The following is a 64,123-nucleotide window of genomic DNA, read 5'->3' on the forward strand; positions in this document are numbered from 1 at the left end:
CGTTTGCTGAAACAGTGGGGAAAAAACTGAGAATTTATTTATTTATTTTATTTATTTATTATTTATTAATTTGATTTCTATGGATGTATGCACTGGCTACCTGTGGCCTTCTGGGTGCGCTTCAAGGTTTTGGTAACCATCTTTAAAGCGCTCCATGGCATAGGGCCGGGTTACTTACGGGACCGCCTACTGCTACCGAATACCTCTCACCGACCCGTGCGCTCTCACAGAGAGGGACTCCTCAGGGTGCCGTCGGCTAGGCAGTGCCGTCTGGCGACACCCAGGGGAAGGGCCTTCTCTGGGGGGGCTCCCACCCTCTGGAACGAACTCCCCCCAGGACTTCGTCAACTTCCGGACCTCCGAACCTTCCGTCGCGAGCTTAAAACACATTTATTCATCTGCGCAGGACTGGATTAGATTTTAAATTTATACTGGTTTTAAATGGGTTTTATTATTTATATTGCTTTTAATAATTCGGCCATGTAGAATAAGTTTTTTAACTGTTATTTTAGTCTGTATTTATATGTGCTTTTTACTTGCCTGTGAACCGCCCTGAGTCCCCTGGGAGATAGGGCGGTATATAAATGTGATAAAATAAATAAATAAATAAATAAGTAAATAAAATGACATGTCTAGAATCCAAATGTCTCATCAAGTCAAAGCACTTGCCAAAGCAGAGCCTGCTGCTTTGCACACTTTTACGTCAAACGAAGCAAAACCTTTATACTTCGGACACATTATGTGAATGCCTAGCTTTCTGTAGGTGGCTTTAATGCTGGGAAAGGTGGAAAGAAAGAGAAGAAAAGGATGGCCATCAGCAAGGTGGGTGGACTCAGTTATAGCGGTGATCAATGCCCCATTGGAAGACCTGAAGGACCAGGTAGGAGAGTCTTGGAGAAAATCTATGTGGTTGCTAAGGGTAGACAGTAACTTGGTGGCATGTAATTAATCAATTCAATATAAATATAGAGATAATAAAGTCTTAATGTGAATGCCCTTGGCAACAATTTAAACTTATTCCTGAAATTTTACCTCTTCCATTCAGGAGCATGAAGATAGGGGGGGAGAACAAGAAGCAATGGGTGGAAACTGATCAAGGAAAGACGCAACTTAGAACTAAGGAGAAATTTCCTGACAGTTAGAACAATTAATAAGTGGAACGACTTGCCTGCAGAAGTTGTGCATGCTCCAACATTGGAAATTTTTAAGAAAATGTTGGATAACCATCTGTCTGAGATGATGTAGGGTTTCCTGCCTGGGCAGGGGGTTGGACTAGAAGGCCTCCAAGGTCCCTTCCAACTCTGTTGTTGTTATTATTATTATTATTATAGTGCCCAAAATATTGCCCCATACCACTAAATAGGTAAAATTTCAGTCATTAATATTTGCATGTCAAAGTCTCATGTGGAATTTGATTGTGGATGACTAGCAGGATCTAGAATGGAAAGATTCTGCTTTTATGCGGCCTCTCTTTTCTTGACTGGGCCCTACATTTGCATCAGTATACTGTTGGTCTGGGTTATTATTATTATTTTCAGAAAAAAACCACCTCTCTCTACCGTTGCTATGGTGCTAAACTTTGTAAGAGTAGAACCTGCCAAAAGTTTCTTAAGAAAAGAAGTTGAGCTGTCAGTAGTTGATTAATAGACCTTTTCCCTGAAGACACTGCAAAGGGTTTGTATTGGAGGTTTCCATTCCTAAGGAAAGCAAGAGCCTAATTCCCATGGCACCTTGTTTGATTCTACCACGACAATTCTATTTAATTCACAGTCTTGATAAATTAATCTAATTTAAAAATTTGTTCCAACATGCACTGCTGTTCTGTGCTTTCCTTTGTCCAGGATTGACTGTGGTTTTCCGTAACAATTTTCTGATTCATAGAAATTAATGTTGCCCCATTTACTATATTAAAGCAAAAGAACAAATGTCAAATGTTGTACTTTATTATCTCTGTACAGGCATATTCTGGATGTTATACAGAATAAAATTCTGTGGCTCTTCTTTGGATGGCTTGTGATTGCAAATCACAATTCCTAGTCTTTGGTCATGTTGTCTTGGTGATCTGGCAATAGTGGACACAATCATTTGGAAGGCAGCAGATTAGAAAGAAGCTACTATCAAGTACAAAATATATAACAACAGAGTTGGAAGGGACCTTGGAGGCCTTCTAGTCCAACCCCCTGCCCAGGCAGGAAACCCTACACCATCTCAGTCAGATGGTTATCCAATGTAGATCAATGACCAAGTAGATTAAGCAAAAGATCTTCACTATGACCTGTTCTTCCTTGGTCCTTCTAATCAAAAAAAGCTTATATTGATGACCTTTGTTTCAGTGGATATTTGTGTGTTGGTAAGGCAGTATTTCTATGACTCCCACTTAAAAGTCAGTAGTCCTATTTTAGTGCTGTTTAATTCTCTTTCTCCCACCATCTGTGTTTGTTACTAAAAGTAAAGATAAAGGTGTCTCCTATTCAGTTGTGTCCAACTCTAAGCACTAACATAACATAACATAACATAACAACAGAGTTGGAAGGGACCTTGGAGGCCTTCTAGTCCAACCCCCTGCCCAGGCAGGAAACCCTACACCATCTCAGTCAGATGGTTATCCAACATTTTCTTAAAAAATTCCAGTGTTGGAGCATTCACAACTTCTGCAGGCAAGTCGTTCCACTGATTAATTGTTCTAACTGTCAGGAAATTTCTCCTTAGTTCTAAGTTGCTTCTTTCTTTGATCAGTTTCCACCCATTGCTTCTTGTTCTACCCTCAGGTGCTTTGGAGAACAGCCCGACTCCCTCTTCTTTGTGGCAACCCCTGAGATATTGGAACCGGTACTGGTGCATTTTGTTTTTTTGGCCTAAATGTAGAACCTTACTTTTTTCACTGTTGAATTTAATTTTGTTAGATAGTGCCCAATGTTCAAGTCTGTCAAGATCTTTCTGTAACTTGAGTCTATCTTCTGGAGTGTTGGCTATTCCTGCCAGCTTGGTGTCATCTGCAAATTTGATGAGTTCCCCATCTATCCCCTCGTCCAAGTCATTGATGAAGATGTTGAAGAGTACTGGGCCTAAAACAGAGCCTTGGGGTACTCCACTGCATACTTCCCTCCATGTGGATGTAGTTCCGTTGAGGACTACACGTTGAGTGCGGTTGGTCAGCCAGTTACGAATCCATCTGGTGGTGCTGCTGTCTAACCCACATTTTTCTACTTTATCTAGTAGTAGGTTATGGTCTACTTTATTAAATGCTTTACTGAAGTCCAAGTAAATTATATCGACAGCATTCCTCTGGTCTACTAATTTTGTCATTTTGTCAAAGAATGCGATAAGATTAGTCTGGCATGATCTGTTTTTGACAAACCCATGTTGGCTTTTGGTTATTACTTTGTTTGCTTCTAGGTGTTCGGTGATTCGTTGCTTGATTATCTTTTCCAGAATCTTCCCGGTATTGAGGTCAGACTGATAGGTCTGTAGTTTCCTGGATCTGTTTTTCCTTTTTGAAGATGGGAACTACATCAGCTCTTTTCCAGTCCTCTGGCAGCTCCCTGTGCTCCAGGATCTTTGAAAGATATAGTTCAGTGGTTCTGAGATCACGTCTGCCAGTTCCTTCAGAACCTTGGGGTGTAATCCATCCGGTCCTGGTGATTTGAACTCGTCTAGGGTAGACAGGTGTTCACTTACCATTTTCTTCCCTATTTTAACTTGTGTTTCTAATCTGTTTTTGTAGTGCTGTTTTGATAGGTTGGATTGTTTTTCCTTTTGTGTAAAGACAGATGCAAAATATGAGTTAAGTAGATCTGCTTTCTCCTGTTGCTTGTCATCTTCTTGCCACTTTCTCCCAGCAATGGGCCAATTGTTTCCTTGACTTTTTCTTGTTTTTAACATGTTGGAAGAAGCTTTTTGTTATTTTTACTTTTGTCACTAGCCTTTGTTCATTGTGAGCCTTAGCTTTCCTCACTTCATCTTTACAGGCTTGGGCTATTTGCTGATATTCTGCCTTAGTTATTTGCCCCTCTTTCCACTTTTTATATTTGTCCTTTTTGTCTTTCAGTTTGTCAGATAGTTCTTTATGCATCCATGCTGGTTTCTTTTGAGTTCTATTATTTTTCTTCTTCATTGGTATTGTGTTGGACTGCGCTTTTATAATCTCACTTTTCAAAATTTCCCAAGCTTCTTGAGTCGTTTCCCCCCTGAGGATTCTCATCCATTGAATCCTTCTCAAGCTCTCTCTAAGTTTATTGAAATTAGCTCTCTTAAAGTCCAAGACTCTAGTTTGACTTTGTTCTACTACTTGTATTTGCTTAATGTCGAATTCCAATATTGCGTGGTCACTTGCCCCCAAGGCTCCTGTAGCTTCAACACCTTCTACCTTCTAAGGGGCAGTGCTCATCTCTCTTTCTTAGCCAAGGGACACAGCATGGTCTGAAGATATTTCTGTGGTCATGTGGCCAGCAGGACTATATTTCAAGGCTCATGGAATGCTGTTATCTTCCCACCAAAGTGGTACCTATTTACCTACTTGCATTTGCATCAGGGGTGGGTTCTCTTAACTTTACTACCAGTTCACAACGGGATTGAGTCCATGACGATTTCCAGGTGGGTGGGTGGAGCCTCCCGCCAGTTTTACTACCGGTTCACAAGAACCGGACCCAACCGGGGGCAACCTACCACTGATTTACATGCTCCCAAGTAATGGAAGCTCACCCCGTCATGCAGCCCTCAGGTTTGGAACCCAGATTGTCAGCTTTCCAGCTGACAAGCTCAGCATCTTTAACCACTGAGCCATCGCAAAGATACCTAAAAGGTACAATATTTGGTACCAAAAGTACAATAAATTAATTGCTTTCTTCTTTCATTCTTGTATTTAATGTTCTTCAGTGCCTCATTCACAAGCCTGTGCTGTGTTAGATTCTTTATTTTAACAGACTGCTTGTTTTAATTATCCTACATGTGTAAAAATGTAAATGGAAAATACAGCAATCAATTTAAAATTAAAAAACAGTGCCCAAACACTTCAGCCGCCCAAAACCTAAACACCCAAAATATCAGTCTTCATTAGTCCTGTTTTTTCTTCTCCCCATTAGTAATAAACTGTCCTTGATTTTATAAAATGGAAAGTCTCATCAGTTCTTTTCATAATCTTAAGAACATATAGCAAAACAAAGAAACATGTTAACAAAGACAGTGAAATCTATCCAATGTAGTAAATAAGAATATTGGTTGTATTGAGTTTTGAAGCTTACACTTAGGAGGGAACTCTTATGGTTCACTTAACATCTAATCCAAAAACAATATTTCAGGAAAGACAAAATATCACTTCTATTTGGTCGAATATGCTGTGTGCCTGAGGTATCTTTAGCAGCTTAATAATAATTGAGGGACTGATTTCCCTGAAAACAAAAAAGAAGGGATAGAGGCTTATTTGTAAAGGACTAACAGGGACACGGTGGCTTAGTGGGTAAGACGCTGAGCTTGTCGATCAAAAGGTCGGCAGTTCAGTGGTTCAAATCTCTAATGCCACGTAACGGGGTGAGCTCCCATTACTTAATAATAATAACAACAGAGTTGGAAGGGACCTTGGAGGCCTTCTAGTCCAACCCCCTGTCCAGGCAGGAAACCCTACACCATCTCAGACAGATGGTTATCCAACATCTTAAAAATTTCCAGTGTTGGGCCATTTACAACTTCTGCAGGCAAGTTGTTCCACTGATTAATTGTTCTAACTGTCAGGAAATTTCTTGTCGTGTCCCACTCCTCCTCTGACGGCTGGTTCTGGGAAGTCCATATCAAGCGTGCCTCTGCAGCTTTGTCAAAGTTCTGTCAGAGTTCTCAGGGCAGGCAGGAGACCAGGATGTGACTTCAGCAATCCAATTTAGACTTTGCCTGACTCAAAGAATGCCAGAAAGCAGATCCTTTATATAGGCCATGGGGTGTGGCTCCATGACTCAGCACTTATCCAGGCCTGCCCCTCCCCTCCTTTTGCTGACGTCGCCTCTCCACTCTCTGGAAGCGTGGGTCCCTCCAGCCTCCAGCTGCTGGTAATTCCAGCTCATGACTGGCTTCACATTCCCCAGGCTCACATGCTGTGGGGGAGGGGCCCAGCTGCTCCGTTTGTCTGGGCATGGTGCCAGGACTGAGGGCTTTAGGCATATCAGGCCATTCGTCTTGCTCGGTCTGTCCGGGCATGGTGCCAGGACTGGGGGCTGGAAGCATGCCAGGACATTCTTCTACACTATCAGCGTCCGGCAGGAGATGAGAGGGGCCCGGCTGCGGAGAGGGGGGCGAGCGAGGCACAACACTTCTCCTTAGTTCTAAGTTGCTTCTTTCCTTGATCAGTTTCTACCCATTGCTTCTTGTTCTAACCTCAGGTGCTTTGGAGAACAGCCTGACTCCCTCTTCTTTGTGGCAACCCCTGAGATATTGGAACACTGCTATCATGTCTCCACTAGTTTTTCTTTTTATTAAACTAGACACACCCAGTTCCTGCAACCATTCTTCATATGTTTTAGCCTCCAGTCCCCTAATCATCTTTGTTGCTCTTCTCTGCACTCTTTCTAGAATTTCAGCATCTTTAACCACTGAGCCATCGCAAAGATACCTAAAAGGTACAATATTTGGTACCAAAAGTACAATAAATTAATTGCTTTCTTCTTTCATTCTTGTATTTAATGTTCTTCAGTGCCTCATTCACAAGCCTGTGCTGTGTTAGATTCTTTATTTTAACAGACTGCTTGTTTTAATTATCCTACATGTGTAAAAATGTAAATGGAAAATACAGCAATCAATTTAAAATTAAAAAACAGTGCCCAAACACTTCAGCCGCCCAAAACCCAAACACCCAAAATATCAGTCTTCATTAGTCCTGTTTTTTCTTCTCCCCATTAGTAATAAACTGTCCTTGATTTTATAAAATGGAAAGTCTCATCAGTTCTTTTCATAATCTTAAGAACATATAGCAAAACAAAGAAACATGTTAACAAAGACAGTGAAATCTATCCAATGTAGTAAATAAGAATATTGGTTGTATTGAGTTTTGAAGCTTACACTTAGGAGGGAACTCTTATGGTTCACTTAACATCTAATCCAAAAACAATATTTCAGGAAAGACAAAATATCACTTCTGTTTGGTCGAATATGCTGTGTGCCTGAGGTATCTTTAGCAGCTTAATAATAATTGAGGGACTGATTTCCCTGAAAACAAAAAAGAAGGGATAGAGGCTTATTTGTAAAGGACTAACAGGGACACGGTGGCTTAGTGGGTAAGACGCTGAGCTTGTCGATCAAAAGGTCGGCAGTTCAGTGGTTCAAATCTCTAATGCCACGTAACGGGGTGAGCTCCCATTACTTAATAATAATAACAACAGAGTTGGAAGGGACCTTGGAGGCCTTCTAGTCCAACCCCCTGTCCAGGCAGGAAACCCTACACCATCTCAGACAGATGGTTATCCAACATCTTAAAAATTTCCAGTGTTGGGCCATTTACAACTTCTGCAGGCAAGTTGTTCCACTGATTAATTGTTCTAACTGTCAGGAAATTTCTTGTCGTGTCCCACTCCTCCTCTGACGGCTGGTTCTGGGAAGTCCGTATCAAGCGTGCCTCTGCAGCTCTGCCAAAGTTCTGTCAGAGTTCTCAGGGCAGGCAGGAGACCAGGATGTGACTTCAGCAATCCAATTTAGACTTTGCCTGACTCAAAGAATGCCAGAAAGCAGATCCTTTATATAGGCCATTGGGTGTGGCTCCATGACTCAGCACTTATCCAGGCCTGCCCCTCCCCTCCTTTTGCTGACGTCGCCTCTCCTCTCTCTGGAAGCGTGGTTCCCTCCAGCCTCCAGCTGCCGGTAATTCCAGCTCGTGACTGGCTTCACATTCCCCAGGCTCACATGCTGTGGGGGAGGGGCCCAGCTGCTCCGTTTGTCTGGGCATGGTGCCAGGACTGAGGGCTGGAGGCATGTCAGGCCATTCGTCTTGCGTCTTGCTCGGTTTGTCCGGGCATGGTGCCAGGACTGGGGGCTGGAGGCATGCCAGGACATTCTTCTACACTATCAGTGTCTGGCAGGAGACGAGAGGGGCCCGGCTGCGGAGAGGGGGTCGAGCGAGGCACAACACTTCTCTTTAGTTCTAAGTTGCTTCTTTCCTTGATCAGTTTCCACCCATTGCTTCTTGTTCTAACCTCAGGTGCTTTGGAGAACAGCCCGACTCCCTCTTCTTTGTGGCAACCCCTGAGATATTGGAACACTGCTATCATGTCTCCCCTAGTTCTTCTTTTTATTAAACTAGACACACCCAGTTCCTGCAACTGTTCTTCATATGTTTTAGCCTCCAGTCCCCTAATCATCTTTGTTGCTCTTCTCTGCACTCTTTCTAGAATTTCAGCATCTTTTTTACATTATGGCGACCAAAACTGAATGCAATATTCCAAGTGTGGCCTTACCAAGGCATTATAAAGTGGTATTAACACTTCATGTGGTTTTGATTCTATCCCTTTGTTTATGCATCCCAGAACTGTGTTTGCTTTTTTAGCAGCTGCTGCACACTGCTGGCTCATATCTAAATGGTTGTCCACTAGGACTCCAAGATCCCTCTCACAGTTACTATTATTGAGCAAGGTACCACATATACAGTACCTGTGCATTTTTTTTTTGGCCTAAATGTAGAACCTTACTTTTTTCACTGTTAAATTTCATTTTGTTAGATAGCGCCCAATGTTCAAGTCTGTCAAGATCCTTCTGTAACTTGGAGTGTTGGCTATTCCTGCCAGCTTGGTGTCATCTGCAAATTTGATGAGTTCCCCATCTATCCCCTCGTCCAAGTCATTGGTGAAGATTTTGAAGAATACTGGGCCTAAAACAGAGCCTTGGGGTACTCCACTGCATACTTCCCTCCATGTGGATGTAGTTCCGTTGAGGATTACACGTTGAGTGCGGTTGGTCAGCCAGTTACGAATCCATCTGGTGGTGGTGCTATCTAACCCACATTTTTCTACTTTACCCAGTAGTAGGTTATGGTTTACTTCATCAAATGCTTTTATTTGATTTTAAATCAAATTTTAATGCTTTTAAAATGATTTTATCCAACCCCAGCTTCTGCCAACCTAGCAGTTCTAAAGCACGTAAAAAATGCAAGTAGAATAGGGACCACCTTTGGTGGAAAGGTAACAGCGTTCCGTGCGCCTTTGCCATTGAGTCATGCCGGCCACATGATCCCGGAGATGTCTTCTGACAGCGCTGGCTCTTCGGCTTTGAAACCGAGATGAGCACCGCCCCCTAGAGTCAGGAATGACTAGCATGTAGGTGCGAGGGGAACCTTTACCTTTTAACAGAACCTTGCCCTTTCATTCTTGTTCTAAGGATACTAGAAGGTGACGACTGAGTATTTACCAGTACTACCAGTATGAAATCATAGAGTTCCAGATGTGTGTTGTTAGAAGTGTCTTTGAATTCTCAAGCCAAGATGCAAAGTTATGGTTTGGCAGTAGAACAAAAGTAAATGGATTACCTGGAGCCTGGATACTATTTACATTTAAAAACAGCCAGCTTCTCCAAAAATAGAATGCCTACATTCTCAGATACAGAAACATACACATCTATGGTATTAATCAAAGTGCCAGAAATGGAACATACAGTATGGGCATGGGAAACAAAGCTGGAGCCTGACTATATATTATCGTAATATTTAAAATTAGAACAACTTGGGCTAGATAAAATCCAAACTTGTGGGAGTTTATTTCAAATATGGTGCACATCAGCATGACATTTTCCTCCTTTAACATAAACAATATTATTCAAGGATTTTGAAGTTATCAAACTAAAAGGATCAGTAGCCCCATGTACTCCACGGCTTCCTTTGTTGCATTGTCATTGCTATGTAGGTCTCCTTGTATTTTATCTTAGCAGGTTTCTCCACCATGTTTTTGTGATCATGTCTTGATCACCGCGGAAGGTAAGCAGCCTGAACAAAGAGGCAGTGGGGAGGAGGGGGAGGAAGCAGAGCTAGGGCTGGGGCCGCTAAAGGAAGGGAAACGGGGGCAACTGGTGAAGGGAGGGTGGGAGTAGATAGGTAGAAATTCCAAAAATTTTCCTACCTTTTCCTGTTGGTGTGGTTAGATGGGAGGGGTCATGTGACTGAGTGGGTGTGGGCATGAGTGACATCAAGTTGGCCATGCCCACTTAATCACATCCCCCCACCTAGCCACGCCCACCGAAGTAGTAGCAAAATTTTTTGAAACCCACCATTGTCTGATGGGACCTATTATCCAAAACATCTGGAGGGAAACAGGTTGCCTGTTTCTGTTGTCCCTTGGGAAGCTTGGTTACTTTGCCAATTTTATGAAATATATACTGTACCATTCAGGACAAAGGAAAGCCGAAATACAAAAAAAATTGATCTAGACAGAGCCATGTGGTACAAGATACAGTTGTAAAAATGTTGACAAGAAGTCATTGATGGGAAAGCACATTTTCATCTATACTGCAAGACTGTACCATCACATCCCTCATACATCCCTCACATCCAGGACATAAACTGTTTCAACTCCTACCCTCAAAACGACGCTATAGAGCACTGCACACCAGAACAACTAGACACAAGAACAGTTTTTTCCCAAAGGCCATCACTCTGCTAAATAAATAATTCCCTCAACACTGTCAAACTATTTACTAAATCTGCACTACTATTAATCTTCTCATAGTTCCCATCACCAATCTCTTTCCACTTATGACTGTATGACTGTAACTTTGTTGCTGGCAATCCTTATGATTGATATTGATATATTGACCATCAATTGTGTTGTAAATGTTGTACCTTGATGAACGTATCTTTTCTTTTATGTACACTGAGAGCATATGCGCCAAGACAAATTCCTTGTGTGTCCAATCACACTTGGCCAATAAAAAATTATATTCTATTCTATGTAGTGATGTTCAGAACACTAACTTTGGTTTTACTAGACTGCCAGATTTTACTTCATCTAGATATCAAGTTAATATTTTGGTAAGATTATACCAGTAGCAATTGGCAATACAACCAGTAGATCTTCATGGACATATTCTTCATAGAAATAGCTTTCTTAGTGTAATAAGCTATTGATATTTAAGTAATATCCATTGTAAATCTGTGCAAGACAGGCAGATACAAAGCAAATACAATTAAGAAGTTAATTAATTTCAAGCGGAGAACAAAGCGTGTATTTAAACTTCTCCCAGTAGAAATAAACAAGGACCTTGAGCAGACATTTTAAAATTTTAAAAGAACTCTCTTTATTCCTGGATTATTTCCTCATATTTGTACCCCTTTTCTGCTAGTGTTGGGCTATAGTTTTAAGTGCATGATACTGATACCTCCATGTCAACACTGGAAGGAAGTTTTGGGAAAAATTTAGTGCTTCCTTGCTGAGTGCCTCTTGACAAAATAATTACAAAGTGTAATGTTTATCTAAAGCAATCACTGAACATTTAGTGCAGTCAAATGGCATATGGTTTTCAAAGGAAATAGCGTAACACCATATTGTTTCATTAGAGAAGATTTTACTAAGAAAACTAAACTTCCCTTTCCCCAACTCAAATCCTTTCAACACTATTTCCTAGATATGTAGCAATACTTTTTCAAAAGACAGTAGATTGTGGGTTGCAATTTACAGAATGTCTAGCCATAATTTATACTGTAATAAATTTATTCCTAGGTTAGAACTTGGTCTAGTTTCTAGCATGGTCATAAAAGGTAACAACTGTAATTTGGTATTTTCCTCTTGCTTTGTTATTTGGGAGAGTAAAATTTCAATTTTAATATTTGATCTCAGACAAAATTGTGTTATTATTAGGGAAAATGCAAAGACATGGACAGTTCAGTCTAGTGGTTAAAGCACTAGGCTAGAAGCCAAGAGACTGTGAGTTCTAGACCTGCCTTAGACATAAAGATCAGCTGGGTGGTTAAAGGCCAGCCCAACTCACAGAGCTATTGTTTTGGGAAAATAAAAGGGGGAAGGAGTACAGTTATTCCTCAACTGATGATCATAATAGAGTCCAAAATTTCTGTTGTTAAGTGAGACATTTGTTAAGTGAGTTTTATCCCATTTTACAACCTTTCTTGCCACAGGTGTTAAGTGAATCACTGCTGTTGATAAGTTAGCCAACCCGGCTATTAAGTGAATCTGACTTCCCCATTGACTTTGCTTGTCAGCAGATAGCAAAAAGTGATCATGTGACCTTGGGCCACAGCAATGGTCATAAATATGAACCAGTCGCCAAGCATCTGAATTTTGATCCCATGATCATGGGGATGCTGCAATGGTCGTAAGTGTGAAAAGCGGTCATAAGTCACTATTTTCGGTGCTTTTGTATCTTTGAACGAATTGTTGTAAGTTGAGGACAACCTGTATTAGGGATGTTGGCCACCTTGAGTTATTTATGAAAATGATAAAGGTGGGATAAATAAGTGGTTAAGATCAACTAAATGGTTTAAGAGACAATCTCAGGATGCTTAACACATAATTCAAGGTAGAACAAAACAAAATAGTTTGAAGAGGTGGCAAGCTTCCAATTTATTGTTATGACTTGGCCACATATTAACAAATCCACAGCTTCCGGCAGAAAAAATGAGGCAAAAATAGAGCTTTATTGAACACTCATTATCCAAATAAACTTCACAGAAGTAAATACATAACTGGGGTGCCAAATCACCCTATTAAATATTACTAATTGTGTGCCAGGAAATTTCCCCCAAAATAACAGATTATTTGACCTATTGACCTGGCACACTTTAGGGCAGAGATCTTCAAACTTGGCAGCTTCAACTCCCAGAATTCTCCAGCCAGCTATGCAATTCGGGAGTTGAAATCAAGAAGTCTTAAAGCCTCCAATTTTGAGGACCCCTGTTTTAGGGTAATTGGTGATTGACCAGTACTTCACATTAACCCTAACTAAAATAGTTTCATGTTGCATATATTGATTTGAAGTCAGCATTTGACCAAAGTCCTAGAGACAGACTCTGGGAAGAAATCTAACTTTCCTTGGTAAATAATAAATAAATAAATAAATAAATACTGCTGTTGATAAGTTAGCCAACCCGGCTATTAAGTGAATCTGACTTCCCCATTGACTTTGCTTGTCAGCAGATAGCAAAAAGTGATCATGTGACCTTGGGCCACAGCAATGGTCATAAATATGAACCAGTCGCCAAGCATCTGAATTTTGATCCCATGATCATGGGGATGCTGCAATGGTCGTAAGTGTGAAAAGCGGTCATAAGTCACTATTTTCAGTGCTTTTGTATCTTTGAACGAATTGTTGTAAGTTGAGGACAACCTGTATTAGGGATGTTTGCCACCTTGAGTTATTTATGAAAATGATAAAGGTGGGATAAATAAGTGGTTAAGATCAACTAAATGGTTTAAGAGACAATCTCAGGATGCTTAACACATAATTCAAGGTAGAACAAAACAAAATAGTTTGAAGAGGTGGCAAGCTTCCAATTTATTGTTATGACTTGGCCACATATTAACAAATCCACAGCTTCCGGCAGAAAAAATGAGGCAAAAATAGAGCTTTATTGAACACTCATTATCCAAATAAACTTCACAGAAGTAAATACATAACTGGGGTGCCAAATCACCCTATTAAATATTACTAATTGTGTGCCAGGAAATTTCCCCCAAAATAACAGATTATTTGACCTATTGACCTGGCACACTTTAGGGCAGAGATCTTCAAACTTGGCAGCTTCAACTCCCAGAATTCTCCAGCCAGCTATGCAATTCCGGGAGTTGAAATCAAGAAGTCTTAAAGCTGCCAAGTTTGGGGACCCCTGTTTTAGGGTAATTGGTGATTGACCAGTACTTCACATTAACCCTAACTAAAATAGTTTCATGTTGCATATATTGATTTGAAGTCAGCATTTGACCAAAGTCCTAGAGACAGACTCTGGGAAGAAATCTAACTTTCCTTGGTAAAGAAAAAAATCGAAGTACACTTTCAAAGTATAGAATGTAGATGGCTTAGTGATGTGAATATAACAGCAAGTTAAATCCATTATATACTTAAGGTTTTTTTTACTCTCCTGCTAACGATTGTGAATGACACATTCGGAATATATAATTGCCCTTTTGTAAAAAATAAATAAATTGTGGAGGTCAATTACATGTCGTTGGCTCTAAAGTAATTCAAGCAGAACCTGTGTACCAATTGCTCTATGACTCTGCATTATTTATAAGGGACAATAGATTACTATGAATAACTCAGTCCAAATTTGTAAGAAATATACCACATCATTCAAAGTGCAACACTTGAATCGCAGACAGAATTAAATACAATTGAGATGAGGAGGTGTATGGATGATTGTTATCAACTTCTGGCTCAAATTATTACTATTCCTGGCCTTGGCTCCTTTTGACAATTCAGGGTAATTTTTTATATATTTGTAAAACAGCACTGGATTAAAACAAAATCTGGGAGAGTTTGCCTGAACATTATCCGTGAATTTTACAAATTAAAAATCAACAAAGAAAAGTTGACACACAAATCGGAGTAAAACCTCTGACATATAACCCACTAAATCAAGGACCTCCAACCCTCATCTGTGGACTGGTACCAATCCGTGCCCTGCCAGGAATTAGACTGTGCAAGCAGGGGAAGCCCCATCCACGCATTCATGGGATGCAGGCAGCGGATGAAACCACACCCCTTTTCCCAGTCCGCGGAAAAACCATTCTTCTCTGAACCAGGTTGGGATCACTGCACTAAATATATGAATTCCACAGCAATTGGTTATCTCACTAACATTACTGTTGTAAACCATAGAAAATAATATAGGTGTTTCAATTTCTTTCTACTGCCATTTTGGATGGAAAATTTTGATGCTTTCTACACTTTGATCAGATCTTCCTGTGTTGGGGTGGAGGAAACAAAAAGAAGGAATTTGGCAAGAAGGCTTTCTGGCACTTTAATCCTTAAAGAGATTGTATAATTATCATAAATATGTCTATCTAAAAGATATGCATGATATTTGGCAAGGGACTGCACCTAATGTAGGAATTCTATTTGAAAATGATACTTTGAACAGTTTGAAAAAAATCAACTGGCTCCAGGATTCCTTTTTTTTTTTGTAGGATGGATTAAAATTAGTGTCAGGACTAGGTGGAATAAGGTTTGTTGCATGCAGTTGTTTGCATAGAACTTTATACATACAATAAAAGAAAAAAGTTGGTTTACCTTGCATTGACTATAATAATTTGCATACTTTTAGACATGGAGTCTAATACCCAAACACAAATTTAACAAGCTGATTATGCTAGGTTAGTGATATTTAGTATATTGTCAACTTAAATTGCATTTCTATAGATTGCCACATGCCTGGATTTATCCTTGCATTTTAATCAATATTTTGCATAAGGTCAACTATAAGAACATGTTTAAATAAATAGCCACAATTTACAAACTAGATCCATATACTGCATAATAGTCTATTTCAATGTATAATAATTTTAATTCAAAATAAATAATATACTTTCACCACCCAATGTCATGCAGCTTGAATTGGGTGGCCATACAAATACATACAGTAAACAAAAAATACAAGAATATCACAATGCATTTACAAATGTAAATATAAAATTCAAATATAAAACTGTAATATTTTAACTTCAAGTGCATTGGCTGTATTGATGCTATACTTCTTAAACTGCTACTTACCCATAACCTTTAGTAGCAAATGATTAAAATGTCTTATTAACGTGTTTCCCAAAAATAAGACCCTGTTTTATATTTTTTTGAACCCTGAAATAAGCGCCTGGCCTTATTGCCCTGCGCTCAAAAGCCCGATTGGTCTTATTATCAGGGGATGTTTTATTTTGGGGAAAACAGGGTATTTGTTTGTTTGTTTGTTATCCTGCCTTATTATTCTTTTCTTCCTTGATTGCAGAATCCATCTTGAATGTTCTCACTAGCTTTAGTTTTTACTTTGGCTGAGCATAGCACACACTTCTGTTTTCTCCCTTCTCTTCCAATTGTTTGCCTTATATTCATCCTATTTTGCTTTCTCCTTTCTTCCCAGTACAGCTCCCATTTTTATGCTGCTATCTTCTGAGAGAGAGAAAGATGTTTGTAAGTGATAATCTAAATAAGAGAGTGGTTCGTGTCTTTATATGCAAGTGAACAATCAATTAATCTTACGAAAGGATCTCTTGTTTTATATATGACTCGTTTGAAATCATAGTGTTAATTCAATTGATTTAATTTAACAAGCCCTGCCCAAGTATCGTTTCAGATTAATGTGTATTTGCAGACCTATAAATATGGACACACATATGCAAATGCAAAAATTTATTGGAGGAAAAATTCTTCAGGACTGATTTCTGCTACATCTACCCATTTTAAATTAGTAAGATTGGGAATCTGTGCATGTCACAGGATTGGTTTTGGTTATTTGTTTTCTCTTATCTTTATTTGACATATAATCTGAACATGCAGGACTGACTATGCATCATCAAGTTGGTGTGGACTCTTAGCAACCACCTTGATATTCTCTATGTGTACCTAACCTGGTCCAATCCATCTACCTTACAGCTGCCAATTCTCTTCCATTTCCTTTCATCTTCCCCAGTACTGTATATTATAGCCTTGTCCAGAGGCTAGGATTTCACATAATGTGTTTTAAATAGGATTAACAGATCCTGACCATTTATGCCTTGAATGAGAACTCTGGAACCTCAATTTCAAGGGGCTTTCTGTCAACTTCCAGATCATACCTTTGTAATTAAGGCAGTTTCCACCATCTAATTAGGAAATTATATTCTGTTTATACTATTTGTCCACTTTGAGAAGCCCCATGTCTTAATGTTTACAGATAGGAAGATTTTTCAGTTCATCTATAATTTGCTTTTTAAAGTGAAAGGAATTGAACTTGGGATCTTCTGCTCTACGATTGAAATTAGAATACTTCCAGATATCTATTTTTTCGTGAGCAAGCATTCTGTACCATTCATGGAATTCAGTACACTCATTTATGTTTTCTATTTCTTTTGTTTTCTTGCCATAAAAAGTACTGAGGGGGAAGTCTGACTACCTGCACCCTCCTTTTGATTGGGAGCATCCTCCCTTCGAAGGAGTTCAGGGTGGTCTCCCACATACACAACTGAGCCGAGTGCTTCTATAAATCTTCATATTTAACAAAGTACATTCAAGTAGTTAAAAGTATGGGGAGATTTGGAATGTTCTTTTTAAGTCCCAAATTTAACTCTCTCCCTCCTTCCTCCCTTTCTCTCTCACAGAAATATATGCACGCATACAGACTCAAGCAGCTAGGCAGTTTCCAGTCAGGCCCTTTTTTGGATCCCAGAAATATGAAATTGTTTATTTATTATATTTATGTAGTTGCCCCTTTTGCACATGACTGTGGGTGGCTTACAAATTGTCTGAAATTTCCACATTCCAGGCATTCACATTATTCTCGCTGCAAAACTGTGCATGTTCAAACAAGATAGGGTAGTTTCTTATGCTGTAAATTCAGTGTTCTACAACTATATTTGCTTTGGTACTAGTTTGAATATAGATTCACTGTCCATGAAAAGAAGTTGATACTGTTTCTGGTTAATTGCTCCTATTATGGTCCTGCCTTCCTTCGCAGTTTTAATCCTTTTTTTTTTAAAGAACACACTTCTGATAGCTATCAATCAACCTTTTATTTCGACACACCTAATTCTGTATCTGTGTCCGACTGCAGTGAGAAAGACAGTGACACGGTTGGCCTAAAACCAGATCGAGAGATAAAAGTGCGATCATCCCTCATCATTTCTTTTCCTATCTGATCCGAAGAGCTGCTTCTTGGGGGAACGGTGCACTTAGACCGCACAGGCCCTTTTTCGGAATTCCGAAAGTCTCTCCAGTTGCTTCAAATAAGTACGTGTACAAGCCCTACTCTCCCTACCTATTCACGCGGGAAAAATACGAGCCGGAGTCTTCACACGTTATACCTGTTACACCGGTGTGTGGTGCTCTTATTGTGGCTTCTCAGACCCCCCCACCCCCCATTGTGTGGTCGATCGTGCACACAAAGTTTGATTGGGGTGGTGGTATAATCTCTCTCTCCTCCACTTCGCCTCCTTCCCCCCCCACCCCGCTCTCCGAATTTCCGAAATAGATAATCCGTTTTGCAGCCGAGAGTCACTCGTCCCAGAAGAAGAGCAGAAAGACGCCGGGCCAAGCCAGCTGCAATTTTTCTCTTTCCAAAGGGCTGAAGGCGGCGGCGGAGACAGCTGCAACGCCCCCGCTTCCCATTCTGTTGCGCACGCACGAGCCCGGGTTGCTCTCCCCCACATTCCTTGCCACCGGGTTTGGAGGCGAAGGGGGGGGGGAGAGGAGAGGAAGCGCGGAGTGCTGGGAGCGAAACCTGGACCTCCATCAGCGGGAATCCCGCACCCAACCACCCTCCCTTCCCAAAGACCCTTCCTTCCGTAGCTGTGCCGGCGCCGCTGCCCCCGCGGCTCTCCGGAAGATGCACCCTGGGAGAGCGCTCGCCTTTGCTGGCGCGCACGGCTGGGGGCCGGAGCCCGGAGTCTCCACCTCTTTCGGCCTCGGACTCCGCCCCGAAACCTGGCGACGGCAAGTTGGGCTCGCGAAACGACGAGGTTGAAGCTGGCAGGAGGAGGAGGCGGCTGTAGTGGCGGGCAGGCGGCTTCCTTCGCCTCACTCTCTGCCGCGGGGCGATTGTTTCCAGCGGCTCCGAAGCGGGGAGGCTGCGCTAAGGAAAAAGGCGGGCTTGCGCTGCAGCCGGGGAGACCCTCCAGCTTGCAGGCAATGGTCCACCCTCGCTGCCTTGCTCGTCCCCTCTTTCCCCCCCTGGCTTGGAAGCTTTTGTTCTCTCCAGTTCGGGGCACAAGAGAGCTACCTGCCGCCGCCGCTCCTGCTTCCCGACGTCAGGAAAGTTCGAGGAGAAAAGCGCCTCGGGTCCGACCTCCTATGAGCTGCGGCGCCTTCAGTTTGGTGAGGTTTTAAACCTCGGGCGGGGCCGGGCTGAAGGGGAAAGGAAAAAGGAAAAAGGAAAAGGCACGGTGGATCTAGGCAGGAGCGGCGGGACGAGCAGACGACCAAGAGGAGCTTTGGGAAGTGGGGGAGTGGGTGGGGGAAGAAAGGGGGGTCTCCAGCAAAAGCTGGCTCTGGCCAGTCGATTGGAGTGGGGATGGGGGGGTGGGATTCACTTCGCTGCGAACACTTCGGTCTACTTTTCTTCGGAGTTGAGGTTCAGATCTGCTGGCTTTTGGGGTGGGGGGTGGCAGTGTAGATTAGTTACCCGTGAAGACTGTAAGAGGTATAAAGACAGCCACGCGCGCACGCATGCACACACACACAGACCCAAGAAAAGTTGAGCTTTTTATGCTCTCTGATGATTTCGAAAAAAGGTAATGAACGAAAAAGGACTGGATCAGATACCGATCGCGATGCAGGCGATCGTCTGGTTGCGATGCCTTCTTCTGAGTTGCTTTAAAAGCGGGCAGCGCTGTTGTAGTGACCCGGATTCCTAAATTCTCAACCTGATTTCTAAACGGCGAGGTATGGGTGAGGCTCGAAGCTCCTGGCATCCTTCGGTCTGCCAAGGGCTACGTACCTGTGGCTAAACCTCTGTGAAGTTTAAATGGTGTGATTTGATGTGTCCTAGGTTTGCGGCTGGCTTCCACAACTAAGCTATATGGCTTTGGACGAACCTACCCCGCCTGTAATTAATTAGGCTGTATTATTCTTGAAGAAGGTATAGTTTCTTTTCTGTACACTGAGAGCATATGCACCAAGACAAATTCCTTGTGTATCCAATCATAGTTGGCCAATAAAAATTCTATTCTATTCTATTCTATTCAAATCCAGTGATTGTTTGGTTATCATAAGGAATGAATAAAGGATGTGTGCGCACGCATACACCTGTGCTTTTTCTAAAAAGTGTTACAAATTAAAAGGTATTTCAATAGAACCTATCTCTAATGTCTGGTAAAAACGTGGTTATTATTCCTGTGCCTATTCTGTGCTGGTGAACTGAGAATTGAGGAATGAAATGGTATTAATGTAAAAAATATATTTGCTCCTACTAGTTAAAAAAAAAAAAAGCTCAAAGTTCAAGGAGTTGTGCTGGCTATACAGAAATATCGCCTGTCTCTGGAAAAGATGGCAGGCTTGATCACACTTTAAAAGTTTTAAAAATTTATATCTTAATTTCTTTAAAGAATCCTATGTTTCAGAAGACTTGGTAAAAGTATAGGGATGCAACCAGAGCCAACAATTGTTTCATTAACCCTTTCTTCCTTGTTGGCATCTACCTTAATAACAAAATGCTATTTTCCTAATGGCATCCATACAGAAAAAGAAATCATCCAGGTTCATATATAGTAGCCTTTCCTAGCTTGATGATCTCAAGATGTGTTTGATTATTATTTATACCAGAGTTTCTCAACCTCAATCACTTGTAAATGTGCAGACTTAAATTCCCAGAATTATCCAACCAGCATTCCTGTGCACATCTTCAAGTAGTGAAGGTTGAGAAACACTGATTTATACCATCCCTTACCGTATCCTAGGAATGCAGGGAATAATAGTTTGCTATACCTGAAGAGTGTCAGATTGGCAAAAGTCTAGAATAGAGAGGGCTGCCTGTTGTCTTGCCAGTAATAAATAATAAGCAATAACCCAAATTCAAATTTTCACCATCTCTTGGTTGTTCCTTATCACAATTTTCTTTTCTTCTCTTTATTCTGAACTAGTTCAGCTGAATCATGCGTGACTGGAAGTTTGTAGTGTTTGCCAGTGTCTATACATACTTATATAATATATATAATATATAATAATATATATATATATTATATAATATATAACAACAGAGTTGGAAGGGACCTTGGAGGCCTTCTAATTCAACCCCCTGCCCAGGCAGGAAACCCTACACCATCTCAGTCAGATGGTTATCCAACATTTTCTTAAAAATTTCCAGTGTTGGAGCATTCACAACTTCTGCAGGCAAGTCGTTCCACTTATTAATTGTTCTAACTGTCAGGAAATTTCTCCTTAGTTCTAAGTTGCTTCTTTGATGCTAGAATTAAAGTTCTAACTTGTTTGGAAGTCAGATCACTGGGACATTTAGGAGGAACACATCTCTAGGCTGCTATGTGAGTAGACAAATACCTGTGTGTCCCACACCTGTTTCTGGGATAGAACATATTTTACTAGCTTTATCAGAATATATTTAAAGTTTAAAGAATATGAGCTTGGATATGTTTATTTAGGGTGGCAGAGGATTGTCAAATTTGCTCCTCTAGAGAAGTGAGTGAGGTACTAGACATAATCATTTAGTTTTCTTGTTAGCAATAGTTTTTTTCTTTGGTTTTTTTTTAAAACTCATCAGCCTGGTCTACAGCCTTGAGATTTCTTTTTCCTCAGAGATACTGGCCAATCCAGTCTGCCTAGTTTTTCTTAGATAGCAGATGGCAGAACCTAGTTCAACTCACCTGTAACAAATGAGATCCTAAATGTGAGCTTTTTAAAAGCATCCATACACATTGTTTGAATAAATTAGTAGGTTTTGTTAATGGTGGAATCACACATGCAGATTGAAGTATCTAACTAATGGCTTAAATTGGTGGAGGAATAAGGTGCAGGATTGAATGACTTTTCAAAGGATTAGGAAATATAAGATAGTTCAGATAATTTATCTTCTTAAGAAGTTACCATCCTTTAAAAAAATCCATAATGAAACAAATAGCAAGGCATCTTATTAGAAACATTACATTTTGGAGAGAATAGTTCTTTTACAAGGAGCTGGAATTCTTTCCAAATGGAAATAAAACGTGAACTATTTATATTCTCCTTTTAGAATACTATATATTTAGAAGAGTATTTATTTAGAAGAGTATTATTTTGATCAGTTTTCATCTATCTCATGCCCTTCAGAAAGAACACCAGATTGGGTAAGGCTGCCAAATATTTTTCTGAAACATCTTCTGAAGGGACTTCATATTGTTGTTTATATTTTATTGCTGTGATATTCTTGTTGGGATGAGTTATATCTGTTCCACACAAGTTTGTTCTAACCTGATTTGTTGAATAAGCCAGAGTATCTTGGTTAATACAACATTATAAAAAATCATGCAAATGGGCCACAGTGTTTGGCCCATTTGTTACATTATGTTGGAGAAAACATCATGGCTTAATACTTTAGATCAGCACAGGCTATAGCATTTAAATCTGCTTCACTTTTTCTTCCTTGGAAGGAGGACAAAATCTGCAGAAATATTAAATGTTTTCTCAAATTTATTTATCTTTAAAAATACCCAGCATCAAATGGGTTTCTTGCTATATATTATAAGACTTTCCAAGAAATTATTTTTTCGCTTTAGCACAAGTAGTAAATGAGATCAAACAATGCCAGATGCATCCTTCTATATACTCTGGGCAAGTTGGATTGTTTCCTTCTTTGTAAATCAAAGAAATAAAGGTTTATTGCCATGAAGGAGGATTTAGAATAGAATAGAATAGAATAGAATTTTATTGGCCAAGTGTGATTGGACACACAAGGAATTTGTCTTGGTGCATATGCTCTCAGTGTACATAAAAGAAAAGATACGTTCATCAAGGTACAACATTTACAACACAATTGATGATCAATATATCAATATAAATCATAAGGATTGCCAGCAACAAGTTATAGTCATACAGTCATAAGTGGAAAGAGATTGGTGATGGGAACTATGAAACGATTAATAGTAGTGCAGATTCAGTAAATAGTCTGACAGTGTTGAGGGAATTATTTGTTTAGCAGAGTGATGGCCTTCGGGAAAAAACTGTTCTTGTGTCTAGTTGTTCTGGTGTGCAGTGCTCTATAGCGTCGTTTTGAGGGTAGGAGTTGAAACAGTTTATGTCCAGGATGCGAGGGATCTGCAAATATTTTCAAATATTTATCAGGCACTGCTGAATTTTATTCATTATTTGACCTTTCTAATATGCAAAGGATAATATCAGATGTATTTTGAATGCTGTTAATAATATAAATAAGAAAAATACAATGATTTTTTGGGACTAATTTTATGAAGGAAAGTAGACCTGGCCTTGGGAATCGGGAAGGAAGGAAGGAATTATGATGGGACTAGTATCTCCTTCCTTATTTATCTTGGCATTATAGCCTTTCACAATAAAGTTACGACAAGAAAATAAGGTGTCAGGAACGAAAAAGCAGATCAAAAATAGAAACTAGTGATGTAACTAACTCTTATTCATCCAGAGGTTTCTTTACAATCAATAATAGAAAACATACAGCAATACAGTTGTGTGTGAGAATATTGGACTAATAAGAGCAAGACTCAAATACTTCAATGGAACTCAAGAATATAACAAGTTCAGTATTCCTATTAAATGAATTAAGTACAGGTAGTCCTTGATTTACAACCACAATTGAGCCCAACATTTCTGTTGCTAAGTGAGACATTTGTTAAATGAGTTTTACTCCATTTTACTACTTTTCTTGCCACAGTTGTTAAGTGAATCACTGCAGTTATCAAGTTAGTAAGTAACACAGTTGTTAAGTCTATCTTAACAACAGTGAATATGGCTTCCCCACTGACTTTGCTTATCAGAAGATCAGAAAAGGTGATCAATGATCCCAGGCCATTGCAGCTGTCATAAATATGAATCAGTTGCCAAGCATCTGAATTTTGATCATGTGACCATGGGGATTCCTCAACGGACATAAGTGTGAAAAATAGTTATAAGTCACTTTTTTTTTGTGCCATCGTAACTTTGAATAGTCACTTAACAAACTGTTTTAAGTTGCGGACTATCTGTATCTGTGAATTTATACAAAACCAATAAAGAGCAATTCAGAAAAAATAATTCATAGACTTGGAAAATATCATGGAAGATATTTTAAAATGGTGAAAATTCCTGGTTAGGAAAAATAGCAACAGTAAAATCAATGTATTACTAGATTTAATTTTCTATTTCAGATGATCCTGATAAGAATTGAAGGCATGGTATTAAATAAGTGGCAGAGACAAATAACTATATGGTCGAAAGGAAGACCAAGAACTAACCTTAAGATTTTATAAGACTTAAAAGAATAGGGTAGACAGTCAAAATTAAATTTAAACTGTACTATTAGCCTATAACATGGATCATGGATTGGATTAAATCACATTACAGAGGGTTATACTTACAGAGCAGTATTCCCAGACAGTTTGCATAAATATATTTGTCTTGATAGAAGCAGAAATGTACAACCAAATAGAAATAATTCAACCATAAGAAGAAATTAAAAGTATGGAAAAACACAGAAAAATCAACTCAAAGTGAGCACAACTTGCCTTGGTATTATATAGCTGTTTTCATGAAAGTGAATTCTACTCCTTTCCAAAATATTAAAATAATTCATATGGGCTGCTAGACCTAATTCTTAATAAAATAAAGATGAAACATTCGAGATTATTACTTCAGAATTATAAGAATTACTTTAAAATAAACAGTATAATCCAAAATAAATTATAAAAGTAGAATGGAATAGTTAGATACCTGACTGGATTTAAAAAACATAACACAAAATTCAGAACACGTCTCTTATTTATAAATTGTTATTGAAACACTACTCAGAAATTAAACAAGTTAAAGACTATGATTAAATGGGTGCAGAATTTAAACAGGACAATAATACACAACAATATCTCAGTGGAAGAAACTCTTAAAGGATTGTTATATCCAGTGGTGGGATTCAAATAATTTAACAACCGGTTCTCTGCCCTAATGATTTCTTCCAACAACCAGTTTACCAAACTGTTCAGAAAGTTAACAACCGGTTCTCCCGAAGTGGTGCGAACTGGCTGAATCCCACCACTGGTTATATCTAGAGAAAATGATATATTTTAATGTGAATGTATTTTCTAAGTAATGATTGTCAAAATTCTAAAAATCCTTAGAAATCCAATAATTAAGCCTGATCATTCATATTTGATGATAGTGTTGTAAAGAAAATCTTGCAAGATGATTTTTTGTAAAATGAAACCAAAGTTAAAGGTTGATTTCTGTTTCCTGTCAGCTAAGTTTTGCTAAACATTAGAAAACCTCCCTTCCTACAAATATATATTGAATAAGCTCTGTATATGATAATGGTTGTCAGGACATTTTATCCTTTTTATTGGAAATCACACATTATTCTCTCTTAGAAGAATTACAAATTAAACTCTGGGAGTATATATCAATGTCAAAAGAACTTGGTTTCACTTGAATCATTATGTAAGAATGAAATTTTTAGGTTTGAAATAACATTTTCTTATAGTTCATTTTATATTGGCCCTTGGGTTAATTATTGAATATTGACTTTATTTTAATAATAGTTTTAACATTTTAAATTAATACTACAATCTTAATATATGGTATTTTCCTCTTGAAATTTTATTTTATATTGCTTGTATGTGTATATATATAAGAAGCCTGTTCTGAATGGCATATATAGTACGTTGCTCAGAGATTACCAGCTTTTTTTTTGGCATTTCTTTTTTTAAAATTAGATTTCCATAGCATATGTAAAAATGTGACCTGCTTTTGGGTTCAGATTGAAAGTTTTGATTTGTATGTTCTTTCCTTTTTTCTTGTTTGCTTTCTGAGAGATAGAGTGCAAAGTATGGTACATGTATTAAATCTCGAGATTAGATGCATATTTTGGACATTTGGGATATTTTGAAGTATGTTTTAGAGACACAAAATAAGTACTACAGATAATATTCACAGCCAGAATATGTCCAAGTTTTGACCATCTCTAGATCAGAAAAGCATGTAAATTCCTCATAGGGAATCCTGTAAAATCTGCCTTCTTGTAACAATATACTAAAAAGTGCTCAGTACTTTGTTGTAACCAATATTATTTTAGGTAGTAATAAGTGTTGTGTGTGATTTGTCTGTTTTTTAAACTACCATTCCATTCTTGATTGAATTACTTAGATTTCAATCCATACCAGTATAGCTGTGTGGAGTTTTTGTTATTATTAATTAGGAAATCCAGTTTCCTATGGATCATTCTACTCAAATGGTCCATAACTGAGTTCTATATAGTAGAATAGTTTTTGAAGTGACCAAAAACATCACGTCTCCCATCTCAAAAACAAAATAGACCAGAACACAGTGTCACCAAGGTTGGACTACAGCGGAAGCTAAGAGAGAGTCAGTGGAAGGCAATTACTTTCCAGAAATATATCTCTAGATGTCCGTCTGCTTTACAAATTTAAGGGAAACCATGTTGTAAAAACAGGTGAGATTTTAGACACTTATAAGCACAAACTTAACCTGTTTGCCATTAATGTAAAGTAAATCCTACTAAGCTGTCTATCATGTCTCAGAAGAAGTGCACGCATACGTAAATAAGTCTTCTCTTCAGGAGCTGGAGGAGAAGCTGAAATTAGTGTCTCGTCATTAGGTCCCATTCTAGCATTCAGTTTTTCCCTGATAATGGTGAGTGCTGACCAGTTATCCCTCTTATAGAATAGAATAGAATAGAATTTTTTATTGGCCAAGTGTGATTGGACACACAAGGAATTTGTCTTGGTGCATATGCTCTCAGTGTACATAAAAGAAAAGATACGTTCATCAAGGTACAACATTTACAACACAATTGATGATCAATATATCAATATAAATCATAAGGATTGCCAGCAACAAGTTATAGTCATACAGTCATAAGTGGAAAGAGATTGGCGATGGGAACTATGAGAAGATTAATAGTAATGCAGATTCAGTAAATAGTTTGACAGTGTTGAGGGAATTATTTGTTTAGCAGAGTGAAGGCCTTCGGGAAAAAACTGTTCTTGTGTCTAGTTGTTCTGGTGTGCAGTGCTCTATAGCATCGTTTTGAGGGTAGGCGTTGAAACAGTTTATGTCCAGGATGCGAGGGATCTGCAAATATTTTCACGGCCCTCTTCTTGATTCGTGCAGTATACAGGTCGTCAATGGAAGGCACTGTCAGTTGCACACACATATTTTCCGATAACAAATTCAATATATTTATTGCGGTAAAGCATGTTACAAACTTGAGGCTTTTTGCATAGGAAACAGGCCCAAGAGCTTACTTTAGAAAAAATATTTGGAGAATCTTAAGTTCAGGAAGACCCAAGAACAGTCTGCTTCTAGTCCAAAGTTCAGATAATCCAACAACAGTATACCGACAGAATCACTTTGGTCAGAAAATGAGAAGAGATGCCTAGACCAGAACCTCTTCTGTTATGAGTTAAGACAATACAACCGTGATGGCAAGCCGATGGCACATGTACCACAGGTGGCACGCAGAGCCATATCTGTGGGCATGTGAGCGTTGCCTAGGTCAGCTCCAGCGCGAATGCATGCACCGGCCAGCTGGTTTTTGGGCCTTCCGGGCCCACCAGAAGTCAGAGAACTGGCCATTTCTGGCTTCCGGAGGGCCTCCAGCGGGGTGGGGAAGGCCATTTTTGTCCTTCCCAGGCTTCAAGAAAGCCTTTGGAGTCTGGGGAGGATGAAAAAACAGTATAGTATAGTATAATACACCAATCATTCTGTGATAGTGATGATAGTATTTATTTTTTAAAAGAGATATTTAAGAAGTCTTAACCTATAGCAACTCGTTTAAACTGCAGAAGAATTGGATTTATTTCCAGTCTGTAAAGCAGCTTGCTTTTAAAATTTTAATAAAATGCAAAAACACCTCAAATCATTACATTACAATTTATATGTTATATATGAATGTAGCCTAAACTTGAAGGTTCAATGTTTTGTTTCCCAATATTTTGTTCCTCATCAAAGTATTTATGGCATTTTCTTATTTCTTTCTCACACACTTTCATTGTTTATTTGTTTGTTTATTTCCTTGTTTTATTTAACACTGCAAAATTTGGGGGACATGTTACAATTATACAGCATCTTTTTATTAAATTCTAAAAGGAAACTTACATATTTACAGAGGGAGCTCTTTCATAGAGCAAAACCTTTGGATACTACTCAAAATATTTACTATTTGCTTACATTATTATTTGTTGTAATTTGTAACTTTAAGAACATTCAAACTATATAAATGATTAAGAGAAGGATACTCAGACAAAGGCAAGTGCATTAATTGCAGGTTAAGTGCTTGGAATCTCTCATTTCCGATGAAAATATTTTTATATTGACATACTTCATTTGTATAACCAAAAGTACATAAGAATAGAAATTGCCTTTTTCAGAGCATATATTCCTTGTGCAATATTATTAACATAATGGAGAAGAAAGAAAGAAAGGCAGTCTAGCAGACTGTATAGTAAAAGGTAAATATAGTTTCACAGAATGAAGAATTTCCTTGTATAGCACTTTAAAAGGTCAGACAGTGTATGATCCCCTCTCTAATTTTCTGATTTCCATTCAAAGGTATGTAGATGTTTCTAACTAATTAATATTCAATAATGTTAGAGGGTACAATAGCTGAGAAGGCTGTTTTGATGTGTGATTATTTGGTATTCTTACAACATTATGGATGCATTACTCTTAAGTTCCATGCATATGAATGTCATATATTTTAAAATGAGAACTTATCAAACTCAAATTCAACCCTAAATTCAGAAAGTAGATTACTGATACGAAAATGTGAAGACTCAATGATTAAGTGCAAGTGATGGAGACTATAAAATAATCTAATAGCTTTGGCGCATAGTTGCCGTACCAAAAAATGAAAAGATGAAGATAGTTGATTGTTTCTTCTCCCTGACTATGATTTTAAGTGCTGAAATTTCTGCTGGTAAAAAATTTAAAATCTTAGTTGGGTGGGACAAATTTAAATCAAACATATAGGTGAACTAGAGAAAGGAAAAGTTAAAAATTAACTAAGAAGACCCCCAGAAGCTGTTAATGGAAATTGATTCAGGATCTGGACTTAATGTTGGCTAGACAATATTTTGGTATGCGACAGCATCTGCTTTGAACATGCAGAACAGATTTACAGACAACATAAAGAAGGAATGTGACAAAGAAGTTGAAGCAGATAAATGGGCAATAAAAATGGGATGAAGTTCCTAGAAGAACTCTATAAACCAGAAACCAGAGAACTGTAAAATAGAATCTATTGTAAAGAGTGGCTCAGCGAGTGCTTTTGAAAATAGGAAGTTTTTCTTTTAAAAAGCTGTGAAGAGGTAGTTGTTGAAAGACAACCCTTTGCAGTGAGCTGAATAGTTATTTGTATTCTAGCTATAATTTATGTGGAGCTGACTTTGAAAATGATCTTTTTATGCTTAGAAAGCTGTCACATCATAGTCTGCTGATGCAGGTTTGTGGATTCAGAATCAGTTTTGCTCTGTAAAGTCATATTCCTCTAAGCTTTTATTTCAAAAAGAACAAGGAATTCACTTTTGTTGATTACAATATGTAGCTTATAGTGTTAGGTGTTTGGCAGGGATGGATGTGCAAGATTTCAATTCATCCCAAAGCATTAGTCAGACTGGCTATGAACTCTCAGATTATGGATAACTAATCTCCCTATTTATTTTATTAGCACAATTAATTATTTTAGTATATATTATTTTTAGTTGACTTCTAATATAGATAGGAAGGTGGTAGTAAAATTTAAAAGCCCGCAGCCAGATGGATTAAAGTGTTGCTAAGGAAACAGACTTGGAAAAGAAGTGTCAGAAAAATGTTCACAGAATATCAGGCTGTTGTAATTGGTATTTTAAACCCATGTAGAGGGATAAATCAAAACTGGAAGATAGCTGAGTTTGTAAGCATTTTTTAATTTTTATAATTGTATAATTATGCAAAATTCTGAATGATAACATGTAAGAGATATGAAGGAATGGCAAAATCCACTATTACAGCAATCCTGACAAATGAACATCCAGTCTTGGTTTAAACATGCCCAGCCAAGGAAAGTTCATCACCTCCAAGGCAACCTGTTCTTCTACAAGTTCCACAAGGTCTTGATGTCCAACCCAAATTTACTTTCTTCGTAATGTAAACTCATATTTTTTTTGGTCCTGTCTTCTGGAACAACTCTAAATAGTTCTGTCTGGTCTTTTATAAGATGGCCATTAAGATGCCTAACCCAAATGTTATGCTTTCTTATTCGGGCTCAACAAACTTGGCGCCTCCAAATGTTCATTTTTCTTCTTCTGACCTGTTCCAATGTCCTTTACAACATGCAGTGGATGGATACAATATTCTAGGTCTTGTCTTATCAATGCAGAATACAGAGGAACAATGACTTCTCTTGATCTTAATAGTGTACTTGTGTTGATACAACCTAGAATTGCATTTTTTTTTCTTGGAGTTACTTCCTATTTACAAGCTCATATTTAGCTCGTGATCCATCAAGACACCCAGATTCCTTTGTACATATCACTACCTAGTATGGTGTCCATTCCCCTCCAGCATTGATTTTCTTAGAACTTCACATTTGCTGCTATTAAAATTAATCTACCTGGCACCAGACCAGTACTGAATCTTGGGGTACCAGAAAGGCATTTGCTCGTATTCTGAGGGTTCGTGGGGGTGTAACTCATCGATCTGGCCAGAGTGCTTTTGGCAATATGTGTCGTGGAGGTCGCATGTTTGCCCCAACCAAAACTTGGCGATGCTGGCAATGCAGAGTGAACATCAATCAGAAGCCCTATGCAGTCTGCTCTGCTCTGGCAGCTTCTTAAAAGCTAGGAGACCCAGAAGGCCCTACTTCCACTCAAGAAGAAGATCCATCATAGAATCTTTAAGAAGAATCCACTGAAGAATTTGAGAATCATGGTTAAACTGAACCCATATGCCAGAACTATGAGGCGTAATACTATTGTGCGCCCTGCTAAAAATCACAAACTCAGAGAGGAGAAGGCAGCGAAAGAGAAAGCGAAGATCCAAGTGGCAGGTGCTGAAAAGAGTGAAAGTACAGCATAAAAAGAGAGTTTCTGCACTTTTATGATTCAGTGCTCAAAAGGTCTCAATTTACCCATAATAAAATATATAAAAAAATAATAATCTACCTTATTTCTGTTAATTATACCAGCTTGTCAAGATCCACCAGAACTGAGAGACTCTCCTTCCTGACTGCTATTCCCCCATTTTGCAAATTTGTTCACATTTTCTGACTCCTCCCTTTATTATCAAAATCTAATGTCAGAATTCTTACAAATCCTCATGTTTAGTAGGTAAATCATTCTTATTTTTTCTAAGAAACTTCAGACTTAATAGATTGGCAACTTGGAAAAACTAAAGTTTTAGACAGAAAAAACTACCAATAACATAATAAAATAGATTTACGTTTTTAAAGTCTAGGCAAGATCAGTAATAGAAACTATAATGTTTATCCGTTATGTACAGGAAATTTCAGCAATTGATTCTAGTCTTCTTGCTACAGTTGAGGTATAGAGGATAATACAGTACCATATGAACACTTTGCAATCAATCATTGTTATAAAATAAATGTTGTTTCTCTGGAAGTTTTCTCCTTTTTGCACTTTTAAAATTCTTTCTGTGTCATTTGTTTTTGGAAACAAAGAACCGTCTGGGTCCAAAGTAACAACAACAACAAAAAGGAAAAATTTCTTTTTTTCTTTTTGTCCTTTAAAACTATCACTTCTATTTTTAGCATTCCTTCTAAATGGGGAATAAATTAGAAGAAAAGTCTCTAGTTTTACAGGTTTCTAGTTTCTTACTTTTCTCTTAATGACTCGTGGATTAACAATGAGAATTAAACAGGATCAATATTATATCCTGTGCTTCTTGTGATTTGATCCACTATAGATAAATTAATATTCGTTAAGTGGATATCTCTGAATTTAAAATTCTACACTAATTTTTGAAACTTTATTTAAAAATGGTAACGAGGGCCTTTTAGTCTGGCCAAATAGTCTGGACTTTTCATTAGATTTCATAGCATAGTGATTAGAATGCAATATTGCTGGCTAATTCTGCCCACAGCCTGGAATTCGATCCTGATGGGCTCAAGATTGACTCAGTCTTCCATTTTTCCAAGGATGGTAAAATGAGGACTCAGGTTGTTGGGGGCAATATGCTGATATTGGTAACCACCCAGAGAATGCTGTAAAGTAGTGGGCCCCAACTTTTTGGGCACCAGGGACCAGTTCCATGGAGAGAGAGATTTCCGGGATCGGAGGCGATGTGGTTTCATATGCTGCCTGCATCCCTTGTTTGTGTGGTTTTTGATAATGGCTGGAGCAGTACAAGAAATTAATTCAATTCCTATGAGCTGTTAGATTGATTATTACAAAACACCAAAAATTTAAAATATATCATGCAATTGATCTGACATTGCATTGGCTTGATAATAATACAACAACAAAGAATTTCGAAAAACCTTACAATTAATTTTTTTCACATAGTTTTAATAGATTTTATGACTAGGTTTTTAAATTTTTAAGAGTCCTTTTCAATTGATTAGCTTCTTGTTTTTCTATGTAGAAATATTGAATATAGATATGGATTTATTCAAGTGTTGAAAATTTGAAGTCAGTGAAATTTAATTGGCTGATTTTAAATGCGATTTTTTCATACTTTTTCTGAAATAGAACCATTAAAGCTCAAGTGCTTGCTGACCAAATTGATTATCCCACTACTCATGCCAGGGTCAAATTGTTCCCCACATACTCAATTGCTCCTCCTTACTATGGAGGGAAAGCTGCAACAGGGTTGAAATGACTGTATCTGAATGACCACTGAATCTCTGCAAAAAACAATGGTATACATGATTTTTGTACTATATCAATCCCAATAGGATTGATTCAGTCTAATATCTTTTGAATCAAATCATTCCTTCAACCAAATTATTCCTTCAAGGCTCATGTTTTGTATTCATATATATGTATATATAAATTATATACCAGGTATGTTGTAAATAGAAAAGATAAGAGAAAAATAATGTCGCCTTCAACTTTTCTGTTCCTTTACTATTATATATTAGTATGACAATTTTGCTGGCATTTTTTTGTTTTTAGCCAGTAAGATTCCTAGCACACTATGGCACATACAAATATTCATGTTAGCAGAGATCACATTTTTGCTGAAATGAGTCTTCAGTGCTTAAGGGTATGTTTATACATTATAAGTTTTAGGTAAAAAAAAGATATACATAGCAAACAATCCTCCCAAAAACAGAAGTTTTGGTGACCCATCTTGCTAATTGGTCATACCAAATTGTTGCAGCTAAGTATCCGTTGTATAATGCAGCCATATAATACAGATGGAGAGAGTAGTGTGGGTTTTTCCCTGGAACGGATTCATACTCTGGCCTCCTCTCTCTTGGCAATCAGAAGAGTGTTTCAACTTAACCGCACTGCCAGTCACATGTTGTCACACACATTAGTATATATGAACTCTGTGAAGCAACTTAATGTATTTGTCCATTTGACAAACACCATACAGATGCTGTTCTTTATTTTGCAAGGAAAAAAAAGATTTCTAGATATTTTCCTCCTGATAATAATTAATTACTATGCATCTTGTTTAGTTCAACTGATGGGGCACTTCTTTAAAATGGATCTTTATCTTAAATTAAGCTCTAATGAAGAATAATCTTAGTGGATTATATGTCTCTGTTTACTCCATGTACCTTTCTGGTTATTTTTACTAACTGACTGAGTTATCCTAGATCAGTGATGGATAACCTTTTTGCCATCGCATGCCAAAAGCGGGGGGAATGTGGAGGGGTCACGCACATGCCCACACCCATAATTCTATGTGTCCCGTGCCTGCCTCCCCCGCTTCCCCTGCTTTTGGCACATGATGGCATGGTGGGCTCGGTAGGCCTGTTTTTCACTCTTCCCAGGCTCCAGAGCCTTTCTAGGAGGCTGGAGAATGTGAAAATGGCCTTCCCCACTCTCCCAGAAGTCTGTTTGCTGACTTCCGTTCCCACCGGAAGGCCCGTTTTTCACTGTCCCAGGCTTCCGGAAGTTGGCAAATGGGCCATTTTCAGCCTCCGGAGGGCCTCCGGGGGGGGGGTGAGACCGTTTTCACCCTCCCCAGCCTCCTAGAGAGGCTCTGGAGCCTGGGGAAAGTAAAAAATGGGCCTTCTGGGCCCACCAGAAGTCAAGAAAAAGTCTGTTTCCTGCCTCCGGGGTTGTGTGTGGGGAAGGCCGTTTTCGCCCTCCCCAGCCTCCTAGAAAGGCTCTGGAGCCTGGGGAGAGTGAAAAACAGACCTTCCCCACCCTCCGGAGACCGGAAACATACTTTTTCCTGACTTTCGGTGGGTCCAGAAGGCCCCAAAATCAGCATGCGCACGCCGGAACTGAGCTCGCATGCCCACCTATATGGCTCCGCATACCATCTGTGGCATGTGTGCCATAGGTTCGCCATCACGGTCCTAGATCATTGACGATAAACTTAGGCTTGGTGTGTCAAAAATTTGGAGAATACCTAACTTGACTCTATTGGCATGCCATAGATCCCCGAACAAAGAAAAATAATTCTCTATTTACCCTATTCTCTGTCAGTGCTAAACGTTATACCTGAAGTAGCCCATGCCTCGACTCCAGCTCTGGAATCATCACTGCTTTACAAAAAGGCCATGAGTTTTGGGGAACAGTGCAATTGCCCTCTGGTTCATTGTGTACGTTCAAGCATGTCCTCTTTCTGTTGACAAAAAGACTACCCAAGGCTGCACCAGGTTACACGAGATCTTATTTTTTGAAGCAGTTTCTGAGAATATCCTTTTGCGATTCCCGCAGCCTCCAAAAACCGCTTGAAGGCATGCCCCATTCTCCACATGATTTCCAAAGGCTCTGGAGGGTTAGTCAAGGAGCACACCCCATTCTCGCATGGCCTCCACAAATAGCATAAGAAAGGACATGCTTTTGATAATAATTGTCAGTTGTTGGCACTTTTGGTGTGTCCCCTTTGGCATGTATACGTTCACCGTCAGTGTCGTAGCTCATATTTTAGAATTAAAGCATATGAACATATGGACTTGTTTATTACTCTCTTATAGTAGTCCCCTTTGGACGATTGCTATTACTATGTACTTTTGTCACTGCTTGCTGAATTATTTCATCCTATGCCTTTTGTGGTCTTCTTGCCAGAAAGTTCTATGCTGATTTATTCCATCATGAATTAAATGAAAATGTAATGAAAACTGTGATACTGTGTATTTTTTCATGGTCTAAAGCAAGGGTGTCAAACTTGTGATGACACGTCGTCACATGACATATTGCAACTTCCCCCTCCCCTTCGCTAAACTGGGTGTGGGCATGGTCAGTGTGTGATGCATCCAGCCTGTGGGTCGTGAATTTGATACCCCTGGCCTAAAGCCAACCTTGGCTGAAATGCATCTAAAACAATTTCCTTCATTTCAGTTAAATTTCAAAATGTTTCTTTGCTGGGGTCATATATGCTGTTAATTATTAACTTGAGCTCATGTTATATTAGCATTAATATTCAAATAAAGTGAGTTGTAAAACAAAGAATTGAGAAAAAATGTATATGAGGAGAAACAGAATACTTACAGCAGATTGATTTTAACTGCAATGTATTTTATAAAACTAAATTTTTAATTGTAAAAGGATATGGCATCAAAAATATTCTTTATATAATCAAATGGACAGCCTTTGATCGGAGTGATCAATAATAGTTCTGACATTTTTCTAACATCACTGTACTTGAACATAATAGTACCATATGAAAATGAAAGATAAAATTATTCAGATAGTGAATGAAATAATGACTATCAAGATAATTACTTAGTATTTGATTACTATGTTTCCCCGAAAATAAGATCCTGTCTTATATTTTTTAAAATCCTGAAATAAGCATTTGTCCTTATTGCCATGCGCTCAAAAGCCCAATTGGGCTTATTATCAGGGGATGTCTTATTTTGGGGAAAACAGGATATTTATATATATTGAGTGCTTGGCCTTATTATCGGGGAGTCTTTTTATTTTGGAGGTGCAGGAGGCGGCGAGCATGGCCACCTCATGGCTGCTGCTGTGTTGCGCTGCTGTAGCAGAGCAACACAGCTGCTCATCAGCTGTTTGCTGGGGCAACCAAAGATGGGAATCTCCCTGGTGTTCTTGGCATTCGCCTGCCTCCCATCTATCCATCCCCCTCGCCTGCCAACTCCCACCCTGTTTCTACCTCTCCGCTGGGCAACCCCTGGCAGCCCCAGACGGCCAAAGCCTGCACCCACCCGGCTCCCTTTTCCACAGCACCCAGCTCTTTATCTAGTGGGCTGGCCTGTGGGGTGGGGGAGGAGCCAGATGCATGGAACGAGATGGGGCTCGCTCCTCTTGCCGTCTCTTCTCTCCCCCCCCCTCGCCAAGGTCCAGGGAGATGCGAGACGTGTGTCTTAGCTGCCTTGCAGCTCTGTCATGTATCTCACTGTTGTCTGCCGGCAAACATGTAAGGTAAAACCAAACTTCTCGCTAGTTCAAGAAATTTGATTGAACTTGCGAGGTTTTTTTACCCTACAACATGTTTGTCTGCAGACAACGGCAAGACACGCGACGGAGCTACAAGGTACGTAAGACAGCTCCTCGTGCCCCAGTGGTACCGTAACAGCAGCCTGGCTGCTGCCTTTTCCCACTGTCTTTTTGTCGAGGGGGGTGGCAGGTAGGGTGGGGGAGAAGTGAGAGGCGTGGAGCGTGAACTCGCAAGAAGTTTGGTTTTACCCTACAATGTGTTTGCCTGCAGAAAACGGCGAGACACGTGACAGAGCTGCAAGGCAGGTAAGATGCATGTCTTGTGTCTCCCCGGCCCCACCCCTCCCCACCTGCCACTCCCAAATTGCATCCAATTTGGGCAGAGACAGGAAACTCCGCCATGCCCTGGGAGAGGGGGAGAAGAGACGGCAAGAGGAGCGAGCCCTGTCTCGCTTCATGAATCTCGCTTTTCCCCCACCCCACCTGCCACTGCCCTCAATAAAGCCGGGTGCTGTGGAAAAGGGAGCCGGGCGGGTGTGGGCTTTGGGTGTCTAGGGCTGCTGGGAGTCACCCGGTGGAGAGGCGGGAGTGGGGTGGCAGTTTGCAAGCGATCGCTTCCCCTTTGCCTTCTCTCCCAGAAGTGCTGGCCACACCCACCCCATCATTAGGGCTTATTGTCAGGGGAGGGCGTATATTTACGCCCACCCCAAAAATCAGGCATGGCCTTATATTTGGGCCATGTCCTATTTTCAGGGAAACACGATATTCTTTAATAAACATGGAATGAGTATCTTTTCCCCAAGCATATTCATAATATGTAGTTTTTATTTGACAATCCTGTGTATTTTCTGTGTGACTTACTGTGGTATAAGACAAATGTGTATCAGCAGAATGTATACATGTGCATAAAAATCAATAGCATTCGTAATGAAAGTCTACTTATATTTTAGTATTATTTATATTAGATAGCCTTAAGAATACTACCAAAATTCTGTTGCATTAATTGATTTCCTTTTTGGATGGGTCTTGAATAATTTTTAACATGTGGGTCCACTTCTAAAAAGCAGGGAACAGCAGACAAATTAAGCTAAAAGGGGACCAGTGTTGACAATCACCTCACAACTTGATTATCTGAAATAATTTATAATATATAAAATTTCTCTCATAATCTTGATCCTCAACAACTGTTTTGTTTCTTCACTATTCTTATCCTACCCTCCCAAGCTTCTTGCAGTCCAAGAGATTCTTCCTCTCTCGTCCAGGTGAACTTCAATCCAGAACCCACACCCAACACCATCTGTAACCTGCTCTGCTGTTCGTTTGTATGCATTTGAAAAGTCAACTGTATCATGTGGTTTCCTGCACTGATGCTCTAAGAATTATGGGTATTGTATCATATAATTCTTTATTCTGTAAGACTGTATGCACATATTGTGTGTATGACCCATATGCTTGTTCTTATGAAAGCAGAAATACTTTCTTCCATTTCATCCTCTAGTTCAGGGTTGTCAAAACTCAAGGCCTGCAGGCCAAATCCGGCCCGTGGGGTGCTTAGATCTGGGTCACCCTGGAAACAGTGAAGGAGTGGCTTCTGGTGCCTCTGACAGTGAAAATGGAGCTGAGCGCCGTGCAGTCCTCCCCGAGCTCCCTTTTTGCTGCAGAGAGTTGCAGAGGGCCATTGTGGCTGAAAACTGAGCCTGGATGTGCCTCAGAAATCCAATTTTGTTTTACTACCGGTTCTGTGGGCGTGGCTTGGTGGGTGTGGCAGGGAAGGATATTGCAAAATCTCCATTCCCCCCCATTCTGGGGCCAGCCAGATGTGGTATTTGCCAGTTCTCCAAACTGCTCAAAATTTCCTCTACTGGTTCTCCAGAACCTGCTGGATTTCACCCCTGTCACACGGCCTCCCCGAACTCCGTTTTCACTGGCAGAGCGTTGCAAGAAGCCGTCATGGCCAATAACGAAGCCCGGGAGGGCTGCGCATGGCCTCCCCAAATCCCGTTTTTGCTGGCAGAGGGTTGCCAGAGGAGGCCATCGCAGCCAAAAACGGAGCCTCAGTAAGGGATATTGACCTGGCCACACACCCCCAGCCCCCTGAGGTCAAACACAACCCTGATGAGGCCCTCAATGAAATCGAATTTGACACCCCTGCTCTATAAATGAACCAATGAAATTTACATCTGGGCTTCTCTATTTTTTGTATGAGTCTGATGATGCTTTTTTCTGAAATGAGTCTTTTAGAATAGAATAGAATAGAATAGAATAGAATAGAATAGAATAGAATAGAATAGAATAGAATAGAATAGAATTTTTTTATTGGCCAAGTGTGATTGGACACACAAGGAATTTGTCTTGGTGCAGATGCTCTCAGTGTACATAAAAGAAAAGATACGTTCATCAAGGTACAACATTTACAACACAATTGATGATCAATATGTCAATATAAATCATAAGGATTGCCAGCAACAAGTTATAGTCTTTTCAAATATATCTAACACAGTTATGTCCCTAACGTAAGATCTCTTGCCCTAAGATAGACAGGGAGACATGAGAATTGTTCTCTTAGACATGTGCATGAAAAAGAGGTTGGACTGTAGCAGTATAACTGGAAGCCACATAGAGCAAGATGGGCAGCTATCTAAATCTTTTAAATAAACTAATTTTGTGAACTTTGTGCCTGATCAGATTAAGGCAGGTTAAGATACGTAAAAAAGCATATGTTATGAGAGTTACATGAGTACAATGGACTGGGTATGGTCAGAAATAAAGAAAATAAGTTAGTAGGAATAAGTTTAAATTTACAATATGCACAGTATTCCTTTCTTTTTAGACCCATCCTCATCATATGTGCCTGCCTCTTTCTGGATCACAGCCTAAATTAATCTTTTCCCCCATAAACAACAACAACAACAACACATATTTACATACAGATCCATTGAAATGCAACACACACACATGTATATGCTATTACCTTTCACATAAATGCCCTTCTCTTCACCACCTTCTTCCTCAGCCCTCTGAGTCCACTGCCCAGATTCGGCCATAGTTGCTTCCCACGGGATGATGGAGACTGAAAGGAAAAGGGTTTCTTTTTAATTAAAAGATTAGCGGTAAGGTCATTATTGATGGTCATTCGTTTCTCATGCCTAGAGACATTTTGAGAAAAGTATGGTGGCAAGTTGCTGCAATCCAGTTTTTCTTTAAAATTATATACAGGTAGTCCTCACCTTACCACAGTTCATTTGGTGACCGTTCAAAGTTACAACAGCACTGGAGAAAGTGACTTATGACCGTTTTTCACACTTAACGACTGTTGCAGCATCCCTATGGTCATGTGATCAAAATTCAGATGCTTGGCAACTGATTCATATTTATGACAGCTGCAGTGGCCTGGGATCACGTGATCACCTTTTCTGGCCTTCTGATAAGCAAAGTCAGTGGGGAAGCCATATTCACTTAACATCCGTGTTACTAACTTAACAACTGCATGGATTCATTTAACATCTGTGGCAAGAAAAGTAGTAAAATGGGGCAAAACTCACTTAACAAATGTCTCACTTAGCAACAGAAATGTTGGGCTCAATTGTGGTCGTAAGTTGAGGACTGCCTGTACTTAACTGGTTTAACAAGAATACTGAACTTGTTATATTCTAGAGTTAAATTCCATTGAAGTATTTGAGTCTTGCTCTTATTAGTCCAATATTCTCATACAAAACTTTTTTTTTTTTTAATTTACATTTATATCCCGCCCTTCTCCGAAGACTCAGGGCGGCTTACAGTGTGTAAGGCAATAGTCTCATTCTATTTGTATATTTACAAAGTCAACTCATTGCCCCCCCAACAATCTGGGTCCTCATTTTACCTACCTTATAAAGGATGGAAGGCTGAGTCAACCTTGGACCTGGTGGGACTAGAACCTGCAGTAATTGCAGGCAGCTGTGTTTTAATAAGAGGCTATTTTACAACCTGAGCCACACCGCGGCCCTTTTTTTGATGAATGCGTTCCATTATTGATTCTAAAGAAATCTTTGGATGAATAAGAGTTAGTTACATCATTAGTTTCTATTTTTGATTTGCTGGTTTACCTGTATCTGTACATCCAATTTAAATACTTGATAGTGCTGGATAACACGGGAAATGTTGAGGAGCGCAGGTTTTGTCCACAGCAGTATCGGTGCATTCAGTAATATGATACTTTGTTTTAACATTTTAATTCCTATTTGATTTTTCAGACCAAAGCACTGCCATGAAGGGTACAAGTCAACCTTCCTTCTTCTGGATATGTCACTATAATTTCGCCAAGGGCCCTGAATCATGACACCGTCTTATTTATTAAAATGCCTTGAAGTCGCTTTTTCTCTCTGCTAAAGTGATGGTTTTCCCCGCAACGCAGACACCAGCTCATCCTGTGTCATTAAATGCAACTTTTATTGTCTATGAACATGCCCATGCCAATATTACCACTCCGTTGATCTTGGTCCATAAAGGCGCAGCTCAGCTACTGAAATACCATTTGGGTGCCATGGTTACTACTGAGATAGCTCCTTTGACAATCAATAGTACACCTGCCCTCCTGTTACAGAGCTTCACAAGCTTGAGTCTACCGCTCCAGATCGTCCTTTCTGCTGCCATGATATTTATTTTCCTTATTTCTTTTGTCGGTAATCTGGTCGTCTGCCTTATGGTTTATCAGAAGACTGCGATGCGATCTGCCATTAACATACTTCTAGCTAGTTTGGCTTTTGCAGACATGCTGCTTGCTGTGTTGAACATGCCTTTTGCTCTGATAACCATCATCACTACCCAGTGGATTTTTGGCGATGTCTTCTGCAGAGTCTCTGCCATGTTCTTCTGGCTGTTCGTCATCGAAGGAGTTGCCATACTACTCATCATCAGCATTGATAGGTTCCTCATAATAGTTCAAAGGCAGGACAAGCTGAACCCTTACCGAGCAAAAGTCCTCATCGCTGCTTCGTGGCTTGTGGCCTTCGTTGTGGCTTTTCCACTCTCTGTGGGGAACCCCAGCCTACAGATACCTTCCAAAGCACCTCAGTGTGTCTTTGGTTACACAACGAACCCGGGTTACCGCGCCTATGTAGTAGTGGTGGTTTTGGTCTCGTTTTTCATTCCATTCCTCGTAATGTTATATTCTTTTATGGGCATCCTCAATACTGTACGGCACAATGCAGTTCGTATCCATAGTCACCCGGATAGCATATGCCTCAGTCAAGCTAGCAAACTTGGTCTCATGAGCCTCCAGAGACCCTTTCAAATGAATATTGATATGAGCTTTAAAACTCGTGCCTTCACCACCATATTGATTTTATTCATTGTCTTCATAATTTGCTGGGGCCCCTTCACCACCTACAGCCTTATTGCCACATTTAACAGCCACTTTTATCACAAGCACAACTTTTTTGAAATAAGCACCTGGCTCCTTTGGCTCTGCTACCTCAAGTCTGCTCTGAACCCACTCATCTACTACTGGAGAATCAAGAAATTTCACGATGCGTGTTTAGACTTAGTGCCCAAGTACTTCAAGTTTTTGCCACAGCTACCTGGTCAAGCTAGAAGACGGATCCGACCGAGTGCTGTTTATGTGTGCGGGGAGCACCGGTCAGTAGTGTAAGCCTCGCAGCAAATGGACATTTGCTTTTTTCTGATATATGCCTGTTTTAGTGGGTTTTTTTTTTAATGGCTTCTTTAGCTGTCAGATTTACAATTTTTAGAATTCACATTCAGCTTTAAGGAGGAGATATTTGTTGAGCTTTTCTACCAGAATATGACTATACTATGTTGTTGACCACCTACCAAAGAAGTTCTATATACATGGGGAAGGAATTGTGTGTATAGGGCAAAGCTTTCTATTGCATTGGCTTTTGCTGCTGAAAGAGACCAGTTGAAATGCCACTTTTGTCTTCCATAGACAGGGTTGCAAAATGTAAGCTTCAAAGAATCCTTGAACCGTTTGCACAGTTATTCCCTCCATGTATATGTAGCTCTTTATGGACCGTATGCCACTGCCTCCCCGGTTCTTTGGTAGAAAGGAAAACTCATTTTGGATGTACGTCAAGCGATCTTAAGCACTGCTAACCATTTCATTGTAGATGTTAATGCTGCTATTTTATGGTACATTTAAATGAATACTTAATAGGCTTTTTTTTCCAAACGATGTTGCTGCATAGATGAGCCAAAATGTTTGCATTTAGTTAATTATTTGCAGGAATTGCAGTGACATTAAGGGGGGAAAAAACACATTCATGCACTTTAAACAGAACTGGGTGGAGGGGAGTGAATGGGGGTGAAGAAAGTTTCAGTGACTTCTAACATTTTTGTTTCTTGCTGCAAGGTTTTTAATTCTTCCACCAGTTTTGCAGTGTTTTGGAATGATGCTATAACATACTTGGTTCTCAGAACTATTTTATAGTCCTTTTTGAGTTTACTTGAATGACAGAAGTATGTAGTGTAAATTCATTTAGATGAAGACACTTACGTAACACTTATTACAATCTAGAGGAATTAAAGTGCTTTAAATCCTTCTAAAGTCAAAAGGAATTAAACTGAATTCCAGTTACTTAAAAACACATGAGATTTGTCTTTGATTATTATTTCAATGGGATGTACATGGTTATTCATATTCAACGTCATGACTTTAGCCCCACAAAAGAATAACTGATCCTGCATTAAAAAAGCATATAGTCATTTGTAAGCATATCATGGAAATATGAATTCCCTTTGAATATCAAACTCTTACTACGAACTGTGTTGAATCAATATTCAGTTAGAAGATACACTTGAAATTTAGTTAAATATATTTTTTAATTTATAAATTGGACCTGTACATAGTATAGAATTCTTTTGATGAAGAAGTTTTTTTGTTTTTTTAAAAAAGATTTTTGTCTAAACTGAGAAAATAAAAATTTCCACATTTTCTCTCCACATGCTTACAAATTGATGTTATCTTGCTTGAATTACAAAAATGATTTATTTTTCCTTTTTCTTTTCCTGTCAAGACAAACTATATTATGAGGTTGCATAGTCAGCTATGTTTCTCTTGCAATATCCTGAAACTATGTTCTCTTTTAAGAAAAGCTGAAAAAATAAATACTCAGGAGTATTTATCTTAATCTTTTAAATACATTTGACCAATGTACATATATTAAAACTTGTGTCAGTTCTGTTATATGTGCACTTTTCTAAAAAACCCTTGTTGTCATTCCTTTACATAACCAAAATAACTACTTAACGCTGGAATAATTTCTTAATTTAAATCCTTTAAATTTTAAAAAGTTGCATTAGGGCAGAATAGGTCATGGTCAGAAGCAGATTTGTTAATTCAGAACTGTTGATTCATGTGACCTAACTTTATAGCACACTACATTTATTTCATGTCTAAAAGACAACCTAGTTTCTTATCCAGCTTGATGAATTACCATTGTTGTCAGCAACCAGGAACATTGTTTTGTCTTCCCAAGTAAAGCATTTCTTGAATACCTTGAACACATGACAAAATTCCCAGGGTGGAAGGAGTGGGGATGGGAATACACCATGGGCCTTACTCTACACGGTTGTAATATTCCCTCTCCTCTCATACCCATAATGTAACCCAGGGCTGTCAAACTTGCAGCCCGTGGGCCGGATGTGTCATGTGCTGGCCATGCCCACACCCGGTTTAGCAAAGGGGGAAAAAGTCCCGATACAACATGTGATGCCATCGTGACGACACAAGTTTAACACCCCTGATCTAACTTCTGAGTTATACCTATACATTATACATTGAGAATCCTTTATGCATAAACTTCCTGGCTTATAATTCCAGATTCATTGTGTAGGCATTAATTGGTAGGACTAAACAGATCAGATGGCATGGGCCGGTTGGCCTTGAAACTGTGGAGCCTCTTCTTGTAAATAAAGCATGCAAGGGAAACGCAAGACGAGTTAATGCTCTGATAGACATAATCAGGAACAACTTCAGATAAAATTATATTTAGAACTGAGCATTCTTGCATTCCTGGAATTTAAAACTTTGGAAGAGAAGAAGAAAGATAACCTTGCTATTAATATTTCAACTATAGAAATTGGGTTATGTTTTCTATAGAGCTGGAATAATCGGGACTTTCATCTGTTTGGCTACTGTATCATGTCAATTGGCCATCCCTTCCATTATAGGGTTTATCCTAGAAGTGCTACTTTTAGCAGTAGATCAATAAAATTTTCATACTCGGAGATGTTTGGAACAGCTTATTCCTTAAGCTATGGAAAGATTCTTAACCTTAAATGGCAACCTATTTTTTTTTTATTTACATTTATATCCCGCCCTTCTCCGAAGACTCAGGGCGGCTTACAGTGTATAAGGCAATAGTCTCATTCTATTTGTATATTTACAAAGTCAACTTATTGCCCCCCCAACAATCTGGGTCCTCATTTTACCTACCTTATAAAGGATGGAAGGCTGAGTCAACCTTGGGCCGGGCTTGAACCTGCAGTAATTGCAGGCTATTGTGTTCTAATAACAGGCTCCTTACAGCCTGAGCTATTCCAGCCCCTATGGCATGCTCTGCTATAAATGAGTACTTCTCTTACCTTATAGCAAAATGAAAAAGGTTGGTTATAATAGTTAACCAAATTGTTACTTTGCTAACTACAATTCATTAATAATTGATCACATTGATCCAAAGCAGTCTGGATGACAAAGAAACATTGACACTATTTCTGAAAATACATGCTATCTCCTTGGACTTAAAACAGCTGTGTAGACCTAAAAGGACAATGCTAACTGCAGTGTCCAACTGCAGTGTCTCATTCCCAGGTAAGTGTGCCCATGGTGTCTAGTAAACCAGTTCTGGATTCTTTGGACGATCAATGAGTTGTGTTATACCTCTGGATTTATATCTAAAGCAAATATGCTTATTGAGAAAATTCAGCTTTCATTTTAACAGCTTGAAAATGAAATGTTTGCTCCTATTAACATGTCAAAATCAGAAGAGCTGGGGCAAAGTTTCCAAATTTCTCATAATACCTCATAATCTGTTTCCTCTGTTGCTTCTTGTCTGTTCTTTTCACTTTATCATTGGAATGGCCAAGTACAAAGAATCCAAGAACTACTGTTGTCAAGAAACACTTAACAGAAGGAAGTGTAATCATGTTTAATGTTTACATTTTAAATTATTTTAGCTTACACTGTTATCGCCATTGGCTCTTTTAATATACTGTTGTTTTAGAACAGTGCCTTTTCATTTGATATTGATTTTTATATCCTCCTAAACTTGAAAATCCTTCAATTCAGCTGGTAATCAGCCTCTTCATAGATGTGTCCATATGCTGTTCTACCAAGATTACACCCCTGGTTAAAGAAAACCCATATAGGCAAAGGTTTTAGAAGGCAACACTTCCTTATATCTCATGATTTTATTAAAACATTCTAGGTAAACACATTCTTTTGTTCCTCCTTTTAAAATATATATTTTTGTTCAAACTTGGAAATGAAGGACAGGGTGCTGAAGTAAGATATATTTTTAAATATATATATACATATATGTAGTTATTTAAGCAGATTTGTCAAATTCACATTTAAAAGGAGTTTCATGAGAGATGTTTTATACTCTGAAGGGGTGTCTTATGGAAGCATTTACGGTATACTGAATAACAAAGTAGCGTCCTCCCTCTCCCTTCTCTTCAGTGTGGTATTTTTATAAGATTGTTTTTAATGAGCTTTATGTAAGTTGCTATCAGTTTAATTCTCTTTCTCTCATGCAACATCTCTTATGCAACATCCTTGTAAACAAATGTATTCATTTATTTTTGCCATATAAAAACAAAGCACCACAACATACTGTGGTTGCAAAAGAAAAAGTGATGACTTCCTTATTTCTTTGTAGATATATTATTAGCCATTGATGAAAAACAGACCTCAGTTTTTAAATTTTAAAGTTAAACGACCTGTATGTAATGTACATATATTTCCATGGAAATAATTACACTAAACAATTATTAAGACAATTTTTTCTGTAACAGTTTATAGGGAAATGGCTATTATTAACTAGCTAGATTTATTCTTGGAACTATCAGTTAAAATGTTCTAAAAATTAGTTTTGGTGCATTTGGTTGAAACACCATTTTAAAGTCTCTTCATATGAAAACTAATGCTCAGACTTGAGAATTTTTTTGTAGACGTTCAAAAATAGCAATTAAAAGCTTCAGATAAGATCATGTTATGTCAGATGGGTGGAAGAATGTGAGCACATAAAGAATTTCTGATAAAGGCAGCAAGATATTTAAAAGAACAATGAATGGCTCATTCCAGTTTTCATTTCTAATGTGAATTTCTGTGCAAATAATTAATGAAATGTCTTGTTTACACTAGACTGACAATCTGGAGTTGTCCAGGTTGTTCAGTTGGGCACTTTTGTCGAAAAGAGGGGCATGTAACTTTTTCTTGATTGAGGTGTCTATGTGATCTTTGAGTGATGTGGTACACAAACAAAGGCTGTATTCCAAGAAGCAGTGGGACAGGCCATAACAAAAATCAAATTTGTCATCATTTGCATTTAAGTTTAATTAAAATTAATTATAATTAGTCTGATTGTTCTCCTGTCCTTATTCATCATTTCCCCCTCTCATTAAAATTACAGATTAGTAACGATCCAGAGATCTTGGATTAACTTCATACTCTTTAAACAAATATGAACACAAAATTGCTTTATATTTACAAGTTGGAAAAAGGTTGAACTGTTGCTCTCTAAATCCACAAAATTCAATTCATGTGTAGAAGCTCAAAAATTGTCAAAAGTTTTAATATTGTAATCTAGTAAAGAACACTCTAATAATAACAATATCAGAAAGAGATTCAGGACCACTCAATGTCCCATGCTAAAGATCAATTCCACTGTCATTCTATTCTTCCTTAACTTTCTGCTATGGTTGGCCATTTTAAAAAGTTCTTCCTTAAACTGAGGAAATACTCAGGTTGGCTTGTTTTCTGTTCCTTACCAATTCTTTATTTTGTGTGATGTGTTTGTAAACCTATGGACAAGGGCTACCCTATTTTGATTGATTTTATGGGATTCTTTTTGAAACTTAGGAGATGTGATTTGAATGAAAATAACCTGATACCATGACCTACTCTGTGATGATTAAACCATTATTGTCTTTATACCCAAAGCATCATTTCCCATCTTTAACCATAAATGTATATCCTGCTCTCAGAAACAAGTTTCTATTAAGTTATGATAGTTTCATGCGAAGTGAGGAGGAAGATTGGGTGAGAATATTTTTTTTTTAATGAAAGCCTAATTAAAGAAATGATTTTTAAAAAATCATTATATATTTGTATCCTGCCTTCTTTTATTTTGCAAATAACTCAAGGCATACCCATCCTGCCTTCCTCCTCCTCCTTTCCACACAACAACAACCCTGTGAGGCGAGTTGGGCTAAGAGACTGACTGGCCCAAAGTCATCCACCTGACTTTTGGCAGGACTTGAACTCATGATCTCCCACTTTCTGGCCTTAGCCACTAGATCAAACTGGCGCTCTGATTTTATCAATCAGTATTTGTTACTGTTGAAAGTGGGATCTATGCCTGCCAGTTTTTAAAAAGAGGACAATCTTACCTTGTACTAAAATGGTCACGTAGGATACCATACATGTGACACGCATTCAGCAAGATTAGACTGCCTTAGTACAGCTGATTTGGAATCTAGTAAAGCTCTGTGGTAAATAGGTAGAATATACCCTTGTTTTCTCACAAGGGTGTGTGTGTGTGTCCCCTCATGGTTCTGAGAGAGGTTTATTCTTCAAACTAGGGCAGTGGTTCTCAACCTATGATCCACAAACCCGTGGGGGCCCACGATGTTACAGGGGGTCCACTAAGGATTGAAGGAGTATTATGATTTAAATATTGAATTAAGTCTTGGAGGTCTGTGGCGATGGTCCATGGCCTCAAAAGATATTTAAAGGGGATCCATGGTGAAGAAAAGATTGAGAATCACGAACTAGGGTTTTCCAGATAATGCTGAACTGCAAGTCCACCATGCTTCTTAATACACTAGCAGAGTGCGGCTCAAAGGAGGTAGTCCTTGACTTACAACAGTTCATTTAGTGATTGCTTGACGCTACAACAGCACTGAAAAAAGTTATGACCATTTTTCACAGTTATGACCACTGCAGCATCCCCATGGTCACATGATTTACCTTTGGATGCTTGACAACTGATTCACATTTATGACCATTGCAGTGTCCAGGGGGTCATGTGATCACCTGCAGCCTTCTGACAAACGTCAATAGGGAAACCAGGTTCACTTAACATCTGGGTTACTAATTTAACAACTGCAGTGATTCACTTAACAAGTGCGGCAAGAAAAGTCATAAAATGGGGCAAGTCTCATAAATTTCTCATAAGAACATAAATTTTGGGGTCTTAAACTGAGGAGTACCTGTATTTCTAAGTCCTTTTTAAAATTACCTTGTTAACGTATATGAATAATTTCACATTTCCTTCATATAAATCAGGTATACGACATTATGCATGGAAAGCATTATAGTAAATTTATTGGTAAAGAGAATCTAAAGATGTCTTGTCGGTATTGCTCCTAGAAGGTTGATTCTACCACTGATCCTAATAAGCATTCTCAGAGGAATTCATTATTTTGAAACCCATTCCTAATGTGAGATGTTTTGTGCATTTGAAGTTCATGCTAATTTCCACAAAGGGTTTCATTGCTAAGCAACAGATTCTGTTATCTCTGGAGGGCAAAGGCTATACTACCTATATCTTAATTAAAGCTAAAAGAAATATATTATTCCTCTCCAATGCAGTTAAAGCATTCGAGAATATTCTCTGCTTTAAATTGAACCGTTCACCATTTTTGTAACTTTTCTTTTTTCTATGACAAGCAGAACCACCAAGATCCGCAGTGAGACAATTTAAAAACAAGACTTTCTTTTAAATCTACCATTGGACAATCCCTGTGAAGTTCTGCAACAGATAGATTTTTTTTTTAATTCTTTAGTTGGACAGGCCAGCAACAAATCATGGAAAATAATGTGCACGTATTCTCTGACCAAACTGGAAATAGATTTCAGGGCAAAATGAAATGTAAGTCTTGTGAATGCTAGAAGAAAAGGAATGAAACAAAACAGACATGATGAAAGAATGTGAACGAACATGGTGGAAAACTCAAAATAACTGGAGAAGATCGCTCGCGATTTTTCTTCTTCTTCTAATTAGAACTAATAAGTTACAATGAATCACTCGTCTCTTGCAGCCAGAAGCCAAGATCTAGACCAATGGTAGTCAACCTGGTCTCTACTGCCCACTAGTGGGCGTTCCAGCTTTCATGGTGGGCAGTAGGGGTTTTGTCCAATAGTGAAGCACTTTCCTTTTTTTTTATTTAATTGACTTTAAAAAAAAAATCATAGCATTATTTAAAAACATTTTCATTAGGTTTTCATAAAATTCCCAGTGACAATTTAAATTTCTGAAAATATACTATTTGTATTGCCCACGCATAAGTTTAGTTCACGTTACGTAAGTGAAACTAAATGGCGCTATAGTGCGACCGCAAACAAAAGAGCCTCGTACCAGAATAGCTCACGCATCTCCCCCCACACCACCCAACTGTAACAGACAAGCAGAGCTGGTAGCCGGCGCCCCCCCCCCAAACCCAATCCACGATGCACGAGATGCATGCGCAGACGATGATACACGGCGCAGTACTGTGGAACCAGTGGGCGGTTAGAAAATTTTACTACTAAGAGAGATACAAAAGTGGGCAGTAGGTATAAAAAGGTTGACTACCCCTGATCTAGACTCTCAGATTTACATAGATCTTATATAAAACATTGATCAAAGATATGTCAAGGATGCACAAATTATAGAGATTTGAAATACGAAGGATACAGGAAAGAACCCCTTTATAAGGGATAAAGATACATGATTACAAGAAGGTAAAGGCATCACTCAAAGTGTGAAAACGTCTGCAGTAACATTATTTGAAATGCGAGATCAATATATCAAATGCTTTGATGTATGAGAAGTGCAAAGACCCTAATTGTTACCTTACTTTTCTGTACTGAAGAAAGACCAGACTTAAGGAGGCACATCCTTGAATTACACATTTTGTAGGGATTTTGAATTTTTGGCAGTACATTAGCACAACTATATAAATAATGGTAAAATTAATAGAAAAATTAAATAGAATAGAATTTTTTTTTATTGGCCAAGTGTGATTGGACACACAAGGAATTTGTCTTGGTGCATACACTCTCAGTGTACATAAAAGAAAAGATACATTCATCAAGAATGATAAGGTACAACCCTTAATGATAGTCATAGGCTACAAATAAACAATCAAATCGTATTGGGAACAGTCAATATAAATCATAAGGATACAAGCAACAAAGTTACAGTCATACAGTCATAAGTGGAAGGAGATGGGTGATGGGAACAATGAGAAGACTAGTAGTAATGCAGATTTAGCAAATAGTTTGACAGTGTTGAGGGAATTATTTGTTTAGCAGAGTGATGGCGTTTGGGGAAAAACTGTTCTTCTGTCTAGTTGTTCTTGTGTGCAGTGCTCTGTAGCGTCATTTTGAGGGTAGAAGTTGAAACAGTTTATGTCCAGGATGTGAGGGGTCTGTAAATATTTTCACAGCCCTCTTTTTGACTCGTGCAGTAAACAGGTCCTCCATGGAAGGCAGGTTTGTAGTAATTGTTTTTTCTGCAGTTCTAAAGAATGTATAGCACTGTGGTTACACATAAAGTTAACTTTAAAACAAGTATAACTAATGTTTTCTTTTTATTCCATCCCTCCATATTTTCTTCTGTTTATATTTGTCCCTTAAAATTCAAGTTCATACAGAGGAAGAGATGGATAATGCCAGGAGGGTCTTTGGCTTTATCTTCTACTACAAATACAGACTAGATATGAGGAGGAGGAGAGATTAACCTTGAAATAGGTCAAAACTCTTTGTACAGGAACAAATATAAAGAAAATAAAGTTCAGGTAAAAATAACTGAACCCAATTCTGAAAATAACCAATGTCTGCTTCTTTATGAATTGGATGCTGGAGGGTGAAAAATAACAGCATCAGTTTTCACCCTCGGTAGGCAGAGTTAACCAATTTGCAAGCCAGGAGGTAATCTGAGGCTGAACCATTATTGAGGCTAGTAGGACCAATGCCTTCCGCATCATACATGTGTATATATAGCATCAGCAGATGCAGAAAGCCTCTTATTCTGCTGATAAGTGGTGTTTATGAGAGGTACATATAAAAACAGCAGGAAAAATATTGTTATATACTGGGGAGCAACTGCCCACACATTTTCCAAGTGGTATTTTGGAGACCCTCAAACCACACATCCAATAATGCCTTGCTATGGTCAGATAAGCATTAAACAATTGGAGGTACACACTCTTTATTATTGGGAGCTGTAATTTCAGCAGTGCAGTTTGATTTAGGCCACAATTCTCGGGCCAAAATATACCCCATAGTGTTTGAATAAATCAGAGCTACTACAAGTTGACTGATACTATGGTCAGTCTATCCTCAGGTGGAGGGAATGAATTAGTACCATTTACCTTAGTGTGACTTTGGTATGACACTCATAAAGGAGACTATTTTTGCCATTGCAAAAACTTTAACCGAGGAAGGAAGGAGTCACAAGCTTTTCAAATGATTTGTGAACCCATATTATGCACGGGGGAGGAAATCAATAGAGTTTTGGCCTCCTATTAAAAAACAAACAAACAGCATGCCACCATGAAATCACCCTTTGTATATGGCAGCCAATGTGGATTTGACGCTTGTCAAACCATTATACTGCGGTGGTACCAGTGTGAAATCCAATTTTTTTTACTACCGGTTCTTTGGGTGTGGCTTGGTGAGAGTGGCTTTATGGCCATGGCAGGGGAAGAACACTGCAAAATCTCCATTCCCACCCCACTCCTGGGGAAGGCTATTGTAAAATCTCCATTTCCATCCCACTCTGGAGTCAGCCAGAGGTGGTATTTGCCGGTTCTCCGAACTACTCCAAATTTCCGCTATCGGTTCTCCAGAACCTGTCAGAACCTGCTGGATTTTACCACTGGTGGTACAATGGTTAGAATGCAATATTGCAGGCTAATTGTACCGACTGCCATCTGTTTGATTCTCATTGGCTCAAAGTTGACTCAGCCTTCTATCCTTCCAAGGTTGGTAAAATGAGGATCCAGATTGTTGGGGGCAATATGCTGATTTGGTAAACCATTTAGAGAGGGCTGTAAATCACTGTGAACCAGTATATAAGTTCTAAGTGCTAAGTTTAATGCAAGGGCAGTCTGACAGTTACTCAATGAAGAGTGAAGGGAAATTGGTGTTGGTTTAACATGCCATATAAAACCTAAGTTGATTTAGGAGACTCTAGTAAAGGAATAAAGCAGCAGCTATATAATAAAACAACCCTGGGCAATCACAGAAAAAAATATATGGCGGCAGAGCAAAGCTTTGATGATAGCAGCAACATCTTTATTCCACGTAAAAACTTCAATCCATTCGATCCATTTAATAGACTTCCAGTGTATTTTACCAAAGGCTTTTTTAAGAGTGTCCTCTTTATGCTTGATTGCAGTCAACAGCTCAAAAACTAAAAAACAAAACAAAACACACCAAACACCTGTTTGCACTACCGGCAAGCTTTGCTGAGTTATTAAATCAATTGCATCCTCCTTTTTTTAAGGTATACATCAACTTCATTCTGCACAAGCAATGCAGTTGGTGAAACAACAGTCTGAACTAGAGGGCACTGGGATAACTGGATGCCCTCAGGGGAGAATAGTTCTGTTAATTGTTGGTTTTAACTCTGCTAGTAAATCCTGCTCCAGAGAATTGTTTCCATCTGAGGAATAAAGGGGCCTGGAATTAGTGAATTGGCTGCTTGCTCATTAGATATGTCCAATTACATATCTGAGACCCAAAGTGTGCATGCCAATTCTTCCTTTTTTCTATTTCCCACTCCAGTCCAATCTGATTGGTTAACAGCAGCCTTATTCAAGTAGCTAGAAACCTTACTGCCTTTGCTTAAAACAAAAATTCTTTAACTGCAGGCTAAAACAAGGTAAGATAAAATAATAAAAGCAAGTGATATTAAATAAAGGTTTATGAAATGTTTGAAATACTGAGGAATTTTCTCCCAGATTATTATCTTGTCAGCTGCCCCTCTGAGTAAAAAAAGAGAAGAAGAGAAATTATAATGTCAATAAGGACTGGAGGTGGTGTTTTTGTGTGTGTGTATTTGTGTGTTGCCAAGACAAGATGATCTTGTGGATAAAACTCTGATTCATTCATATCCAACAAGAGTTCCATAAATCACGTGTGATTATTATCTGATTTCTGCCTAAAACTGCCCCACCCTAAACACCTTGCATGGCATAAGCAATATAAGGTAAAGGTAAAGGTTCCTCTAGCACATATGTGCTAGTCGTTCCTGACTCTAGGGGCGGTGTTCATCTCCATTTCAAAGCCAAAGAGCCAGCGCTGTCCGAAGATTTCTCCATGATCATGTGGCCAACGTGACTAAACACCAAAGGCACATGGAATGCTGTTACCTTCCCACCAAAGATGGTCCCTATTTACTTGCATTTTTACATGCTTTCGAATTGCTAGGTTGGCAGAAGCTGGGGCAAGTAAGAGGAGCTCATCCTGTTACGCGGCACTAGGAATTCGAACTGCAGAACTGCCAATCTTTCGATCGACAAGCTTAGTGTCAGCCACGGAGCCACTGCATCCCTCATATAAGCAATATAAGGTATATTTATTTAAAGCGAAACATCATGGAATGCTTACAGTAGTAGCTCTTTATCTCCTACAAAAGAGGTTATGCTTGCTCAATGAGAGTTACTAGGTGCAACATGAACTACATTTCATCCATTGAATATCCTAAGAGAGAGGTAAGTAGGTGTTGCGTTTGGGAGCAAGTAGCAAGCAGATTCCCAAAGGGTTCATGACCTTCTCGGAATAAGAAACATCTGGCAATACTAGCAGGGCTGGCTGCTAAACATCTGCAGGCCAGCTAATTGACTTTCAGCTTTGTAAAGTAGACCAAACAGGAAACATAGTCTGGTGGGCTAATTCTACTTTACTGTAAGGTTATATTAACAGAATGCTGCTATTCTGAAAACATATTTTTCTTCCCATCCCCTTTACAGCTCAAGAAACTAGAGAGGGTTCTTTCTGCATTGTTTCCCTATTCACATTCCTGAGGCATGCTAAATTGCTTTTTAATCTGGCTAATCTCTTGGCTGCCTCTCTTCTCCCTGTCTCCCAAGGCCATTCTCTCAAATTTGACAGGAATGTAATCAGGGGTGAAATGTTCCCGGTTCAGACCAGATCGCCCAATCCGGTAGCGATGGCGGCGGGTGGTTTGGAGAATCGGTAGCAAAAATCCCTCCCCCACCCCATGCCCAGCTGAGCCACGCAATCGTCAGAGCCTTTTTAAAAAACTTTTAAAAGCATTTTTTAAACAATCTCTTTGGCCGAAGAGGTTGTAAAAAAATGCTTTTAAAGGGTTAAAATAAGACTCTGATCCCAGCTGAGGTGCCTGATCATTAGAAGCTTTTTTTTTACTTTGAAAAGCATTTTTTAAAAGGTAAAAAAGCTGAAGCCTGCTAGGCAAAAAATGAAGAATGTAAGCAAAAAATGGGGGGGGTTTCATTTGAGAGAGAGAGGGGGGGGAGGGAGGGAGGGAAGGAAGGAAGGAAGGAAGGAAGGAAAGAAAGAGGGAGGGAGGGAAGGGGGGAGGGAGGAAAAAGGAGGGGAAGGAAGGACTACAAACCTGGCACTAGACCTGGAGGTCATCTAGTCCAACCCTGCTCCAGCAGGACATTGTTAGTGAGTTTCTGTCTTTTGATCCCCCAGTCACATATCTATACCCACCCAGTCACATGACCCCCCAAGCCACGCCCACCAAGCCACGCCCACAGAACCAGTAGGAAAGACATATAGATTTCACCACTGAATGTAGAGAGACCATACCTGAGAGCATATTGCTTTACTATTTCCCTTTCCTTTCATCTTGCTCTGGGCTGGCAAGAAATTTTGAGTTTATGATGATGATTCAGAAAAAGCAAAGCCAAGGCAAAATGTACTTACGGAATAGATGACGGGTGTCAAAGTCAATTTCATTGAGACCCACATCAGGGTTGTGTTTGACTTCGGGGGCTGGGTGCAGGGGTGAAATGCTACCGGATCGGACCAGATCGGGTGAGTAGGTAGCGGAGATTGGTTCTGGTTCGCCGATCCGGTAGCAATCGCTGGCTGGCCACGCCCCCGAACCATTCCACGGCCCGCAGTCCAGCCTTCGCAAGCTGGGACACTGGGAAGGCAGCTCACCACCTGCTCGCCCTTCAGTCAGGGGCCAGGGCCCATTCTCTGAGGCCCCAGAGCCACCGCCTGCCCCAACCAGATCAGGGAATGCACCCTTCCCCGACTCCGGCCTTTCCCTGGAGCCGCTGCCCGCTCTTCCTTTGCCCACTTGCTGCCCACTTGCCGCCTGTTCCCCCTTCGCTTTTGGTCAGGGCCCATGGATACCTCATTCCCCTGAGACCCCAGAGCCACCCCCTGCTCACCGCCTGTCTCAACCGGGTCTTGCCCCGGCCTTGTCCCGGAGCCGCTGCCCGCTCTTCCTTCGCCACGCAGCGTATACTTACTTTCTTCCAGCGGCTGGCTGCAAGGAAAGGCAAGCATCCAAAAGTTACTGGAGTTCCTCCCCTTGAATATGCCACCACCATTGCTACTTGTTCCATGCACCGACTGCGCAAGCGCACATCGTTTATTTCATTTATTTATCAGCGGCAGGTTGGGTGTGCACTTCCGCAGCCGGCGCATAGAACAAGGTGGCATATTCAAGGAGAGCAACTCTGGTAACTTTTGGATGCTTGCCTTTCCTGGCAGCCAGCCGCTGGAGGAAAGTAAGTTTATGCCGTGTGATGAAGGAAGAGCGGGCGGCGGCTCCGGGACAAGGCTGGTGTCGGGGAATGGTGCATTTCCCGACCCAGTTGAGGAGGCGGCGAGCAAGGGGAAACTCCGGGGCCTTAGGGAATGGGGTGTCCCTGGGCCCCGGCCCCTGACCAAAGGCGAAGGGCAAGCAGGCGGCGAGCGGGCGGTGAATGGGCGACAGCTCCAGAGAAAGGCCTGAAAAAGAGTTGGGGAATGGTGCATTCCCTGACCCCGTTGAGGCAGGTGGCAGCTCCGGGGCCTAGGTGAAGGGAGAACAGGTGGCGAGGGAAAGGGAAAAGGCAGAATAGAAATTAATTTTTTTTCCCTACTGGGTTCTGTGGGCGTGGCTTGGTGGGGGGGTTGTGACTGAGTGGGCATGGCTGTGAGTGACATTGAGTTGGCCATGCCCACTCAGTCACAGGACACACCCACCCACCAAGCCACACCCACAGAACAGGTAGCAATATTTTTTTAGATTTCACCCCTGGGTGGGTGGGTGTGGCCACCTCAACGTCACTTGTGTCGGAGGCACCTGTGGTGGCCCGAGTGTTCTGCCAGCAAAAACGGAGCTCGGGAGGGCCATTTGCAACCTTCCCGAGTTATGTTTTTTCTGGCAGAGGGTTTCAGGGGACTGTTGCAGCTGAAAATGGAGCTCAGGAGGGCTGTGCGCAGCCCTCTTGAACTCTGTTTTTGCTGGCAGAGGCACCAAAGGCCAGTCCTTTACTGTTTCCAGGGTGGCCCCACGGGTCAGATCTAAGCACCCTGTGAACCGAATCCGGCCCGCAGGCCTTGAGTTTGACGCCCCTGGGATAGATTCACATCATGCATTAAGCCATAAACCATAGTTTATAAGCCTTGGTGATTGCAGTGCAAAAGCCAGGAAATCACAGATGATAGTTTAGAATGGTATATACTAAATCACAAAATGGATAATAGCTCTCTTTCATACGTATGAACTATCCACCAAATAGTCTCAAAGGTGCTTTTTCAAAGGACAACTGGACTATTTTTTTCCCAGAGAAAGAAGATGTTTTGTGTCGCATCCAAGAAGCTTCATCCATCAAATAGCAATCTGCCAAAGGAGTATAGTTAAGAGTTTAATCAAGAGCAGGGGTGAAATCTAGCAGATTCTGACAGGTTCTGGAGAACAGGTAGTGGAAATTTTGAGTAGTTTGGAGAACCGGCAAATACCACCTCTGGCTGGTCCCAGAGTGGGGAGGGAATGGGGATTTTGCAGTATCCTCCCCCTGGAGTGGGGTGGGAATGGAGATTTTGCAGTATCCTTTCCCTGCCACGCCCACCAAGCCACGCCCACCAAGCCACACCCCACCCACCAAGCCACGCCCTCAGAACCAGTAGTAAAAAAAATTGGATTTCGCCACTGATCTAGAGGTAACAAATCAGCAAAAGATAGGCCCAAATGTAACATTCACTCAGCATTATTGTGAGTTTCACATTCCAAATTATGACCAATTGTGATTTTTTTTTTCCTTGATGGAGTCAGCAAACCAGTCACACAGAGTCTTATTCCCACACTCTGTTGGCTGTATGAATGAACCTTCTGCAATCAGACATTGTACATAAGGGAACTAAATATAGCCCAAGCTGTAGAACACTGCGCGCCTGAAATACTCTCATATCAGCTATTTGTACCTAGTGCTGTGCTAAATAAGGTAGAAGCAATGCTGACAAATCTAAGTGAAGAATTATTTATATCCAGCTGATTCCAATGGAGAACAGGAAAGATGAATGAATGGATGACCTTTTATCAATATAACACACCATAATCAAAACAGGCACTAATTGACATTCGCATCAGGCCAACCTATCTGAAATCAGGATGCAACAATCTGATTAGCTGAGATCACAAAGCAACATAAAAGTATGCTGATATGGACACCATAAGAATTTTTAATGAATCTTCGTCTATTGCCTTTGCTTATTCAGTTACAGCCACAAAAGAAACATTTGGAGAAAGAGAAGTGCAGCGTGTGGAGAAAAGAAAACTTGTCAGTCATTAACCAGCTTATATTTTGCAGTTGTGTGGTGACAGGAAATATTGGGCAAGTGTAGGGATGGATTCAAATAAACTTCAATATATGTCCCACAGTCACTGAAGATACTAAAGTTGAAAAGATGTGAATATTTTAACAAGATCCAACACATACCTTGAAGTTAATCGTGAAGCTCTCTCCCTCCCTCCCTCCCTCCCTCCCTCTCTCTCTCTCTCTCTCTCTCTCTCTCTCTCTCACACACACACACACAGACACACAGCCTACCGCCCACTAGTGGGTGTTCCAGCTTTCATGGTGGGTGGTAGAGGTTTTGTCCGATACTGAAGCACTTTCCTTCTTTTAAATTTAATTGACTTTTTAAAAAAAATTCATAGCATTATTTAAAAACATTTTCATTAGGTTTTCATAAAATTCCCCGTGACAATTTAAATTTCTGAAAATATACTATTTGTATCCCCGCGCATAAGTTTAGTTCACATTACGTAAGTGAAACTAAATGGCGCTATAGTGCAACCACAAACAAAAGAGCCTCGTACCAGAATAGCTCACACATCTCCCCCCACACCACTCAACTGTAATAGACAAGCAGAGCTGGTAGCCGACGCCCCCCCAACCCAATCCATGATGCGCGAGAGGCATGCGCAGATGACGACACATGGTGCATTACTGTGGAACCAGTGGGCAGTTAGAAAATTTTACTACTAACAGAGATACAAAAGTGGGCAGTAGGTATAAAAAGGTTGACTACCCCCAGTCTATACAATCCATAGATCTGAGTTTCATTGAAAATCTAAGGGGAACATCTCATGCAAGTAGATTTACTAATAGACGGTACTAAAAGAGATATCTGTGGATGTATTGATGCCCGGAGTGCTCCCTGGGTTTTTTTTAAAAAAATTAAGTCATATACTATTCATATAAATCTATTTGATATATCCGATGAAAGGTGGTGGAGTGCCCATATGTGCTGTGTAGACAAATGTAGGATATGGACACCTATCATAAAGGCACAAAACTAACTACACATAAAAAAGCAGGGTTAGGGTTAGGGTTAATTTTGTTAAACTGTGAAATTATTTATACATAATTGGGTACTCTATTTGTCTCCTGTGCAAGACAAAATAATACGTGAAAATTTCTGTTCAGATTCCAGTCTGTTTTCAGTATTCAAGTATCTATAATTAAGACATGATTCTTAGCATCAGAAAATATATTCCTTGTGAGGAATAATAACTAAGCATTCTGTTTTTGGGAACTCATTTCCAAGAATATGTCTAGTTTAAACCCCCAAAGTTAATCTGAATTTTCAGAAGTGCCTTTTTCCCACTGTGCTTTCATTAACTCTGAGGTTCCTGTTTGAGAAAACCGGTGCACTAATGTGGGAAGATGAAGCTTGATTGTATGCAGTGATATAGACACTTTGAAGATCTGCATCAATTAGACTCTAAGCATTTATGAAGGAAAGGATGTATGTGTATGAATATTTATCACAAGCTGGTGCTTTTTCTCATTTCATGTGGAATCCACACTTTCATAACGAAAGAAGGATAATTTGAAGAGATCATGGTTTCTGGCATTAGTTGAGCAAGGTGAAGAAAACAACTCATGTTACAATGTGAGGAGATTTGTCCAGGTTTTTAAGCATTTCTTCAAATTCACCAGGAGGAACTTGATTTGCAATTGCTAATATGCCACTGAAGAAGGCAAATTAAATATATAAAAAAATATTCAGTTACATTTAGTGATTTATAAAACAGTCTACACAGTATCTTTGATGTACTTACATAACAACAGTTGGGGATAGTTAATTCATTTGTACAATATTTTCTATGTTTTCTGTGCAGCTCTGGCTATTCATTTTTCTATATATTCTTGGCTGTTCATTGTTTTATAACAACACTTTCCATGACTTATTGCCAGTCTTCTAAAACGTATTTCATGCAGCCATTAAAGAAAGGGCAAGAGGCTTCTATTGTCTATCACTTAAAATATGCAGCCATTTTATAGATTTTTACACTGGAAAGAAGCTCAGCATTACAAGACAAAATAGAAAGACCTGCACATGGATTAGAACAGGGATCTCCAACCTTGGCAACTTTAAGACTTGTGGACTTCAACTCCCAGAGCAAAGCTGGCTAAGGAATTCTGGGAGTTGAAGTCCACAAGTCTTAAAGTTGCCAAGGTTGGTGACCCCTGGATTAGAGAATAAATGAAAGTATATACTATCATGAAGAGAGTAAAAGAATTGAAACGGAAATGGGCAGATCACATAGAAAGAAGAAATGATGGCAGGTGGACCGAGACGGTCATAGAATAGATCTCACTTAATAAAAAGAGTCCACGAAAGAGACCTAAAACAAGATGGATTGACAACAACAGCAAGTATTTTGAGCCCAATTGGCAAAAGAAAGCTCAGGACCGTATGGGTTGGAAACATGCAGAAGAGGCCTTCATCCTGCAGTGGATAGACAGTGGCTAAGATGATGCTGATGATATTCTTCTAATATATCCACACTATGAAATTTGGTAATATATTGAAAAAAGTGTATAAATTCATAACCAGAAACAAAGTTAGCACATTTGTTAGTGGAATTCCACTAGGGTTTCAAATATTCGTATTTACCAAGATGAAATTCATTCCATCAGTGAATTAGGACAACTGTTTTTCCCAGAGAACAGGCTGACCCAAGGCAAGGAATTAATAGGCACTTTATGTGGGCGTCCAATGCAAATAGGTTTGTCACTCTGCCAAATTCAGTGTGGTTGCTAATACATACCAAGTAATTCAGGGTGAAATCCAGCAGGTTCTGGAGAACGAGTAATGGAAATTTTAAGGAGTTCAGAGAACCAGCAAATACCACCTCTGGCTGGCCCCAGAGTGGGGTGGGAATGGAGATTTTGCAGTATCCTTCCCCTGCCACGCCCACCAAGACATGCTCACCAAGCCACACCACGCCCACCAAGACATGCCCACAGAACTGGTAGTAAATAAAATGGATTTCACCACTGCAGTAATTATTTTTTAAGTGCATTTAAAAATCAATTTAATTATAAACCTGCCGAAGCATGATTTCCACTTAGGAAATCCCAATAACTGCTTAATCAATCAATATTTCAGTATTCTTAGTTTGCCTTCACATCTCAACTTTGGCTATCACTGCACAGGGACTAGGTTTTAGATATAAAAGATCATCCTATAAAGGAAGTTATATCACCTGCAGATAAAATTTTAAAATAAACTACATAAAAGGAGTATCAGAAAGCATGGCGATGTTAAAGACTGTAATAAGGGCTATTCAAAATAACCCTGAAAAAAAAAATCCGTCTCAAACTATGTGACTCAAGTTGAATTGAACTTAACTGAATTGATCTTTATTATGGTCAAAGTACAGAATTTATACAAATATACAAAACATAACAGCTAATGATTAACAACTCCTCAATAGGCAATATTTGTTGATTATTGTAGTCCAGTGGTTCTTAAACTATTTGACCCAATGACTTGAACTTGAATAATGTCATAATCTTGTCAACAAACCAACCAACCCAGATTCTGTTCTTTTATACAAGAATCCTGGTGGTGGCAGTTTCAGACTGGATCCTCAACACACAAACAAGCAATTACAAATTGTTCCATTACCCCTAGGACAGGTCTAAATTACCCCCTTGTGGGTAATTACCCTTAGCTTAGGAACCACTGTTTTAGTTCATGCCTTTAATAAATATTGTGCTGCTATAGGTTCATGTTGCTAGATTACAGAATTTCGCAATTGAATAAATCACTCTTGCGTTTGTTTCAGATATCACAAACTCATCCAAACATTCTGTCCTGTAAGTAACCTCAATAATCACCTTGTATAAAATTTTCTATTTTTGCTATACATTTTGTGTCTTAAGATAATGCATTTGATTGATTCTTCTTCTTCTTCAAATTTTGCCCTTGAAGTCTGCTGCTGTGAGAGTGTCAAAGTGGTCTCAGGAAAATGTCTATCAATATCTTGGATACATAAATTAATTTAGACAGTCTGCAATACACTTACTTTGATTTGCTCTTATAGAACATAATAGTCTTATAGTTTCATGCACTTCATGTTGAAATCTGTGATGCTCTGCTTAGTCACCTCTTTGGCTTTATCCTGACAGAGTGAAATAGGGACCTTACTTTCTATTATTTCAATCTACAACTATTTATTGTTATTAAAACAGTCTCATTGGAATTATATTGATCCTGAGACAGGTGAAAATAATATTTATCAGAACTTTGGCTCCAGTGATAGAAAAGCTAGACTTAGTACTGCATTAGAAATATATCTAGATGCTTTAATGTGACACCTTAAAATAAACTAATAATGGAATTTGGTATGTCTGGTCTAGTGAAAAAGAGTAAGGGTGATATGATAGCATGTTCCAATATTTCAGGGACTGTCATAAAGAAGAGGGGTCAACATATTCTTCAAAGCACCTGAAGGCAGGACAAGAAGCAATGGATGAAAATTAATCAAGGACAGAAGCAACCTAGAACTAAGGAGAAATGTCCTGACAGTGAGAAGAATTAACCAGTGTAACAGCTTGCCTCCAGAAGTTGCTCCATCACTGGAGGTTTTTAAGAAAATATTGGACAACCATTATCTGAAATGATATAGAGTCTCAAGCTTGGGTGGAGGGTTGGACTGGAGGACCTCTGGCATCTCTTACAACTCTATTATTCTGTTCTGTTATTTTGTTATTCTTTCTATGATCACATGTATCAACCCCAAAGAGAATTCACCTAGGTATAGGGTCACCTGCCACTGACAGGGGGGTTGGACTAGAAGATCTCCAAAATCCCTTTCAACCCTATTATTCTATGTTCTATCTGAGAAAGCAAATGCAGCACATAGAAACATTTCCCAATTCCACTTTCCTAGATTGGACTAGATGACCTCCAAGATCCCTTCCAACTCTGTTACTATTACTGTTACTGTAACCGTGAGAGAAGTGGGCTCATTTACACTCCATCACATAGTTTGCTGAGAGAAATGACATAATCTCACTCACAGGCATCCATGACGGTGTCCCACTTGTCTGGCTAATTGAGCTACACTCTGGCATTTTGAGGAATAGCAATAGCACTTAGACTCATATACCGCTTTACAGTGCTTTACAGCCTTCTCTAAGCAGTTTACAGAGTCAGCATATTGCCCCAAACAATTTGGGTCCTCATTTTACCTACCTTGGAACAATGGAAGGCTGAGTCAACCTTGTGCCTGGTGAGATTTGAACTGCCAAATTGCAGGCAGCCGAGAGTCAGCAGAAGTAGCCTGAGGTACTGCACTCTAACCACTGCCCCACCGCGGCTCATGTGCTCTGTCCACAGCCACCTCATCTCACTCATGCTCTTAGTCTACAAAAGGGAAAGACAGAGCATGTGTGGGTGGGTAGGAGATGAGGAGAAAACAGCAAGCAGATAAGGAAGAAATGTTTGGGCAATTACAGCCATTACAGACAGCAAAAAGGTAGCTAGGACCACCAGATACGGTGAGGAGCATATCTTAGTATGATTCCTGCTAGGAGCTTGGCTTGACAGTTCAGCTGGAGTGCTCAGTAGCAACACTGCTTAAGAGCAGAGCTTGCAGCTCAGCAGCAATCAGAAGAAAAGCAGCCATGCTGATACCTAATCCCAACAAACTCCAGAACCTTTGGAGTGAAGCAAAGGCTGTATCCCACTTTACAAACGTTAAGACTTTAATGTACAGCAAGGACTGAGCATCAAAGATCTATTTATTATTATTGTTATCAAATTTATTTACCGC

General features: G+C 39.5%; 1 protein-coding gene across 2 annotated transcripts; it reads left to right on the forward strand.

Annotated features, from left to right (window-relative positions):
- The first annotated feature begins 18,347 nt into the window (after positions 1-18,347).
- On the forward strand, positions 18,348-47,189 carry GPR63 (G protein-coupled receptor 63). 2 transcript variants are annotated; one of them, XM_058175089.1, is made up of 3 exons: positions 18,348-18,966; positions 37,569-37,729; positions 40,577-47,189. In XM_058175089.1, exon 3 carries the CDS (start codon positions 40,717-40,719, stop codon positions 41,971-41,973), a length of 1,257 nt encoding a protein of 418 aa, XP_058031072.1. In that variant the 5' UTR covers positions 18,348-18,966; positions 37,569-37,729; positions 40,577-40,716; the 3' UTR covers positions 41,974-47,189. The 2 variants fall into 2 exon arrangements, with proteins under 2 accessions (XP_058031072.1, XP_058031078.1); XM_058175095.1 differs by having other exon boundaries at positions 37,607-37,729.
- Positions 47,190-64,123: the final 16,934 nt, after the last annotated feature.

The sequence above is a fragment of the Ahaetulla prasina genome, chromosome 1, assembly GCF_028640845.1.
Source record: "Ahaetulla prasina isolate Xishuangbanna chromosome 1, ASM2864084v1, whole genome shotgun sequence".
In the NCBI taxonomy this organism is placed as follows: Eukaryota; Metazoa; Chordata; class Lepidosauria; order Squamata; family Colubridae; genus Ahaetulla; species Ahaetulla prasina.

Excerpts from the sequence above, each read along its gene's own strand:
- GPR63 (XM_058175089.1), top strand. The coding sequence starts at position 40,717 with ATGGTTTTCCCCGCAACGCAGACACCAGCTCATCCTGTGTCATTAAAT.